The sequence below is a fragment of the Triturus cristatus genome, chromosome 6, assembly GCF_964204655.1.
Source record: "Triturus cristatus chromosome 6, aTriCri1.1, whole genome shotgun sequence".
NCBI classification, from domain to species: Eukaryota; Metazoa; Chordata; class Amphibia; order Caudata; family Salamandridae; genus Triturus; species Triturus cristatus.
The window spans coordinates 352041757-352113845 of record NC_140589.1 but is presented as its reverse complement, the minus strand read 5'-3'; the positions used below and the strand labels follow the sequence as shown (position 1 = coordinate 352113845).

The 72089-nt window shown below is 46.2% G+C and overlaps 1 long non-coding RNA gene across 1 annotated transcript; it reads right to left on the bottom strand.

Annotated features, from left to right (window-relative positions):
* Positions 1 to 17772: 17772 nt before the first annotated feature.
* Positions 17773 to 53654, bottom strand: LOC146817169 (uncharacterized). The gene is made up of 3 exons (XR_014962496.1): positions 53624 to 53654; positions 38360 to 38475; positions 17773 to 18423 (listed from the first exon to the last, which is right to left on the bottom strand). It is a non-coding gene; the product is annotated as an uncharacterized LOC146817169 (long non-coding RNA).
* Between the last annotated feature and the right edge of the window lie 18435 nt (positions 53655 to 72089).

The following is a 72089-nucleotide window of genomic DNA, read 5'->3' as shown; positions in this document are numbered from 1 at the left end:
AAAACACACATCACTATCCCTGAATATCAGATGTACACACATTTAGTATTTGACCAAAGAAGGCATGAAAAAGCTGAGACTGGATCATAAAATCCAAGCTGGTCCGAACAGGGGCCCCCAAAATACATTTGGCCCAGGGCCCCCAAAATCCTTAAAACGTCCCTGGTATTCCAAACTGTTTTGGACAAATGCATCCCTTTAGCATCTGAGAACACAGATGAGCAGACTCCCTGGATACACATTCACGCTGACCCACATGTCCACAGTAAGCATTTCTTCTAAGCTGCTGTAAACTCAGAATCACGATTGAACGTTTGTAATATAAAGCAAGGCTAAGATGTTCTTGAGGCCTACAGAATCAAGCTTTCCCAAGCACTATCACAGGCAACGGCTCAAACTCAAAATCTATATCAGATATTGTCAAGCCCAGGTGCAAAAAGAAATTATGCTTTTATTCCTAGTTGCACTGGACTGAAATTTCACATTTATCATAGATAAAAAGGGCTACAAATAGAAAAAGCATTTTGTCTCCTAAATCATGAACAAAAAATATTTCAACCCAGTACTGATGAGAGAAAAAAGCAGCTGGCAGAGATGGTACCTTTAATCGAGCTATGAAAGCAGGATAAGGGTGTTGCAGATTTATAACATTTCTGAACCTCAGGGTACTCTTTAGTAGACATATATCATCCACATGAATGGATGGGCATTTTTTTCCATTGGCAACTGCAAGCGGGCAAAGTCGAGATAGCAAAAGTGAAATTCCATGTATTGAGTATTTTCGACAATCGTGACTTTTAGGTAGGCATCCTTAAAATAGCAATAAAATAACTTATCATGCATTTATATAAAAAAAAAATGAAAAAAAGAGTAGGAATTGAAAGTGGACAAAAGAAATAAGGGACAGAGAGAGCCATCAGGAGGTGTGCAGTGTTTTATTTAGCACACGTTGGCCATTGGTGCACCAGGCAGTCATAGTAATGTTGAAAGAGTGAAGAGGACAATTAAAAGTGAAAATGATTTCACTTTTTCTAGGATGTAAGAAGGCTATCCTATCGACTTGGAGATTCCATCTTTCCTCCTCTAATGTCTCCAATGAGTACAGAATTCTTCCACTAGCATCCAATTTTAGTGCCCACATGTCACCTGCCTTATCCTTCTTGCCACATTCCTTTGCGTCGTCCATTGAGTCTTCCACCACCAAGGTTTATAGCAGGAATATTTTACCACTATAGGTGCCAGTAAACAACTGGTTTCTGAGAGATCTAGTACTTCCGTAGCACTTACATGTCTATGACACAATTTCGATCCGCAATTGCTCTGTACTTTGTTATTAATGAGTGCTGGGCTGACGCATTCCTGTTTTTGTGTTCAGGTCCTCTTCCTTCTTTGCTTATGTGTCCCAGTAGCTATCGCTCTGGCATTCCTGTCTTGTCATCTGTCCCTTAAGTATATCGTTCTCCTGGCCTCGGAAAATTGATTGTATTTTTTAAGATGGGCCAATAAGGTGAACCGCAGCATTTAGAACTCTTTGAAGCTTCAAGAAAGCCTAGGCTGGTAGTTACAGACATAGGTTTTCGTAATAGTCTAATTTTCACTTTTCAAATCATTCAGGCCGTGACAATGGATGCCTGAAGCTCTCCACGAAAAAAGGAGAGAGAACATTTTAAGAGACAGATCATACAGAAGCTCACTCAACTGAGTTGAAAATGCATAGACAGGTGACGGTAAAAAAAAAAAAAGAAACAGATTTAGCTTTCGCAAAAGGAGAGGGAGCAGTTCCGAGAATAGTCAGCCAGATAGATCTAATGAATTGTTCTTCATTTCTTGCAATAATTCAAATTTCTGCTTTACCAACTCCAAATTAACCTGTGCATAACCCTGTGGCAGTTTAGCATAAAAGCAGTCAGAGGTTCACAGGTAGTGTGAAAATTATTTATGCAGCACTTCAAATAGTAACAAAGTGAAAAAACAGCACAAGAAAAATCCCACACCAGATTAGACAAATAGACTAAAATCGAATACGTTTTTGATACCTCAAGACCGCCATACACGCGGTGACCGTCCGACCACCGCCACCACTGCAGGCACACCCACAGTATTATGAGTATTGCAGTCAGACTGCCAAGAGACCACTGGTTCTGCCAGGATCAAGGATTTCACTGCACCTGTGGTCTGCAACCGGCCTCAATATTCTTGCGGTGCCGATGACGGCACCGTCAAGCGTATTACGAGTTGGCTTTCCACCGCCCATTTCATGGTGGTGAGTCTGCCATGCAAAGGCTAGTGGAAAGGAAACTAAGGGCGTCCTATCAGAGCCCCCAGCTGGATCTAGGTCTGGGGGGCACATTTTGTGCCCCCCTGGAATCGCACGCCCGTTCTTGCACGCTGTGCATGAACATGCTGCAGGCGCCGTCATGTCTGTAGTCTGCTGTTAAGGTTCTCCAGTGAGCCTTACACAGGCGCCACATTAAGGCCACAGAAGCACCTCCCACCTGCCCTGGATTACACTTGTAATCTGGCAGGCAGGCGCAGTATGGATTTGGCAGTCCTCCTGCCAGCACGGCGGGCCAGCAAAAGGACAGCCTAACTTGTAATAAGACCCTAAGTGGCAATAGTACCTAAAAGCACAAAGCACCAACTGTGGTTATCTGGTCAGGAGTAAAAGGGACAAAGTCACAAATTCAGGCTGACTGTGATGGAGCATAGGCTGGATACAGAGGCCAAGTTAGGCCCACTGAACACTTAAATCCTGGTTGCAGAGTTTTGTGAGATCCCGTGTTGCGGATGTGTTGTGCAGTGGCGGTCCCATGGAGCTGCGAGGCTGCAATGCAAGGTTTTGCAACGTCGATGAGAGGCATGTGGTGCAAAGTCCTGCATAAAAGATGCAGAGTTCCAGGCAGTTCAGAAGAACATGTGGAGATGCGATGCAGAGTCCTGCCTCATCATCGAGGATGATGTCGATGAGAGACTTGTGATGCGAAGACCTATCCTGAGGATGGGTCATACAGCGGGGGTTCTGAGGAATCTGCGGGCTGTGATACGAAGTCCTGCATCCGGGATGCATTGAACAGAAGTTGTTCCAAAGCGGAAGTACAAGGAGATGCATCACGCTGCATTGGATCTGCCCACTGGGCCACACATGGACTGGCAGAGCATTTTTAGGCCCACTTCCAAGTCACCACTTGCAGGGCAAGACTCACAGCTGGTAGAATCCTTGTGCTGTGTCCAACATAGTTGGAGCCTTTTCTGTCCCTGAGGCTCTGATCAAGAGCCCAGCCAACTAGCCCTTGGACTTGGAGCCACTTTGGTGGTCCTGTGCTCAAGATGCAGGTCCAGACTTTTTACTCAGGCAGCAGGGCAGCACGAAAACAGGACAGCGGGGCTGCATGAAAACAGGACAGCGGGGCAGCGGCGTAGCAGGGTAAGAGTCCTCCTCGCAGAGCAGCACAGCAATCCTTCTAAATCTTCCACAGGTCCAGAGGTGTACTGAAGAGTGGGTCTGAATGTCCTATACCTAATGCCTTCTTTGAAGTAGGAGAATCTTCTAGAGTATTCCCTTTCAAGACCTTAAAGTTTACTACCTTTCCTGCCTTGGCTCCATGCTGGCTGCATGAACAATACAGTGGTTACAACTCCTTTGTGTGAAGGCAGGGTACAGTTAATTCTTGTACAAGCGGGACTGTTCCAAACTCTGCCCAGAACCTGTGCCACTTGATGGCTCTTCCATGTACACTTAATCCCTCTATTGTGTGGTTGTCTGGAAGGAATAAACAAAGTCCAACTACAACCAGTCATATGACTTCCATGGGAAATACCTTTTCGCCCAGCTTGGCATGCCTCTATATGTCCCATTTGGAGTTGGAGTTCATCCTCTGTAGTGATAACTCCTACACTTATAACTTTCTGCTGTAGTGTCTCTATATTGATGACATCAATCAATCAATCAATCAATCAATTAAACAGCATTTTAAAGCGCAACACTGTCACTCCTAGTGGTATTTGGGCACTATGTCTCAGTGGAAGAGCCAGGTCTTTCTGGTGTTTGTTGGAATCCGTCTGAAGATTATTCAGAGCATGTGAAATGTGTGGAAGCAGGAGGAGGCAATTACGTTAACTTGTTGTTTTATGGTCAGTTGGCTGTCGAGGATGATGCAGAGATAGTGTGCATGGTCGGTCAGTGTTGGTTCTGCAGGCCACGAGCTGTGGTCCCATGCGGAGGTGTTCTTCCCGGATATCAGCACTTCGGTTTTCTCAGAATCTGGTGGGTGGGCAGCGCAAGCTTTCACAGAGCAGTGGCATGGCAGTTTGCACTGCAGCACCACCGCTCTGCCAAAATCTCGTAATAGGGCCCTATGTATTTACCACTTGTGTCATTACGTCACATGAGTTTACAACGATTTTTGGATCTAGATATTTAGCACACAAGTGTGTACCACTACTGTCATTACTATGCATTCTTTTACCGCTAGTGTCATTACTACTTAAGGGCCTAATTACGAGTCTGGCGATCCACGGACCACAATACTATCGGGAGTTCAGCAGTGGTGGGATCTCTGATCTGGTGCAGTGATCTTTAGGCTGCAATATGGCGGTCCCAACAAGCTTATTATGGGTTTCCTTCCCACAATGGTTTCATGGCGGTTCCTCCTCCATGAAAGCTGTGTAGGGGAAGAAGTAAAGGGAGCCCTACACGGCCACCTGTTGCCTCTGGGCCATGGGGTGCATGCAGGGTGGCACATGTTGTCCCCCCCTGTTTGCATACACACCATTACCTGCATGTCATGGACTGCACTAATCCATGCTGTGCAGGTACTGTCTTTGATGGTTCAATTGAAGTACCTATTTCAAAGGCACCTGCATGGGAACACCAATGAACCACCTGCCAGTGACTGAAAAATTCATAATCCGGTGGGCGGTGCGTCAGATTATTATATGATAAATTAGTATTTAGGGTTGGGATGCATTTGATATAAGGGTATTGGTTAGGCATGTGTATTAATACTCAGGCATTAATTTGTAATACATCAGTAATAATATTTACGAGTTGTAAATTAATAATAGTTTTACATTTTAAAATATTTTATAAAATGTGAAATTAGTATTTTAGGACGGGGTGCAAGGAATATAGGAGCATTGGGTGAGGAAGTGTACTAATACTCAAGTATTAATTTTAAAACGTTAGTATCAATTGATAATATTTGCAATTTTGGAAAATGATTAATACATTAAAATTACAAAGCTTTACAATGGGTTGTAAAGGATAAAGGGGTATTTGTTGAGGAAGTGTATTAATACTTAGGGTCTATTAGCATGGCGGGCGGATCGCCACTGCCCAACTGGCGTTGGCGATCAGCCCGCCAAATACCCCGCTGGACGGCCATTTACCCCCGCCACATTAGCATGGCAGGGGGTACTGCGGCAGACGGAAACATCATCCGCCACTTTTCCGCCGGTAGGCAATTGTCACGATTGCCTGCCGGGTGGAAAAGGCCCATAATATGGTGGCGGTGCCTTGCAGGCACCGCCATCCATATTATGATGTGTGCGGTGGAATGCCTTTCCATGGCAGAGACTCCGCCATGGAACGGTATGTGGAGTTTACTTTGGGGGCCCATTGGGGGCCCTGGGGGTGGGAGGCTGCACTTGGGGGGTACCCCCCTACATTGGCATTTACAAGGTGCCTGTCACGTTGTGCATGCCAATGCACAACAATCATTTGCAACATTGTGGCGGGTGCTGCTTACAACACCACCCACCACAATTTTGAATATGCGGGATGCGACACCAGGGTGGCGGTCGCATCCTAATGGGCACAGCAGGACTGCCGCACTTCTGGCGGTCGGTCCCGTTTACCGTTAAGTCCGCCGGCCATCGTAATGGGCCCCATAGTGCCCTATTATGATGGTGTTCGTATGAGCACCTGACCACCATAATTTGGGGATGGTAACAGCCACGACTGCCATGAACAGGCAGTTGGAAAGGGATATCCTAATCCCTTTGGCAGTGCCTGAGCAGGCAGTGCCGCATTGTAGGAATTAGGAATCTGAACGCCGACCCAATGGGCTCCTAGAGCTTGTTGGAGGCTGCGGTCTTTTACCCGCCTAACTCACTCCGACTGCCAGAATCGTAATCTATCGGTCAGACCGATGGCATGGATGGCAGTGAGACCGACACCGATGGCTTGTTGGCGGCGGTCTCACCAACATCCAATTGAGGCCCTAAGGTATTAATTGTAGTAGCTGAATATTATTAAGTAATGGTCATTTATTTAAATAAAAAAATTAAACATTATTTTTAAATAAATACAAATATATACTATTTAAATATTAAAATCTTATTAATTAATTAAAAAAATATTTGTCAAATTTACATTTTAACACATATGAAAAGATGTAAATGTAATACAAAGGTGTAATTGCAAATAATGAGTAAATCATCTAAAATATTTTATATAAATATAAAACAGACTTTTTCTAACAGGTAACATATTTTAAAAATATTTATTATTTTTTGCCGCTGTTTAACATTAATTTCAAAGGCAAATATTGTCCTTTTCAGTTTCTACTTCTGTGCTCGACACTCCCAGTTGGACATATGTTTCTACAGTTGATGGAGCATCAGGGTGAATATCAGCAGCAAGGAAGAGCTACGGTCAGGTAAGAAGAATTCATTTGACATTACTAAGAATATAGGTGACTGCATTGATTGTAAGGTACAGGGGGAAGGTAATTAGGGCCCGGTTACAATTTTGGTAGTCTGACCGCCAGACCACCATTGCAGCAGTTGGGAGTACTCCGCCATGCCGGATGCATCGCAACTCCCACATTAGGAGTTAACTGAGGGGCTGACAGTGTTGCGGCAACAGTGCCATGGCAGCGAAATGCTTCAGCTCATAGAGAGGCTGCAGCACAGGCTACTGCTGTGGCACCACCTCTTGCACATCAGTGCACTGCGTACCATGCACCATGTCATGCATGGCACAAAGTGCAAGAAGAGGGGGGCACGACATGTGCCCCCAGGCACTCCCCCCATGGGCCACAATGCACTGAAGCCTAGTTTGCAGCCCCTTCCATGCCTTTCTGCCCACCTTTTCATGCCAGGATCCCCACCATGAAAAGGTCGGAGGTAAGGCAGGTCATAATCTGCATGGCAGTACCAGCATCAGCACTGCTGCTTTCCCCACCGCCACCCCGTCAGCATCTAGGATCCTGGCAGTGGCAGCAGTCTTGCTACTGGCTCCTGGTGGTCCGACCACCAATGTCATGATAGGGCGGTCAGTACTCATAAACAGGCCCTTAGAAGTTAGATAGAAATCCCTGCTGTGTTTTATGTGTTTTTATCCATTTTCCATTCTCTTGCAGTTTGTGTTAATATGCTCACGTCAGGACGGTTGTTTTTTTTTTCCAAAGTAAGTTTAGAAAAGTTAAAAGATAACTTTTCAAAACTTTTTAAAACTTATTTGAAATAAAAGCAAATTTTTACTTTTTGGTCTTTGGGTTCTTTAGACTGTTTGGAGTCTTCTCGGAACGAAGAACAGGTGACTGCCGGATGAAGATGAATGTATTAAATCTAGTACTACAGCATTATTTTTGGGATATTTCAAATATGAAATAGTGTTTTTTTTAGGGTTATGCTTTTATTAACATAGTTTCCGATATGGATGTTTGTTTCCATTCACAGTTGTGTATTAGTACTGGCTTTTTAGGGAAATCATTTTGTTCTTGGAGAATGGATAATGGAATCTTTGCTGGCTATTGTAACAGAAAAAAGTTTTACAACTATTTTTGCTTTTTAAAGTGTGCTTTTTAGACTCAAAATCCATATATTCATAATAATTGATTTGGAGGTGATGGTTTTGCGTTTAAACCCATGCTTTTTCATGATTTTCTTCTGCAGAAAATAATTTGTATATATATGGATGATTGGAGTCATGTTGGAGTCATGTTGAATAGAGTTAAATAGAGAAGACTGCTACAGGTAGGTATTTAATTAAAAAAAAAAAAAAATGTAAAAGAAATTTGAAAAATACCAATTGAATTGTATAGAATTGTTAAAACAGGTGAGTAATTTAGGAAAATATTAGTGAGTATTAGTAATCTAATATGTATGCATCAATGAAAAGTGTTGAATTTGACCCAATAGTCTCTCAGACATATCTTTACTCCTTTCGGATATACATGGGTTCAGGCTACCGGATAGTGATTGTGCAAATATAATTTCTTGGAATCTATGGGGCACATTACGATGGCAGTTGGATAACCTTCCAACCGCCATCACTGTGGGAGTGAAACTGGCTAACAAGTAGTCAGCGGTCCCATCCACCATGTTTTGATTAGACTGCCATGTAGGCGATCATAAGATGCATTTTTCTACTACGGCTTGAGCTGTGGCCCAGGAAAGGGGCACACCACAAGCTGCAGTGGAAAAATACATTTTTCAAACATCCATGCACTGTGTGCCAGCCACCCTGAGCATGTGGTGCCTGGCACATGGTGCATGGATGTTTTGAGGGCACCACAAGTGCCCCATCTGGCCACTTTAAAATGGCCTACAGGGACCTTGCTTGGGGCCTCTAAAGTCCCTTTTCGACAGCCTTGTGGGACCACCATGAAAAGGCTGTGGGAAATGGACATTGTGAAACTGACGGCGATGCCTGAGCAGGCACCGCCTCGATTCAGGATCACTATTCCAACCGCTGCACCATTGGGATCAGTCCCCCCCCCACATTCAAGGGTCCAACCACCTGCATCCTAATGAGGCAGTTGGCCCGAAGGTCTGTATGTTGGTGGGATCATCATTGATGGCCTGTCGGTGGCGGTCCCACCGACATAATGATGCGCCCCTTTGCTCCTTCTTTAAAATTTCAAAACAATTACAAAGGGTTGGGTGAAGATTGCCAACTGATTTACTGTAGAAATTGTGCCATCCCTCACTGGCATATTTTGTCTTTGCACCTCCTTCTAAGCAGGTTGTGTAACAGTTCCACCATTCAATGGGAAATATTAGCTTCCTCCTGTAACCAGACCTGCTTAGATGGAGAATACATGTATCTTCAAAATAATTTAGTAGTGGTGCCAATTTATCTTCATTTTGTGCAAAATATTGTGATTCAGAAACTGCTGTGTACTACTCATCTACACTGTCAGCAGGTACAAAGCAGAAGGCAGGTCATTTTTTTATTTCAAATTGAAGTGTACTGTTTGAAAAGTAATTGACTAAGAATGATTTTTAAATTTTACGCCAATATGCCTGAGACAAGTGAAAAAAACATCTTGAATTTGTGTGGTGGGCTAAATGATTGTATTGGTATTTATCATTGCTGAGTCAAAGTCAATTATTACTTTTCTAGGACTTTCATCCATTGCTTTGGATTTTATAACTGCTAATAATTCAGTGTATGTTAAGGATTGTTAGTCAGGGAGTAAAATATAGGCTAATGTATGTTATCTATGTTAGCACAAATAGTGTAAATTTGCACGAATGGCTGTAGTGTTAATTTCAAAGTACCATCCATCATACAAATGTAACTATTTTCAAGTGTTAAATGGTCATAGTGTGTGCTAAATACTACTGTTATTTATTTTCCTGTTATAAAATTGTACAAAAGTTTTATTAATTTCAAAACATTTCTGTGGAGAAAAAAAAAAAGTTTAGGTAGTCTGTTGAGAAGAACAAAAATGATCGTTAGTTAACATTTTTCACTCTGAAAAATATTTGCTGTTATTGTTGAAAATGTGTTACTTGTCTACCTAGAAATTGGTGAGTTCTTTGTTTTTGAGGGATATTATTAGTAGTAGGTGTTCTTAAGGTAACGTTTTCTTTCTTTCATTTTGTTGTTATCTGTTCTAAAATGAACAAAGCTATTTATTATTTATTGACTAACTTTTAGTTTTATGGTGTTTTCTTTATTATTTACTGTTGATACTTGCAATACTCACATGATATGATATGTCCTGTAGTCTGATATTTTTTGAGTTTTGTATAGGTACTTGTGGCTGTTTTAATAAGGTATGAAATACATGTTGTCTTTTTCTTTTAAAGTATGTATTTTACGAACTTGAGCACCTGGTATTAGGAAAATATTTGGTGCTTTAAACTACTAAATTTGTACTTTAGTCACTGTCCAGCATAATAATTTTGCCCCCTGTTCAATGCCCAGCACCTGCCTTGAGGTAAGTACCCGGTGGAGTTAGAATAGTAATTTTGCCCCTTAGTCACTGTCCAGCACATACCCTGAGGTGAGAATGTTGTGGAGTTAGAATAGTAATTTTTCTCCTTAGTCATTGTCCACCATCTACCCTGAGGTAAGTTCCCGATGGAGTTAAAATAGAAATTCTGCCCCTTAGTCACTGTCCAGCATCTGCCCGGAGTTAAGTAAATGGTGGAGTTAGAATAGTAATTTTGCCACTAAGTCACAGTTCAGCACCTGCCCTGGGGTAAGTAATTGGTGGGGTTAGAATAGTAATTGTGCACCCTAGTCACTGTCCAGCACCTGCCCTGAGGCAAGTAGTTGGTGCAGTTAGAATAGAAATGTTGCCCCTTAGTCATTACCCAGCCTGCCCTGAGGTAAGTTCCTAGTAGAGTTAGAATAGTAATTTTTCCACATAGTCACTGTCTAGCACCTACCCTGAGGTAATTACTTGGTGTAATTAGAATAAGAATTTTGTTCCCTAGTTACTGTCCAGCAGCTGCCCTGGAATAAGTTCCTGGTGGAGTTAGAGTAGTAATTTTCCCCTTTGTCACTGTCCAGCCCCCGCCGTGAGGTAAGTTCCTGTTGGAGTTAGAATAGTCATTTTGGCCCTAGTCACTGTCCAGCACCTGCCCTTAGGTACGTTCCTGGTGGAGTTAGAATAGTAATTTTGCCCCCTAGCTACTGTCCAGCAACTGCCCTGAGATAAGCATTCAGTGGAATTAGAATAGTTATTCTGACCGTAGTCACTGTCCAACACCTGGTCTGATGTAAGTATGTAGTGAAAATAAGAATCATTTTTTTGAATACTAGTTTATGTCCAACACCTACCCTCAGGTAAGTATGTGGTGCAGTTAGAGTAGTAATTGTATCCCTTAGTCACAATTTTGCATCTGCCCTAAGGTAAGAATCTGGTGGAGTTAGAATTGTAATTTTGCCCCTGAGTCATTGTCCAGCAACTGCCCTGAGCTAAGTTCCCGATGGAGATAGTGAAGTAATATTGCCCCCTACTCACTGCCCTGCACCTGCCCTGAGGTAAGTACTTGGTGGAGTTAGAATAGTAACTTTGCCACCTAGTCACTGTCTAGCACCTGCCCTGAGGTAAGTTCCAGGTGGAGTTAGAATAGTGATTTCCCCCCTCAGTCATTGTCCAGCACCTGTCCTGAGTTAAGTTCCCAGTGGAGTTAAAATAGTAATTTTTCCATTTAGTCACTGTTCAGCACCTGCCCTGAAGTAAGTTCCCAGTGGCGTTAGAATATTAATTTTGCCACTTAGTTACTGTCCAGCACCTGCCCTGAGGTAAGTATTCAGTGGAGTTAGAATACTTAATTTGACCATAGTCACTGTCCAAATCTGATTTGAGGTAATATGCAGTGGGAGTGAGAATTTTTTTTTCTTTTAATACTAGCTTCTGTCCAATACCTGCCCATAGAGTGGTGCAGTTATAGTAGTAATTTTAACCCTAAGTCAGAATAGTAATTTTGCAGTATCGTGACTATTTAGTAAGTCATAGAAGGGACGTATCTGGGTGTGTTAGAATAATACATTTTCCTGCCAGTTATTGTCCACCACTTTATCTGAGGGAAGAAGATGGTGGAGTAAAAATAGTAATTTGTTGTTCTACTAAATCTTTGGTATTTGTTTCCCAGTGTACACCTAATTATTTTTTTACTTTATTTTAATCAACAGTTTTGTGGGAAAAGGTATATTGCATCATTTTGTTACTTTATTTGTTTTGTTTAGTTACATAAAATATCTAATATATTAGATTTTTTTTAAATAAAACTGCAATATTGTTCTATATACAATAATTTAAAATATACAATCCCAGTATCTGTTTGTCGGACAATGTTTTGTAAAATTTGTGGACAAAATCTGTAATTTTAGGAAAATAAAAATTAACTGATATGCCATATAAATAGGTAGTACATATACAAATATTTTCTCATGAAAGTTCCACTTACTTGGGCGGGTAGATGGTATAGTTTATGGTAGTAAAGTGTTGCTTTGGTAACAATCTCCGTGTCATCACAAACGCAATTCGTATAGTAGTGAATGTAAAATTATGGGTGGCCCTTTTTATACGTGTTTAGTGTGGTAGATGAAAATTTTAACAAAGATATGTGATGGAACATACATTTTCCAGTGATTTGTTATTGTGGATGTGTAGTTTATTGTTTTGTTTGTAAAAAGAAAACATTTATTTCACTTCCTGTTGTACAACAAGAGCCATTATTTAGCAATGGTGAATATAAGGGGTTAAAATAGAGGCAGGACTAAGTTGTAAACATTGTATTTAGGAACACATTTTTTTAATAATAGACATTGTGTCATGTTTAATTTTTGATGTTTCTTTATAGAATGTGTTTTGGAAAATATTACTTTCTAAGTTTTTTGTTATTTTTAGAATTTGTTTTAATTTTTTTAGTATTTTGTGAAATGAGAGTACTTTTCTGCATTGGTTGTAACGACGCATTGTAACAGGTGTGCGTGCTGTGGTGGTACATGTTAATGGTATGTGTGGTAATATCATGTTTAATGATACTCTATGTATATATTTGAGGTGAAAATGTGCTTTGTAGTAGGTAGTGTTGAGGTAGGCAGGGCCGGTCTTGTGGAGCGCCTTGTGTGCGTGGATGAGCAGCTTGAAGGATATCCTCTTGTTGACGGGGAGCCAGTGCAGGTTTCTCAGGTGGGGGGTGATGTGGCGTGGTACGTCGAGGATCAGTCGTGCCGAGGCGTTTTGGATGCGTTGTAGTCATTTGATTAGCTTGGTCGGGGCTCCCGGGTAGAGGGCGTTTCCATAGTCGAGTCTGCTGCTGATGAGGGCCTGGGTGACTGTCTTTCTTGTATCTGTTGGGATCCATTTGTAGATCTTGCGGAGCATGCAGAGGGTGTTGAAGCAGGAGGAGGAGACGGCGTTGACTTGCTTGGTCATTGAGAGCGTTGAGTCGAGGATGATTCCCAGGTTGCGTGCGTGGTCTGTGGGTGTCGGGGCTGTCCCCAGTGCCGTCGGCCACCAGGTGTCGTCCAAGGCTGAAGGGTTGGAGCCGAGGATGAGGACCTCCATCTTGTCCGAGTTCAGCTTCAGGTGGCTGATCTGCATCCAGTCGGCGACGGCCTCCTTTCCTTCATGGAGGTTGGCTTTGGCGGTGATGGGGTCCTTGGTGATGGAGAGGATCAGTTGAGTGTCGTCGACGTAGGAGATTATGTTGAGGTCGTGCTGTCGGGCGACGTGTGCAAGCGGGGTCATGTAGATGTTGAACAGTGTCGGGCTGAGGGAGGATCCCTGGGGTACGCCACAGATGATCTTGGAGGCTTCAGATCGGAAAGGGGGGAGGCCTACGCTCTGTGTTCTGCCTGAGAGGAAGGATGTGGTCCATTCCAGAGCCTCGTCTCGGATCACTGCGGCGTGGAGGCGTGCGCGTAGTATGCGGTGGCAGACGGTGTTGAAGGCGGCGGAGAGGTCTAGGAGGATGAGTGCTGCGGTCTCACCGTTGTCCAGCAGGGTCCTGATGTCGGCGGTGGCGGCGATGAGGTCGGTCTAGGTGCTGTGGTTGCTGCGGAACCCTGACTGGGAAGGGTCCAGGATTCTGTTTTCGTCGAGGTATTGGGTTAGCTGTCTGTTGACGATCTTCTTGATGACCTTGGCCCGGAACGCGAGCAGAGAGATGGGCCGGAAGTTCTTGAGGTCTCTTTGGTCAGCCTTGGGTTTTTTGAGTAGGGCGTTGATCTCGGCGTGTTTCCAGCTCTCTGGGAAGGTCGCGGTCTCGAGGGAAAGTTTGAGGACGTTGTGCAGGTGGGGTGCGATGGAGCCGCTTGCTTTCTTGAAGACGTGGTGCGGGAATGGGTCTGACGGAGAGCCGGAGTGGATTGTGCTCATGGTCTTGATGGTGTCATCGATGCTCACGCTGGCCCAGGCTAGCAGGGGGTCGTGGTCAATGATGTGTGGAGAGTCTGTTGTGTTGCTGTCTGTTGGGGCTGTCTGGGTGTTGAAGCTGTCGTGGATGTCAGCTATCTTGCGGTGGAAGTAAGTGGCGAGGGAGTCGCACAGGGCATGTGACGGCGGGATGTCATTGGTGTTGGAGCTGGGGTTGGAGAGTTCTTCTCACTCACCTATACATTTGCTACTGCAACTGACTGGACTACTTGGCTGAATCTCCAGAACTACCCTTTATGGGAAGTTCAATCCTTTTCTTAGTTTTCTGACTTTGCTCCAAATTTCTACTTGCTCATTTCCACTAGGAACTCTTTATAGGTTCTTGTTAGGATCGGCTAGGTCCTTCAGAAGAGAATAGGGACTATTTTCTGAATGGAACACACTGTTAATTTCTATGTCCGTTCTAACCAATCTTTTTGATTATTTCTTTAATAGAGCTGACCTAAAAAAAATAAAAAATATTGACTACTCTCTTAATGAGGAAATAAACTTTAAAAACGTTAACAACCCTCTCTTTATTGGCTGGACATCAAATGCAAAAAAAGATGTTGTTGCGAAAAATGCTCCATTCTAACACTGTGGCAAAAGTTCAATGACTTAGGAAAGCGCGGAACTTCCAGGGTTGTTAAGTAAGTTTAAAGTGATGTTATTTACGGAAATGTTTATAAGATTTGTGCACTTATACTATGTTTATTGGTATCGGATCAGCCGGTTACCGAGGAGGCTCTATCTCTCAAGCAATGAAGACATGTCCCACTGCAGGCAGGAGGGAGGCACAGCAGACCTCCAGCCGAGAAGAGAAGGGAAAATCCAATGCTCCAGTTTGCATCACAGGCAGACAAACAACTGTCTCGCCCCCTCCCCTGGCCTTAGCTCACCTCATAAAGTATGCCCGCTCCTGCAGCAAATATGTATCATCTCCAGTCATGGGTAAGTGCCTCACTGAAGCTGTGAGATAGGCCCGTGCAGCGCACAGGCCTGCTGGCACAACGCAACTATAAAAGAGCTGCATGCAAACGTTGGAGCATGCACACTGCACCTGCCCATATTGTGGAGTCACAAAAAGGAACAGGCAGTAAGGAGAGGGGGAGGGGATTTTAAAAGTTGGGAGGAAGTTGTGAAGGGAGGCAAAGGGGCCTCAACCTAATGTACGAGGAGGTAATGTTGTTTCACACAGTACCCGTCCCTAATCACCCAAATTAAACAGGAGTTGTAGTCTGCAGTTATGAGACATAGGGCAACTTCTATCCACAAAGAGTAGAAGTTAGATTATTAGGATTTCCTGCTTAAATAAGAAATAAAAAGGAGGGTGTTCTTGTGGAGTTTCCACCATCTGGGCATATTTTGGATAATATTATTTTTGGTCTCAAATAAAACAAAAGAACACGTCCAGGAAGCAGACGCTATCACCACGTTGTCAATGTTGTGTATAGAAGTGAAAGAGGTTATCTAGAGTCACCGACAGTTGTCACATGTAAGCCTGTAAGGACTATTTTATCAAACAGAGCATGGAGACAGTAAGATCTGCAGTAACAAAAGCAGGGCTAGCAGGTAAAAAACATTTCAAGTAAGGGAATATGGAAGATCTTTGGGAGCACATGTTTTAAATTAGTGGCACATAATCATTGGGGTCTGATAAAGACACCAATGAGGAATGTGGAGGAGTGTGGCTCAATGGTTAGAGCGGCAGACCTTGAAGCAGAGTTCTGGCCAAGGACCAGGGTTCGATTCCCGCCTCGGCGGGGCTCGAGCTCAATTTCCTTGGACCTGTCTATTCTTGCCTTGGTGCCTATTCTAATCACAGGCCCCACGCTGCAACTCTGGGCAATAGCTTGCTTAGCCTCCACACTGGCCCCAACAGCGCTAAGGATGCCTGGCTTCACCCTGGGGGTGCCCAGGAGTGGACACTTCACAGGGAAAGCCAGGAGGGGTTCCACAGCGGTATGAGTATCAGCGCCAGGAAACCGCAAAGGTGACACCGCAAGGTGGCCGTCTCGTGGCCGTCTCGTGACAGTGCGCTCTATAAGTACCTTGACATTTACATTTACACCAAGGGCCTCTGTCAGGAGTGACAAGTAAAAGAAGGAAGATAGATATTGTCACTAGATGTTGTAGTGAACATGGTTTCCAGAAGCATGGATAGGAGTTTGGGCGACTGTAATTTTATAACTGGAAGTGAATTATACTGGAATGTGCGCTCTGACACACAGGGCCGTGGAGGTACTACAGAAGCAATGGCACATTTTCCAAATAATACACAACTCCTCACTGAGAAGGAGCATGAGGACTGCAATGATCTCTAGTCGCAGGTAGTGCAGGTAAAAGACACAAAGTTGTGTGGCAGCTACTCACAGTCTGTCAGCACGAGCAAGCATCATAAGAGACGTGTTATCACTGGTATATATAGTGAGTACTGAAAGTGTGTAGTAGCATTGTCAGTTTAGAGGTTAGTATCATGTTATCACTGCACTGTATGTGAGAATAGTTAGAATTAATGAGGGACAAATTGGGAAATATGCACAATTGTTCATGACAGTATCATACTATAATCACTGAGAGATGGGGCGCAGCACTGCATTTCTGCCCTCTCTTTTATGCCTTCACACTCACCTTGCAGCATGGCTCACCATGATCGTACCACCTCCCTGCCCGTATCACAGATGGAAGCTGTACCTACTATTTTATTTTCTCTTCCTCTCAGATGCTGTTGTTACAAGATACTCGTGTACCAATTAATGTGGATAAATCTAGCCAACCTGTCACTGCTACATATGCAATCCAAAAGGTAGTTTTCATATCAATAGACAGAGAAAGGAACAGCAAGTAACTGTTCAGTTGATGTCTTTCGTTACAATTATGTACACAATTAAGTCGTAAGGGAAAGGTAACAATAGACATTTTAGGAAGCGTAGTTATTTTCCTTAGGAACACAGAATAAAGATCATTGTTAATTACTGCACAAAACATACAACCTGTTTTAAAGTCGATACTTTTTGTATCACTGTATAGATAATCTGAACAGATCTGTTACCGATACCTGGTTTTTATTTTAGTTCCACATTGTTTGTATCTTGTACGATTAGGTTACCTGGCCCTCCCACCATTTGCATTGTTTTAATTTCCTGTGTCGAATACGTCTTCACGTGTCTGTATGTTACTCTTTATTTTCTTTTTATTTATTTGCTTAGATGTTTTTGTCTTCTGTTCCCAGTAGCTATGTTAGGTAGCATCGGCAGACACTGATCTCCACGATATTCCCCCGTCCTGCTATATCAACTAGAATGGAGTCAACTCTATCACTCTACTCTTCATTCCTGGCTACTCCGGGGACCTGCATCCGGCAGCCTTCTTAATATTGATGCTATAATATGCCCTCTGTAGCATGAGCTCACCGCTAGCACACCAAAGGTACACCTAAGGCAAGCAAGTCTGCACCATCCAGATACATCCTGGATTGCTGACAGACACCTGACCCAAGTATGCAGGTGCTTCTTGCTTTCACTTCTCTCTCTTTGTGGAGGGGTGGGAGGAACAGTACGCAGACAAGGTCGTTTTACGTAAGGCTTTATTGTGGAAGTTACACGTCTGAATCTGCTAGGCAGTCTTTCCTCCTTCTTTGATGGCTCCGTGGTTACAGCGGGGTGTTTGGTCTTCTTTCCAGCTACGGGGCGTCCTCTGCAGATACTCTGGGGAGACTCCAGGATCCACAGGGCGTATGCAAAAGAAGGAAAAAGGGGACCGTTAGGGACTCAATGTGTGACGTTTAGAGACCCTAAGACTGGGACCGGGGGTGAGGAAACACCTTCTGTTGTGCTTTAGAATTAGTGCTCTTGTAACGGGCCTTCAGTGCGGTGTGTGAGTAATTTTAGGTGTTTGGTGAAGGGGTAGGGAAGAAGGGGAATACGGCGCTCTAAAGACCCTTTCGCCACCCCATCCAGCCCTTGACCCGCTCCCGTACCTGGGGTAGCCACACCCCTCCAGGAGTGTGGCTCGGCGCTGCGTGGGTACGCTGGCCTCCTGGCTTTATTCCTAGCTCCGTCGTGGAGTCTTCCTTCCGATAGTCCGCTTGTACTTCTTCTCCGCTCCCCGTACTCTCTCTCCGCTCCTCGTCTCCTGGAATCCACTCGCTGGTGACGTCACACGCCGTCGTCTGGTCTTCCGCCCCAATATCCAATCCAGTGTGTCCACGTGATGAAGAGGGCGTGGCGACCGCTAATAGGCAGTGCGGCTTAAAGGGATCCGGCTCGTTCTCTGTAAATGCTTCTGCAGTCTCGAAAGTACCCCAATCGTCCTGCGGGTGGGTAAAAGAACAAGGTAGTGGGGGTACAGGCATCCACCAGTCTTGTCTATCCCGCACAACATCCTGAGACGCTATGTCCCTTTTACACTCTTCCACTAAGCAATTTTGTTCCCATCACTTTTTCTATTTTTCCCCCCACCTCAATCTTCATAAACCACTGTCTACTTCAAGCACTCTAACCTTCTTTTTCTTACAGATTTTTCCCTCTCCTTCCACTACCATTGATGCTAACCTTCCATGGCATGTCTTCGGGCCACTTCTAAAGCACCCTTGACTGCTCCCATTCTAAAACCTCTTCATATTCCCCCTTCACCATATTTCAGACATCACCGTCACACCTCCTCAACAACCCACATGGCCCATCTTGAATGCACCCACCGCAATGCCAGTTCTTTTCCTAAACATTTCAGTGAAGTGCACAACCTCCCTACCGACCACGACCTTGACTCGGTTTCATCACAGAGACCTGACTAAAGACTCTTCTGATATTGCATTTTCAGTACACCCGGGATTTCTTATGAAACAACTTGACTACCCTACATGCCAAGGTACGGGCGGGGAGTAGTGTTTATTTCAGATCGGAGCTCACCATCTCCTCCTACAACTTCGATCAGACACCTTCACTCTGAATCGCTCTACTCCTCCCCTTTGTCCCGTCAAAAAATGTCGTCTAAAACACTACTGCCTTGCAGACAGCCTCACCCCTTGAAAAATGTCACCTTGTGCCTATTTAACATAATCACTGCCTAGTTACCTTGAATCTGACAGTGGTCTGGTCCTTGGGCACTTCAACATCCACTTGGATGATGAGCCTGAGCCATCTGTACGTATCTCATGAGCATCTGCTCCACACTGAATTTAAACCAGCTAATTGCTAGTTCTATCCACCTGCTGGGTCACAGCATTGACCTCCTTTTGCCCAGCACCATTTTGTTCACTTCCTGTTTGCCAAAGATTGTCTGGTCCATCCATGTGGCTATCTTGTTTAATGTTCTACCTTCCCCATCTACCACCAAGGCCTTCAGCCTCTGCCAGGCTCTTCCTACCATCCTTAGCCTGAACTTGATGTTCCTCATCTAGCTTCTCTGCTCAATGATACAATAACATTTCCTTCTGTAGCTCTTTTACACAATTGGATTGTTACCTGCACTAGATGCTATGGTTCCTATGAGGCACTCAAAGCCCTGTTTTCATCCCACGCCCTCCACCCCATTTTACTGCCGATCCAGCTGACACCTAAAAACATTGTATAACGTTAAACTGCTATGGAGAGGATACTACAACCCGGAGGACATCTCCACATATAAACAATAATTAAAAGCATACAATACTCTGAAATACATCTACAGCGTCTTACTATCAAGATCTTATCTCCGCAGCCAAAACTCCACAACACAAATCTTTGCTTTATTCAATAGCTTGACGGAACCTGCCACCATTTCTACTGCACCACCAGCCTCCTAACTGCTCTCCCTTAAGCTTTCTTACTTTTTTAATGAGAACATTAGTATGATTCTTTGCTCATTTCCTTTTTTTTATTAAGCAGAAGCATAAGGAGAAAACCAACAATCGATGAAAACAGGGCATTTTAAGACACAGTTTGACCAATATTCAGAAACAATTGAATACAATAGAGACTATAAAGTGCATAATGGCATACTCCAGCAAAGAACTGATTAAATGCAAATTTTATAGAATTCAAAAGTTAATATCCCAACATAGTACTAAAGTGCAGTGCTAAATTGCCTAAGTGCATCCAGTGCAAATTTCCTTCATCAACCTTAACTACGCATCCTAATGTGCTATATTAAAGAGCATTTTTTTAATTTTTTTTTTATTGTGTTATAGCCCCCTTGGATTTTAAGCAAGACTTTGTGGTTAAATATAGTGTTCTTCTTCCACCGTATTTTCTATCTTCGCCATGTGTTTCAGTGAACTTTTTAATAGGACCTACTCTGTTTGCATTTGCATATTCAAATTTCCTTATGTGTTTCATCTTATTTAGCCACCCCGCATAAGTAGGTATTTTTGCGGATCTCCAAGTACTTAGTAGCATATAGCTAGTCATAATGCTCGACAAATACCTGGGCAATCCTCTCCTTATCCGTCACCGTAGCTCTGGTTCTGGGATCCATAACTTCAGTAATTAAGGCCGCTTCCTGTTTAGCCTTGGTTGACCAAGCTAACAGTTTGCCAACGATTTGGCTTTCTTCATATGTTCGCTGTAACAATGTCCTAGAGCTATTAATTTCTTCCAGCAAATAAAGTCTCTTAATTCTTTTTTTGATTTTTCAAGCTAACTTAGAGCTAGCCCCTCGCCCCGTAAAGAGGCATTCTTCTGCATTAGGGCAATATCAACTGCTGTTGGAGTTTGGCTATTTGATTTCTTCGTTTGCTAGATTGATCGGACATAAAAGCAATCATTTGCCCCCGGACTGACGCCTTGAAGCCCCCCCATACTGAAAAAACTCCTGCAGTTCCCTCATTGACCCTAATAAATTCCTGTATCCATTCCCTTGTAGCTGTAACCCATGGTTGATGTGAGAGGAGAAGTCGATCCATCTGCCACCTGGATCTTGTCCTTCTTTCCCCTTCAATTTCTAGGTCTAACTTAACCAAGGAATGGTCGGAAAAAGAGTTGGCCCCTACTTCTGAGCTAATATGCTTCAGGGATTGAGAGATTACAAAGAAATCAATACGAGAAGCAGTTCAGAATTGACGAGAACAACAAGTACATTCAAGTACTTCCTGATGGAATTTACGCCACAGATCGATTAACTGATACATTTGTATCGTATCTAAAAAACTTTTAGTCTTAGGTTTTAATTGTTTCTTATTTATGTTGGAAGTATCCTTTATCAAATCTTGGATATAATTAAAATCCCATCCACAAATAATCTGCCCTGAAGACCCTCTAAGTAGTTCATTAATCTTTATCACAGATGAGGGAATTGTTGGCCATAATAGTTAACAAAAATTTACGTAACCCTATTCAAATTTGCTATAACCCATAACCATCGTCCGTGAGGATCCCTCTGAACTTGAAGAAACTCCCAGTCCAGACCCCTACAGAAATATATAGCTACCCCTCTCATTGCCAACCCTGCAGAGGCAAAGAACACTTTTGAGAAAGCTCTTGGGACAAAAAGTTTAGGTGAATTTATTTTCAAATGAGTTTCCTGAAGAAAAAGGACCTGTGGTGCAAATGAGGCCAGCCATCTTATTAGCTCTCCATATTTTTGTTTGTTTAAAATTCCATTGACACTAACCGAGATAATTCGACATTTGATGCCCATCTCTATGATTTAGCCATAAAATCATGACACTTAATTTAAGACCCTGTTTTCCTTCCACCTCACCACTGTGCCTCAGCTTTTTTTTTACTACCATACATCCCCGTCTCCCTCCCTTGAACTCATCGTCCCTCTTCCCAAGAGATGTCTCAGAGCCCGCAGGCCACATCTCAGCCATCACTAGTGCTCTGTGGGTTGCCCTGGTACTGCACCCTTGGTGACCCTTCCACCCCCCTGCCTTAAATACCCTGCATAGCAGTCTGTCCTTCTATTCTATTCTATTTTCCAGAGGAGATTTTACTCAACAGATCCTTTGCTTCCTCTATATTAGTGAACATGTGAAACTTGCCTCTTACTAATACTCGTAACTTCGATTGCTGAGCTATTAATGTCTGCGTGCCCTGTGCCTTAAAAAGGTAGATCATTTTGGCAAACTCTTTCCGCCTGCCTGGAGCTGCTAGCAACATGTCAGCAAAAATCCCGCAACTACAGAGATCATTAATCGCAAATTGCCTCTGCTGGATTGCCTTAGTTAGAATCTTTTCTTTGATACGATAATCTGCAATGTTAATCAAATTTGTGCGTGCAAATTTTTAATTTGGTAGCGGGTGAGCGGGGACGCGATGTGCCCTTGTTATGGTGTGGTCTCCAGTAAATTCAGGCAAAAAATTTTTCTTAATGAAACTCTCGACCCATTGAAGTGTTTGGGGCCCCTCACTCCCCTTGGGCACTCCAGCTATATGTAAATTTGCATGCCAAGAATGATTTTAGAGTTCCTCAAGCTTATTCTCCAGGGCGACTTTTTCCCTTTTCGCTTCGCTCACTCTCTGATGCATCATAGTCATTTGATCATCCAAATGTGCAATCCCAGACTCTGCTTCTTGTATTCTAGCTGGAAACTCAGCCACTGCTTACTCAATTTTTCCGAGGTGCTGGTGGAGAGAGGCTATTTTGTTCACTTGAGATATCTTCATTTCTCTTATTTCTTCTAAAATGAGATTCAACATGATCTTTATATCCAAGGAATTCATGGATAAGTAAGATGCACTCAAAAAGGAGTCATTCAAAAACACAAGTATAGTCCATCAATCTTCTTTATTCAAATTGTCGTTTTAAAACCGGCACACAGCCACCGTGTTTCGTTCCTTGATGCCAAAAGGAACTTCATCAGGGCTGAAATAGTAACATACGTCTGCAGGGTCAGGGAGCGTCTGATGTTCACAGGGAGCTCGTTCCAGGTTTTGGCTGCGATGTAGGCGAAAGCGCTTCCGCCGGTTCTGTTTCTGCGGATGCGGGGGACCTCAGCCAGGGCGAGGTCGGCAGAGCTTCCTCTTGGGTACGTGGAAGAATATTCGCTCGTTGAGGTATTTGGGTCCGATGTTGTGGAGGGATTTGTAGGCGTGGGTGAGTTTAAAGGTGACCCTCTTCTCGACGGGGAGCCAGTGGAGGTCTCGGAGGTGTTGGGTCATGTGCTCATGGCGCGGTGTCCCGAGGACGAGTCTGGCTGCGGCGTTCTGGATGGTCTGGAGCCTGTGCAGAAGAGTCTTGTTGATTCTGGGGTAGAGGGCGTTGCCGTAGTTCAGCCTTCTAGTGATGAGTGCGTGGGTGATGGTCCTTCTGCAGTCTGAGGGGATCCACTTGAAGGTCTTCTGGAGGATGCAAAGGCAGTTGAAACTAGTGGAGGTGACGGCGTTGATCTGGCGGTTCATGGAGAGGGAGGAGTCAAGGATGATGATGAGGTTCCGAGCGTGGTCCGTAGGGGTGGGTGGGCTCCCGAGGGCGGAGGGCCACCAGGAGTTGTCCCAGGGGAGGTGCAGGGCCCGTGGATGAGGACCTTGGCCTTCTTTGAGTTTAGCTTTGGGCAGCTGTCCTTCATCCAGGTTGCCACGTCCTTCATACCTTCCTGGAAACAGAGTCTGGTGTCCTCCGGATTCTTTGTGTCATCGGCATAGGATACGATGCTGAGCCCATGCTGTCTGACGATGGTGGCGAGGGGGGCCATGTAGATGTTGAAGAGCGTGGGCCTGAGTGATGATCTCTGGGGTACTTCGTAGTTGATTTCAGTGGGTTTGGAGAGGAAAGGAGGGAGTCAGATCCTCTGGGTTGTGCCGAAGAGGAAGGATTTGATCCAGTCGATGGCAGCTCCTTATATTCCCGAGTCAAGCAGTCTGGCTGCGAGAGTGCGACGAGACACGGTGTCGAAGGCTGCGGAGAGGTCTAGAAGGATGAGAGCTGCGGTGTGTCCCTGGTCGAATACCATGCGGATGTCATCAGGGACGGCAAGGAGGGCGGTCTCGGTGCTGTGGTTGCTGCGGAATCCAGAATGGGAGGCGTCTAGGATGGAGTTATCTTCTATGAAGGCGGTCAGCTGGGTGTTTACGAGTCGCTCATTGACTCTGGCCGCAAAGGGGTGGAGAGAGATGGGCCGGTAGTTTTCCAGGTCCGTTGGGTCAGCCGATGGTTTCTTGAGAAGGGGTTTTACCTCTGCCCGTTTCCAGTCATCTGGGCAGATGCCTGATCTGAGGGATGCGCTGATGGTGTGTCCTAGTTCAGGTGCGATGATGGTGGAAGATGTGCGGAGGGCAGGGGTCCATTGGGGCTCCAGAGTGGGTTTTCTTCATGGTCGTTGTGATGATTTCAACGGTAGCAGGATCCCAGGACATGATGGTCGGCTTATCGGCGGCGGTGGGTAGGGGGTGGTGCTCGTTGTTGGTACGCTGAAGTTGTCATAGATAGCCTTGATCTTGAGATGGAAGTGGGAACTGAGCTTGTGGCAGAGTTCCTGGGAAGGTGTGACGTCCGTGGCTTCGCAGGTGGGTTTGCGAACTGCTGTATGATGTTGAACAGTTCCTTGGTGTTGGTCACGTTGGTCTGGATTTTGTCTCTTATGAAGGTCCGTTTGGTGTCTCTTATGTGCTGGTGGTATTCCTTTAGGGCGCTCGTGGTCATTCCGTGCTTCTGTGGTTTTCAGGGTTCGCCAAGTTTTCTCAAGGTGTCTGCAGGAGCGTCTGGCATCTTGAAGTTCTCTGGTGAACCAGGCGGCTTTCTGCAGGTGTTGTTTGGCGGGGCGGAGGGGTGCGAGCTTGTCGGCGCAGCTGGAGATCCAGCAGTGAAACTCTCTGGCTGCGGAGTTGGTGTCAGTCGCAGCGATAGGGGGGTATTGACGGAGGGTGGTGTTGAGGTGCTCCTCTGTGACCTTGCTCCAGTTCCATCGTGGTATGCGTGGGGTGGGTTTGGGTATGGGGTGGTATTGAAGGTGAAATGAACGCAGTGGTGGTCAGTCCAGAGGGGCTGGGTGGTGTGGCAGAAGTTAGTTCCGCCTGCGAAGATGGGGTCGAGGGTGTGACCTGCTCTGTGGGTCAGTGTGTTGACGAGCTGCTTCAATCCAAGGTTGGCGAGCTTGTCGAGGAGAGTAGTAGAGTCGGGGTTGTTGCTGTTGTCGAGGTGGAAGTTCAGGTCCCCAAGTAGAATGTAGTCCGTGGAGGTGATGGCATGGGGTGCGGCAAGCTCGTAGATGGTAGTTGCGTGGTGGGTGCGAGGTCCTGGGGTCTGTAGATGAGGGTGCCGCGTAGGGTAGTGTAAAGGAACTAAAACAGAATATACCAAGATGTAACACAAGCAAGAAAAATAAAGATGATTAAAAAGTGAGGAAAAGACTCAAACTTATACAAGAAAGGCTATTCAAAGCAAAGAAAAAGTCACAAGAACCAACCAGAGTAGTGTATAGAGCACAATTAACGTCTTGAAAGGTGATGAATAGAAGAAGTCTCACCTTAAGAATAAAATGTAGATTGAGTACTGTGAAGACCAATGTATAAGATGTGTAAATAGGTTTTTAATATCAAATCAAGTTTCAGTTCTAAACAGAAAAAATGGAAGAAAGTCATATGATGTGACCAAATCAGTTCAAGACATATGAGGTAATCTGGACAGGCTTCAATTCTAAACACAAGGTCATGTAGCGTGACCTAATCAGATTAAAGCATATGTAATGAGCTCAAATATTTAATTAGCCAAGCAGAATCTCTAAGCGGAGCACTTTTTCTTTGAATAAATCGTGGACATCCCACAGGGGGAACAATTAGACCACAAAACATACCAACAAGATCAGAAAATAGTGCCCCCAAGAGGTATCCATATTGGGAAGGTCCCTGCAACCTATTAACATAAGTAAACCTAGTATTATATCGCCATGCCCCTATCTCACCTTAAATATATTATAGAAGAGTCATAAAGTTCACTCACAGTGGAGAGGAAAAATATTTCAATTTCTACTGCACAATCTAAATAAAAATAAATATAAATAAAAAGGGGGAAAAGGAATCAATTGCTAGTGAATTGCCATAGAACTACAAGGCTGGAAGTCAGGAACAAGCATGCTATTCCCGGAGCTAAGATGGAATAGAAGGTACAGTGTTCAAACTCAGAGGAAAATTGGTCAAGGTTTCCAGATCTATTGCTTCTTTCCTTGCTCCCTTCATGACTTCTGTTAGACCTGTCAGCCTTAGGGTGGTATTCCCCTAAACCTTCTGCTTTCACCCCTCCTATTTTTGCTGATCTCTTTTTTGCTGGGCTTAGGACTCTATGCGCTTTACCACTGCTATGCTAACCAGTGCTAAAGTGATTGTGTCCTCTCCATAAAACCCAATTGCATATTTAATTAACTTGTAAGTCACTAGTAAAGGGGTACTACACATACCCTGGGGCTGTAAATTAAATTGTACTAGTGGTCCTGCTGCACTTATTTTGCCACCCAATTAATTAGCCCTGTAAACTGGTTTCAGGTCTGCCATTGCAGCCTGTGTGTGCTGGTTCAAACTGCCATTTCGACCCGGCAAAATAAACCTTTTCATAAATAGCTGGACCACGAAGGTGGACCAAACCCAAAGCGTACAACTGTATGGCCCGCAGGCTTCTAATAGAGCCCTGTTCTTTGGTACTGAACAGGCTCTTCTTCAGAATGAGACATGTTTGTCAATGCTTCAAGCAGTTTATTGAAAAATGATGATAAACTTTCATGATTCAAACACAAATGTTGCTCCAAGCTTGTAGAATCAAAGTATAACGATTTATCAATATAGCAATCTTCTTGTACTAATAATTGGCTCCAAACCCCAATGCAATTAGTGAAAAACCCTTTGCCAAGGGTAACTATAAATAGAATGTGAAACATAAAAGGTCTAGTTAGTACAATATGTAGAGAGTTGAAGGAGAAATCAAAAAGGAGAGAGAAAAAACTTCTTGCAGAGCAAAGGTCCCAAGAAGAGAGAGAGCTCCACCACCTGAGATGTAGAACAACCACTTATGTATGCCAGGTAAAACAGAGAGCACACATTCTTGCAGAGCAAAGGTCCCGAGAAGAGAGAGCTCCGCCACCTGAGATATAGAACAAACACTTATGTATGCCAGGTTTGGGGTCCCCCACTAATCCCAGAGATAATATAACGCTGTGTTTTAATAGTGAGGTACGCTTAGGCAGGTCTATTTTTTGATATGACGGGGCTTTTCATTGTGTACAGTCTGTTGTCTACGATAATCAAATTTCTGACGTGTATATGTCTTTTAATTGCAGCGCAGATTTTAGAAAATAGAGCACGATAGTTCCAATAAATATTGTAAGCTTTCTTTGCGTCTCTTTTCTGTTTATTGTGGATATGTAAGAGTGAGAGAATGAAAGGTGATTGCCTACTACCGGGATCCCTGAGAGGATCTAGAGTGTTGTGTTCTGGGGTGCCAATTTCCATGTTTCTCTGGAAAGGTTAGGAGAGCAAGTAAGGTGCTATGAGTTAGTCTGGATTTGGGCCCATAGATACTGCGGTGATGTGGTGACTCAGTTCCTACATACTGATGTTCTGTGGTCCCAGGCATAGATATGTTTCTAAGCAGAAGCCCTGCAACACTGTGTGCACTTTAGCCAAATAAATGAACATCTTTTATACTTAAATTGACCTTAGTGACTTAGGGGCATATTATCAAGAAACGGCGTTAAAATTATCGCCGCTTTAGCGGCAGAAAACTGCTGCTAAAGCGGCTATAATGGGCTTGATAATATGCCCTTAAGAATTCCCATAGAAGCCCATGTTCTGGTGTCAACATGGGCTTCTATTGGAATTCTCAAGGGCATATTATCAAGCCCATTATCGCTGCCTTAGCGGCAGTTTTCTGCCGCTAAAGCGGCGATAATTTTAACGCTGTGCTTGATAATATGCCCCTTAGTCTTCCGCAATGTAAACACATGCATCTCGCTGGCTTGCTAAGAAAGCTACTAAACACAAAAATGACATCAATGAGTATTGTTAGACCTGGCATCTTGGCGTGAGTCTCCCTTCCACTTTTTGTCGCTGTGCCTCATGTGTTTTGCTGGTGTTAGCTGCTCAGAGCACTGTGCCACTGCCAACCAGAGCCACAGTGCAAGTGCTCCTTATTTAAAATGTATATGTTGGTTGGATTCCATGATTGGCTTATTTGGTTCACTGTCAGACCCCAGTAAAGTGCACCAGGAGTGCCCAGGGCTTGTAAATACAAATGCTGCTGGTGGGCTTGCAGCACTGGTTGTGCCACCCACAGAAGCGGCCTAGTAAAATGTATCTAAGGTCTGCCATTGCAGAACCTGCGTGCAGTCTGGTACTGTCATGCTGACCGGGCAAGTGCACCCACTTCCCAGTCCCTAAACCTTCCCTTAACTTCATATTAGTCACCCCTATGGTAGGCCCAAGGGCAGGGTGCATTGTAAGCATAAGGTAGGACAAGCCCTGATGTGTGTGGCATGTCCTAATAGTGAATTACAGCCATTTTCGTTTTTCAGTATTGTAAGGCTACCTGTTCTCCATAGCCCAGAATGGGCTGTTAGAATTGTTACATCCTATGATTCTAACAGACCCAGGGAACATGGTAGAAAATCGAGTTTAGTATGCCTGAACTCAGAATAATAAAATACATCTTTTAGTAAAGTTTATTTTAATATTCTGTGTTTGCAAATACCACTTTTAGAAAGTTGGTATTTGCTTGCCTAACCATTTCAGCCCGCCTCTGCTATGATGTGTATCTGCCTGTCTGGTTTGTGTGAGTGACGGGGCTGGGGAAACCCAGAGGGGCAGGGCTAGGTAGCCTGGTGGTGAATGGAGAGATTGACATCCAGATGGGTGGGAGGAGTGTACCTGGACTCTGAATAGGGCTGTGCTCTGCCACCACAATGATGGCTCCACCTCCTGTGGAGCGGCTGATGTCTCTGCCCTGCACCCTGAATAGAAAGGCAGAGTCATGTCAACAAAGTGCTCAAGAACTGGTTTGGACTGGGCAAAGGCCCCTCTACCCCAGAGGAACAAAGGAATTAGGGGTATAAGTATTGGGACCCTGCTCCCAAGAAATTAGATCCTGCTTGACAAGAAGAACTTCTGCCTGAGGAGAAGGAACTGGGAAAGCTGTAAGGAGGAGTACTGTCCCTGACCTGGGGGATTGGCCTGCAGTGGTTGCCTTGCTGCTGGAAGGAGAAGAGAACGACTACAAAGACTTTATTTCAACTTGTGCTTAAAAGATCTCCAAGGGCTTGTGCTGAGCTTGCCCCCTGAACGAAGTCCCAGAACCAGTGGACTTCACCCCACCAGCTCCCCAGAGTCTTTTGGAAGTGCCTGCTGCTGTTGTTGGGCCTTCTGAGGGACTGCGTGTTGCAAGGAGCTGGAAGCGGGACTCAAGAAGGAGAAGCGTGCAGCCGTCGGAGCTGTCTCGCAAAGGGTGTCGCCGCTGCAGCATCGCATCGAGCGGAAGCGTCTCGCATCATTCCGGAAGTGTCTCGCAACGCCGAAGAAGCGTGTCGCCATCGTAGCCATCGTAGCTGACGCATTGCACCGCATCAAGAAAAGTGCCTCGCATCCACGGAGAAGCGTGCCGCCGTCGGAGCTGCTGTCGTCGCATCGCGTAAAGGGGTGACGCCGCTGCAGCATCGCATCGAGAGGAAGCGTTTCGCAAACGTCGGAGAAGAGTGCCGCTGCTAAGGCCACTGTCGTCGCATCGCTTAAAGGGGTGACGCCCTGCAGCCGACGCATCGAGACGAGTCTTCTCGCAACATCGTAGAAGCGTAACGCATCTGGAAGATCTTCACGTCTTAATTTCTTTGCACCAAAAACTTCATCGCATCAGCATCGTTGCAACACTTTCGTTGCCCGGCGTGTCGCATCTAAGGTACATTGACTCAAAGTGTCGCATTTAAGAACTTAAGAGAACTAAGCAAACTTCTACCATCTAAAGTAACAGTATTGTGTATTTTTGTCGTTTAATGGTCTTGTGGTAACTTTATATAAAGAATCCTTATTTTTTATACAAAAACCTGTGTGGTGTCCATTTGTAGTGTTGTCACTTGGTTACTGTATGTGTTCACAAATGCTTAACCTATAACGCTCTGAGATAAGCCTTGTCTGCTCGCGCCAAGCTACCTAGAGGGTGAGCAGGGGTTATTTTAGCAGTGTAACCCCTTACCCTGACTAGAGGAAAGGTTCCCTGCTTGTCACAAGTACCTACCTGTGCCAACCAGAGAACCCGGATTCTAACATTGGTGGTCAGCGGTGAGGATTCTGGACTTGCATTTGTGACTCATGTACAGTAATTGGTGAACACTACTTAGGGAGTGCAGACCTTAAACGCAACCAATACTTGTTGGTAGATTTCTTTTGGGACTGTCTATTTTTTAGCACTGCCAAGCTTAACCATGGTGGAGAAAGCAGCATCCATAGTCTCTGTTAATACTGAATTTGAATGGGAAGAAGAGAAATTGGATAGCTACACTGCCAAGCAGCTGAAATTCTTCTGCAAGAAATTTAATGTTTCTACAACTGGATGTAAAAACAAGCCAGAGTTCTACAAGGCGCTAAGGGCCTGGGTAGAAGCAAGGAATACCACTGATGATGATAATGCAGATGAGCAGCTGGATGGGCCAGTGGGTCCAAGAGGAAGGAGAACCCCTTCCCCTGCAGGTAGCAGTGTTTCTAGTAAAAGTTTATCTCCAGAGGAGTTGGCAGACAGGAAGGAAACCAGAGCTCATGAGATAGAGATGGCGAAACTAAATGGACAACTGGCAATGGAACAAAAAAGGCTGGAAATGGAAGAGAGAAAAAGCCAAATGGAGCATGAGATGAAAATGAGGGAGCTAGAGTTGAAAGCCCTAGGGCTTGGGAAGCACTCCCTCTGGTGGCAGCACACCCCCAGTGCAGGTAGAGTCCAGAGTGTACATACCCAAAGATGTAGTGAAGGAATTTTTAAAAAAAGATGACATAGGGCAGTGGTTCAAAGCCTACGAAGTATCCATGTCCTCCCACCGGGTCCCTGAGAAGGATTGGGGAGCGGGGTTGTGGGGGCGGTTCTTGAGTGAAGGGCAGGACACACTGCTAGATTTGCCCTCAGATGTGTATAACTCTTACCCCCATATGAAGGATGCTTTAATGGCTAGGTATGGGTTAACTCCTGAAATGTATAGACAGAGGTTATGGGGTTGCACTAAGATTCCCAATAGTACGTATGTGGAGTATGTGACTTTTTTTTGCAGTGGATGGTTGGGTGAAGGGTAGCAAGGTTGATAATTTTCAAGGGCTTCTTGATTTAATGGCATGGGAGCACTTGTCCAGTAATTGTTTTCCTGAGCTACGCCAGCACCTGATTGATAGTAGGCTGACTAACCCTAGGAAGCTTGCTGAGGAGGCGGACCGCTGGGTCAGTACCAGGGTCCACAAGGGTCCCGTGGGAGACTCCGCCAAAGGTGGGCAGGGTCCCCAGCAGAAGAGCGGGGGGACAAGGGTAAACAGAGGGAGTTCCAAAGGAGGCCCCAAAGAAATCCCCAAGGGAACCAAGGGAAAGGTTCTCAGCCTCCCCCACCCCAGAAACCGACTGGGGCCCGACAGGTACCCCTGTTCAAAGAGGGCCCCCAACCTGTTACAGATGTGGTGAGCTGGGTCATTTTGCCAATGATCCCAAGTGTCGCCAGTTTGGTAAACCAGCACCCCCTGGTGCAACCCCCCGGCAGACGGCTAGAGTAGCCCTGGGTGGAGAGATGGGTGTCCAAGGTGGGTGGGGTTCAGTAGAAATGTCCCTGGTCTCATTAGGAGACCGTGAAGTGGTCCCCAAAACCCAGCTGCCTGAGAACACTAAAAAATACAGGCAGTGGGTGACCATAAATGGCCATAGGGTGGAAGCTCTCAGAGACACAGGAGCCAGTGTGACGGCTGTCAAGCGCCACCAGGTGTCTCAGGAGCAGGTTGTCCCAGGAGCATTCTATCTGGTTGTTGCCGCCGACAACACCGAGAGTCACTGCCCAGTGGCTCAGGTTCCCTTTGAGTTGGGAGGGGGTCTCTGGTACTCTTCAGGTAGCTGTGAGGCCCGCCATGCCTGTAGACTGTCCGTTAGGGAACGATTTGGAGAGCTCACCTTAGGCTAAGGTGGAGCGGAGTGCTCACCTGGAAATGTTGGGTATGCCAGATTGGGCGTGTGTCACCACACGGTCCATGACAATGCGTAGAGGTGCTCAAGAGGACCTGGAGCCTGAGAGGGAGGCCCAGGAACCGGCCTTAGGGAGAAGAGGCAGGGGGCGCGGGAAACTGGCCCCAGAAGTTCCCATGGTCCAGGAGGAAGCAGACCTTGAGGGGGATGCCCTGGAACCTACAGGGGAACAGACAGTTGGACTGGGGGACCTGCCTGAGCTGACCCATTGGCAGCAAGAAGGAGGACCCTCCAGGGAGGAATTCTGCAGGGAGCAGAAAAAGTGCCCTTCTCTCGTGGGTATGCGGTAGCAGGCTGCAGACCATGCCAATGGTGATCTGTCTGGAACACATTTCATTTACTGGGAGAACGACCTCCTGTATTCTGAGCCTAAGGTTGCTGAGCCTGGGTCAGCCCGTGTGCTGGTGGTACCCCAGCGCTTCCGAGCCTTCCTACTGGGGCTGGCTCATGATGTGCCATTGGCAGGACATTTGGGGCAGGACAAGACCTTTGAAAGGCTTGTCACCCACTTCTTTTGGCCCCAAATGTGTAGTAGTTCAGACACTCACTGCAGGACCTGCCAGACTTGCCAGGCAAGTGGGAAGAGTGGAAGGAAGCAGAAGGCTCCACTCCAGCCATTCCCTGTGGTCGGTACACGATTCCAGCGAGTGGGGATTGACATTGTAGGGCCACTGGACCCCAGGACAGCGATGGGCAATAGGTTCATCCTGGTCCTGGTGGACCATGCCACCCGGTACCCGGAAGCCATCCCTCTGAGGACAGTGACGGCCCCCGTGGTGGAACGTGCGCTGATGGGAATTTTCTCCTGAGTGGGATTACCTCTAGAGGTGGTGTCTGACCAGGGTACCAATTTCATATCTAAATATATGAAATCCCTTTGGCAAGAGTGTGGTGTAACCTACAAGTTCACCACCCCTTACCACCCCCAAGGAAACGGGTTGGTTGAGAGATTCAACCGAACCCTAAAGGGCATGATAATGGGTCTCGAGGAACCCATGAGGCGTAAGTGGGATGTCCTCTTACCATGCCTTCTCTTTGCTTACAGAGCGGTGCCACAGAAGTCTCTAGGGTTCAGTCCCTTTGAGCTTCTGTACGGACACCCAGTGAGAGGACCTCTAAGTCTGGTCAAGGAAGGCTGGGAGCAATCTCCCAGGAAACCTCCCCAGAATGTATATAGCTACATGCTGGCCTTCAGAAACCAGACTAGGCGTTTCAGGGAACTTGCCGAGGCAAACCTTGAAGCCAGCCAGGAGGAGATGAAGCGGTGGTATGACCAGAATGCCACTCTGGTAGAGCTTCAGCCTGGACAGAAGGTATGGGTCTTGGCCCCAGTGGCGCCCTGTGCGCTCCAGGATAAGTTGACCGGTCCCTTTGAGGTTGTGGAGCGCAAGAGCCCTGTCACCTATTTGGTGAACTTGCGGTCTCCAAGGAACACCTTGAGGGCCCTTCATGTCAACCGCCTCAAGCCCCACTTGGAGAGGTCCCAAGTGGGCATGCTCTTAGCGACAGATGCTAGGATGGAGGAGGAGACCGAGCCTCTTCCTGAGCTCCTGTCAGCCAAGGAGCAAGATGGGTCAGTGGATGGTGTTATCCTCTCTTCCACCCTGACCCCTGAGCAACAGAACGATTGTCGCCAGTTACTGGGACAATTCTCTGACCTGTTTTCCCTGATTCTCGGTGTCACTGATTGGTGTGTCCATGATGTGGACACTGGGGACAGTACACCTGTGCGTCACAAGGCCTACAGGGTGACTGACAGGGTAAGGGCCTGCATCTAGGAGGAGGTCTCCAAGATGTTTTACCTTGGGGTAATTGAGTCCTCAAGCAGTCCTTGGGCCAGCACAGTGGTCTTGGTCCCAAAGGCTGCAGCGACGGGAGCCACACCCGAACTCTGGTTCTGTGTGGACTACAGAGGACTCAATTCGGTCACCAGGACTGATGTACGCCCCATCCCCAGAGCTGATGAGCTCATAGATCGGCTAGGGGCTGCCAACTACCTCAGCACGTTTGATTTGACGTCTGGGTATTGGCAGATCGCCTTGACCGAAGGGGCCAAAGAGAGGTCAGCATTTTCCGCCCCTGCTGGGCATTACCTGTTCCGGGTTATGCCCTTTGGGAAGAAGAATGCCCCTGCCACCTTCCAGAGGTTGGTCAACCAGGTGTTAGCTGGGCTGGATTCGTTCTGTGCAGCCTACCTGGATGACATCGCAGTGTTCAGCTCAACGTGGGAGGAACACCTGCGCCACCTCTGGGAAGTGTTTGGCGCTGCGGAGGGCAGACCTCACGATCAAGGCGAGTAAGTGCCAGATCGGGCAGGGTTCAGTGGAGTACTTGGGGCACCAAGTTGGGAGTGGCCAGGTGGCACCCCTTCAACCCAAGATAGAAACCATCCTGAATTGGGAGTCGCCCAAAACCCAGACAGAGGTGAGAGCCTTCCTAGGTCTCACCGGGTACTACAGTAGGTTTGTCAAGGGGTATGGCAACATTGTTGCCCCCGTGACAGCGCTGACTTCAAGGAAGCAGCCCAGGAAGGTGATTTGGACTGACACCTGTCAGAAATCTTTTGAGGTACTGAAAGCTGCTATGGGCACGGCGCCCGTGCTTTTGGCTCCCAACTTCTCCAAAGAGTTTATCGTTCAGACAGACGCTTCAGAGCATGGTGTGGAGGCTGTTCTCTCACAGATTAATGAAGGGGGCCTAGATCAACCTGTAGCCTTGATTAGCAGGAGGTTACTACCACGGGAACAGAGATGGAGTGCTATTGAGCGTGAGGCATTTGCTGTGGTCTGGGCGCTGAAGAAGCTAAGACCCTACCTGTTTGGGTCTCACTTCCGGGTTCAGACAGACCACAGGCCCCTCAGATGGTTGATGCATATGAGGGGTGAGAATCCGAAGCTGTTGAGGTTGTCCATTTCCCTACGGGGTATGAATTTCACGGTGGAACATCGCCCTGGTACAGATCACGCCAATGCTGACGGTCTGTCCAGATTTTTCCGCCTTAGTGATGAGGAACTCCCTGGGGTAGGGTAGTTCTCCCCACTTCTCAGCTGGAGGGGACACGTGTTAGACCTGGCACCTTGGCGAGAGTCTCCCTTCCACTTTTTTTCACTGTGCCTCATGTGTTTTGCTGGTGTTAGCTGCTCAGAGCACTGTGCCACTGCCAACCAGTGCCACAGTGCAAGTGCTCCCTATTTAAAATGTATATGTTGGTTGGATTCCATGATTGGCTTATTTGGTTTACTGTCAGACCCCAGTAAAGTGCACCAGGAGTGCCCAGGGCTTGTAAATACAAATGCTGCTGGTGGGCTTGCCGCACTGGTTGTGCCACCCACAGAAGCGGCCTAGTAAAATGTGTCTAAGGTCTGCCATTGCAGAACCTGCATGCAGTCTGGTACTGTCATGCTGACCGGGCAAGTGCACCCACTTCCCAGTCCCTAAACCTTCCCTTAACTTCATATTAGTCACCCCTATGGTAGGCCCAAGGGCAGGGTGCATTGTAAGCATAAGGTAGGACAAGCCCTGATGTGTGTGGCATGTCCTAATAGTGAATTACAGCCATTTTCGTTTTTCACTATTGTAAGGCTACCTGTTCTCCATAGGCCAGAATGTGCTGTTAGAATTGTTACATCCTTAAAGGGGTGACGCCCTGCAGCCGACGCATCGAGATGAGTCTTCTCGCAACATCGGAGAAGCGTAACGCATCTGGAAGATCTTCACCTCTTTATTTCTTTGCACCAAAAACTTCATCGCATCAGCATCGTTGCAACACTTTCGTTGCCCGGCGTGTCGCATCTAAGGTACATTGACTTAAAGTGTTGCATTTAAGAACTTAAGAGAACTAAGCAAACTTCTACCATTTAAAGTAACAGTATTGTGTATTTTTGTTGTTTAATGGTCTTGTGGTAACTCTATATAAAGAATCCTTATTTTTTATATAAAAACCTGTGTGGTGTCCATTTGTAGTGTTGTCACTTGGTTACTGTATGTGTTCACAAATGCTTAACCTATAACGCTCTGAGATAAGCCTTGTCTGCTCGTGCCAAGCTACCTAGAGGGTGAGCAGGGGTAATTTTAGGAGTGTAACCCCTTACCCTGACTAGAGGAAAGGTTCCCTGCTTGTCACAAGTACCTACCTGTGCCAACCAGAGAACCCGGATTCTAACAAGTATCATCAACGTAAATGATAAACAGAATTAATAATACTGTCAATGTGCTGCATACTACAGCTAGTTGTTCCCTTTGTGATAACTTGTTGGATTGGGAGCAGATCAAAACAACTGTGAAAACACAACACTGTATTGGTTACGAATCGACAGGCTCGCACTGTTACACCCATACATCAAAGGTATCAATAAATACCTTCAAGAGCAGCGTCCTGGTTAAAGCGGATCCAACTGGCATAACCAGTCCAGTTCAATGGTTCTTTCCTGCACTGTTCTAACTATTGTAGCATACTTCACTTGTCTCACAACTGAAGAGTGAACTACAAAGTGGTCCCCAGTAATAAAAAATGAAAAATCAGATTAAGCACAAAATAGTTAATGCGAGGGTAATTACCTAGTGAAAATGCGATATGCTCCGCTGTCAAACGTGCCGCTATTGAACACGCTGTGAACCCATAGCAAACCCCATTGGTGTTTTCTGACCATTATATAGCATAATCCAAATGTCAACATGGGTGTGCAATAGATATAGAAAACAGATTAAAGTGTTGCAGAAAAACAAGGAATCCTGAACATGAAATGTATCAAAACAAAGATGACTAGTAATGCAAAACCATATAAAAACATAATAAGGCCTTGTAATTGCAATTCTAAGATCCTGTCAAGAATTTCCAAGCAAAATATCTGCATTGTATTTTTCCAGGATGCACCTCTAATATGCATGTGTATAGCATTCTATGTCTATATTATTACTGGCAAAGTATTGATATTGCGTACATCAAGAGTTATTACATACATCAGCAGCTTCTATAATACGATAATTTCACAGTAAATGAGTATTACTTGCAAAGTTCCAATATTGCCTACATCCTACAATCATTATATACAACAGTTGCTGCTATAATACGATCATTTTTGTGGAAGCAAATGAGTCATTCTATAACCGTAAATATGCTTAAACATGTGTCATGTGGTGAAAGGGGAAAAAAACAGGTTATCACAAATGAGATTACTTTGTGTCTGGCTGACATCTGTACACTGTGTCACCTGCACAAATAAATCCTGCAATACAACTGACGAGGGATCAAAGAGAAAAAAGGACTGTCTGTTTTTAATCAAACCTCCCTATCTACTTGACCCAGGTGCCCATAAGCTGATGCATGTGTAAGGAAGCTGCCCCACAGTAATTTGGTAACCATGTGATCTCTATCAAAAAAGATAAAAACATGGAAGAATAGAGAAACTGGTGGACTGAAATTGTTGTATAACCAAGATAGAGTTCATGTCTTGAGGCCATGAAACGCATCTCACAAGTAACACAACATCTCCAATTTGCCATTTAAGCCCTGAGGTAACAGAGTAACTAATTTGTTGATCCAAAAGCTTTCTCTTTGAGACACATTTTTGTGTTTTGATTTCAGGGTTTGGTTTTATCACCTCCAGTACTTGGAAGCATAATTGTGCTATATTGTGTTTATTTTCTAGACAATGTGCGGCCAAGCATGAGTTTTTGTTCTTATTCCTTATCATGCTAATGTGTTCTGTTATACATACTTTTATCTTCCTCTCAGCTTTGTCAACATACATCAATCTACATGTAAATTTGATGCTGTATATTACATGCTGTTTGTTGCAATTGAAAGAATGCCTCAGTGTTTTGGTTTGGACCATTTTCAGATGAATAACAGGGTCTCCCACAGTAACGTTGTTGCAATCTATGCAGTTCTGACATTTTCTGGTCCCAACAAATGTGGCTGTCATCAAAAGTTTCCTCGATGCTAAGATCGCCTTCAGATTTTTTGTTTGTTGATGTGCGAAAATCGTTTTTGTTGAAACAACCCCTTGAAATCTGGCACGGATTCTAAAATCTTCCACCACTGGTTGATGATATGTTTAATTGCTTAAGATTTGGTGAAGAATTTTGTCACAAATACTGAACATGCAGATTTCTCAGCAGTATTTTTTATTCAAAATGTATACAATCCATACCTGTTACAATCAATTAGATCCTCAGGATATCCTCTGTTGATGGACTGTAATTTGTACTCTTCGATGATCTTGACACAGACCTCACTGTCTGAAGTAATTCTCCTAGTACGAATAAACTGGGAGAAAGGTAAATGGTTCAGTGACAGATGAAAAGTAAACTTAAACTGAACGAAAAATAAACTTTTTGCCAGGCCCAAACCTTCCATTTTAATACATATATGTCACTATTAGGGTAGGTCCTGAACAGCCCACAACTCACTACTAAAAGGCTTACCTCTTCCATAGGTTAACATTGGGTTACCTTATTACATTAAATAAGTAATAACTTGCAATTGGAAGCAGGTAGACAGGTTGAGTTTGATGTCTAAAGAATTGCTATAAAAATGCCCTCTGTAATGGTAAAGTCAGATTTTTTGTCACAATTCTGAAAATGCCACTTTCAGAAAGTTGGAAACAACAACCCAGAAATGTATCTGAGAATACCCAGTGCACTATACACTGAAAAGTGTATACTACTTATTTTAAAAAAATGTAACCAACAACAGTTTCTAGTTCTACTTATTGTAAATAACAGTGATCAACATATTGTCCATGAATCAAAATTGAAATCTGTGAATCAAAACATCCAACCGACAAATGAATTCTTTCTTCTTTTATATCTGAAGATTGCATATATGAAGTGATGAAAGGATGACAAATGAAACTGCAACAACATCAGGCCTGAAGGTGCCCTGCCGGCTCGACTGTGGTGCCAGCAGGACCGGCGCATCACCTCCCAGAAAATCCGCAACAGAGCCACTGTGCATTGCCTCTCCCAATTCGGCATCGGAACTGCTGTGCAGCGCATCCCCAATGCAGGACTTCGCATCTCAGACCACAGCCTGCTTGGAACTGCCATTGCAGGTGCAAATATGGCCTGCAATGGAGAGGGACACAAATCGTACCCTAGCTGTAGGTGTCCAGACAAGGTATACCTCCATAAAAGCCATACCTGTTGCCAAATTTGGGCTGGCCCCTGAGAAGTACCAAGCAAACACAAGGAGATGATGGACGGAGCACTGATACTTTTCAGACACCCATCATCATTCTTTAGATCAATTCGCCACCTCAGTTCAGACCCAGATAAATGCAAATCAGTTTTGACCCTGTGACTCATGCGAATAGTCCAGCCTGAACTGCCAAGCCAGGTCTTCCCTGATCCAGAAACAAGCATCCTGGGACCGGTTTCTGGGTAACACCCTTCATCAACCAGGCTAGCTTGAATCCAGTGGCAAAGTGAGCAAGGGACCCATGTCTGGGCATAGCCTGCCAACTTAGGGCAAACAAAGTAAACACAAGGAGATGATGGACGGAGTGCTGAAACTTTTCAGACACTCACCCCGAGTCACAGATCTGGGTTGAATCCATCATCATTCTTTAGCTCACTTCGCCACCTCAGTTCACACCTAGCTAGTGAGCTAAAGAATGATGATGGATTCAACGCAGATCTGTGACTGGGGGTGAGTGCCTGAAAAGGTTCAGCGCTCCGTCCATCATCTCCTTATGTTTTCCCTGAGAAGTACCGTCGGAAGTTCAGGGGCAGCCACAAACTTCCAAACCAGTCTTAGATTATTCCAGCAAGGCACTGAATGGCTGGATGAGAGGCAGCAAAGTTAAGGATTATGATGGGCTGTACAACCTGATTTTGAGGGAGCACATGCTCAATATTTCTCAATGTTGTTTTACTGAACTGCGCCAACACCTTGTACATAGCAAGCTGACTGATCCGAGGAAGCTTGTTGAGGAGGTGGACCTCTGGTTTAGAGTTTCCAAAAAGACATCTGGTTTGGACTACCAAACAATGGTCAGTGTTCCCACCAGAAGGACGAGGGAGATAAAAGCAAGAAGTTCTCACGAGGCCCCAAGTTAGTTCACAGTGGAAAGGGCCCCACTCCTCTTTTGGCCACCAAAGAAAGGTTTTGTGGACACAAATAAGTGCTACTAGTGCTACCAGTATGGGCATGTCAAGTGAGATGCTAAGTGCTCTAAGTGGGCACAGCCCCTCGCTGGGGGGTAGTCCCAGGGGTTGGCTTGTGCATTGCTTTGGGAGGAGATGGTCCCAGTCAGTGTGGGGGGCAGCTGAGGTTACTTTTGTGTCCTTGGGTGACGGAGAGATGTTACCTAAGGTACCATGCCTGCCAATACTTCAATGTATAGGCAGTGGGTCACCATCAATGGGCAGAAGGTAGAGGCTCTGAGAGACACGGGAGTCAATATGACTACTATCAGGTATCATCTAGTGTCCAGTCACCAGGTGGAAGTGGCAGATAGCCATGAGAGCTGCTTCCCAGTGCTCTGGTTTCCTTCGAGTGGGGAGAGGGTATCTCAGGTTCCCTTAAGTTGTCTGTGAGCCCTGCCATGCCTGTGGACTGATTGCTAGGTAGTGACTTGGAACACACTGCCTGGAAGGAAGTGGAGCTCTAGTCAGACCTGGAAATATTGGAGTTGTCTGAGTGGGTCATCATACCACTCGGTCCATGGCTGCCCAGGAGGGGAGTCAAGAGAGCCTGGAAAAATGGCCCAGCCAGCAGCAAAGAAGGGGAAAAGCACACAACATGGGACATCAGCCCCTGAAACCCCCCACAGAACTGTTGGATGGTGCACTGATGTAGCAGGACATTGCCTCTAGGAGATTTGCCTGAACTTGCCTGGTGGAAAGTTGAGGGTGGACCCTCCAGGTTGGTGTTCTACAAGGCACAGAGAAAGAGAGACCAACCCTATATTGACTGTGGTGGCAGACCAAAGCCCAGCTGGGGACATCTCTGGAGAGCATCTTATCTACTGGTAGTGCAATCTCCTTTACAGAGAGCCTAAGGTTCTTGAGCATGAGGCTGCAAGAATGCTAGTTGTATCCCAATGTTACAGAGTCTTCTTACTGGGTTTGGCTCACAAGATACCCCTGGTAGAATAGCTGAGGCAGGACATGACCTGTGCCAGGCTGGTCACCAACTTCTATTGGCCCTGAGTGAGGACAGCCTCCGGTATTTTCTGTGGGACTTGTGTCATCATTAGCCAGGCAATGGGAAGACAGGGAAGAAGTTTAGGGCCCCTCTGAATCCCATGCCTGTTGCTGGCAAGACCTTTGAGAGTGTGGGCAATGACACTGCATTGTTGGGTCCCAGAACCCCAGAACTGTCCTGGTCACAAGGTTTATCCTATTTTTGGCAGGCCATGCCACACGGTACCCAGAGGCCATACCTCTGAGGGCCATATCTGCACCTGCAATGGCCATAACCCTGATGGGAATTTTTGCCCAAGGAATTGGTGTCCGACAAGGGACACCAACTTCATGTTTGCTCACATGTGGAAGGAATGTAGGGTAATCTACAAGTTCTCCACACCTTACCATCCCCAGACAAATGGACATGATGAGAGGTTCCACACGACCCTCAAGGGCTTTGCCTGCCTGATCCCATGAGGTTGAAGTGAGATGGTCTCCTGGTATGTTTGAGCTTTGCAGACGGGAAAGTAGAACAGAAAGGAGTAGGGTTTGATCCTTTTGAACTCATCTATGGTCACCCGCTGGGTGGCTCTCAGTTTAGTGAATGAGGGGTGGGAGAAAGAACCCAAGAAGTCCCCTCAGAATGTAGTTAGCTACATTCTAGCCCTCCACAACCAAATGAAGAAGATCTGGAAGATGGCTTCCAAGAAATTAGGAGCTAGCCAGGAGGTGATGAAACGGTGAGCAGAAGGCCACTCTGGTTGAGTTGCAGCCTGGCCAGAATGTGGGTGATGGAGCCAGTCTAGAACAGGACTCTCCAAGATCATTAGACAGGGCTCTATGAGGCGATTGAGAGAAAGGGGGAAGGCACTTGCATGGTGAACTCCAAGACCCCCAGAAACCCCATAAGGTTCCTCCAAATCAATTGCTTCAAGCCCACTATGAGAGGTCTGAGGTTGTCATGCTGTTGGTAACGGATGATGGAGTAGGGAAGGAGAGTGAACATCTCACTGATCTTTCATCCAAGGAGAAAGAAGGGTCAGGAGAAGGTGTCAACCTCTCCCCTACCCTGGCCCGAGAGCAGCAGAGGGACAGTCACCCTTTATTGGGACAGTTCACCTCTCTATTCACCCCCACCGCTTGGATTACACACTTTTGTACACATGACATTGACACTGGTCAAAAAAAATGTATCGACTGTCAGACAAGGTGAAGACCAATATCAAGGCAGAGGTCTCCAAAGTGCTGCAGTTGGGAGTGATTGAGCCCTCCAGTAGTCCCTGGTCCAGCCGTCCCTGGTCCAGCCCAGTGGTACAGATTCAGAAGGCTGCCTCAACAGTCACCACCCCCCAAACTCCAGTCTGTGTGGATTACAGGGAGGTCATGAGGACTGATGCTCACCCCATCCCCAGGGCTGATGAGCTCATAAACAGACTAGGGCTGGCAAGTTATTGAGTACCTTCAACGTAACGTCTGGCTACTGTCAGATCGCACTAACGGACAGTGCTGAAGAGAGATCAGAATTTTCCACACCAAAGGACCATTTCCAATTCAAGATGATGCCCTCTAGCCTGAAAAATGCCCCAGCTAACTTCCATAGGCTGGTGAACCAGGTTTTAGCTGGGAGGACAACCTCTTCCACCTGCAGGAAATGCTTCAGGCTCTGCAACAAGCAGACCTGACTATCAAGACCAATAAGTGCCAGTTAGGGTAGGAGTCAATGGTGTCACAGGACACCTAGTGGGCGGGTGTGAGGTGCAGCCCCTCGAGGCCAGAACAGAAACCCTCATGGCATGGGAGCCCCCCCCAAAATGCAAACAGAAGTAAAGGCCTTCCTGTACCTCACTGATTACTACAGGAAGTTTGCCCAGGGGTACGGTACCATTGTTGCCCCGTTGACTGAGCTGTCTGCAAAGAAACAGCCAAGTAAAGTGATCTGGACAGAGGCCTGTTAGAAAGCCTTTGACTCCCTCAAAATAGGACATGTGTACAGCCCCTGTATTCAAGGCCTCTGATGGATGCCTGTGAGAATGGCATTGGGGCAGTATTGTCACAGATTAATGAGGAGGGCCTAGACCAACTTGTGCTTTCAAGATTATGTCCCATCCAGAAATCTTTGGCCCACTCATGGCTGGTTGGCCAGAATTCCCAAAATCCACCAAGCGAGAATTGGTGGCAGGCCCCTCTCCTATCTAAGGCCTGTTGCCTGGAATAAACTCCCTCTGGAGTTACGCACAACAACTGAGCCATTGATCTTTAAGGAAAAGTTCAAAACATGGCTTTTTCACCATGAACAATATATTGGCCTCTGATCTACAGGTAGCCTTGAAGCCAGCACCGGGACACTCTCGGATGTATCTGTGAAGTCTACAAATCACATAGCATCATCATTAGCAGGAGGTTACTTCCGCGGGAATAAAGGTGTAGTGCTATTGAGAAAGAAGCCTCTGCTCTTGTATTAACACTTCTGGATTCAGGCAGACAATAAGCCTTTCAGATGTTTGATGCAGTTGAGGAGTGAGAATCCCACATTTTTGAGGTGGTCCATCTCCCTACAAGGAATGGACTTTACGGTGAAACACCATCCTGGATCAGACCACACCAATGCCTATGGTTATCCAGGTTTTTCCACCTTAGTAATGAGAACTCCCAGGAGGACGGATATGTTCCCCTACTTTCACCTGAAGGGGACAAGTGTTAGGCCTGTCTGCCTTAGGGTTGTCTTCCCCCAAACATTTTGGCTTCGCACCCTCCTATTTCTGATGATCTTGTTGTTGTTGGCCTTAGGACTCTGTGCACTTTACCACTGCTTACAAGTGCTGAAGTGCTTTTGATTTCTCCTTTAAAGCTGATAGAATTAGCTTAAACCCAATTGCCATATTTAATTTACTTGTTAATCCCTAGTAAAGGTATTCTACACATCCCCAGGGACATATACTTTTAAATTTTACATGTCCTGGTAGTGAAATTTTCAAAAATGTGTATTTCACTACTGCTAGTCCTACCTCTCCCCTAGGATAACATTGGGTTACCTTATTACATTTAAAAATGTAATAACTTTCAATTGGGAGCAGCTAGACAGGTTGCGGTTGGTGTAAAGAAGTGCAATTAAAAGCCCCCTTTCATGGTACATTCAGGTTTTTAGTCACAGTTCTGAAAATGTCACTTTTAGAAAGTTATAATTTTCTTGTCCCAACCATTCAGTGTCTAGTGCCTGTATCCTGGGTCATCTGGCTTGTTGTAGTTGGTAGCTGAACTTTGTATATTGCTCCCAGACAGTGATACAGTGAGACAAAGAGAAGCCCAGTGTTGACAGGATGTCCACTGATTTAACAAGGAAGAAAAGCTGTGTTGTACATACTTGCACATCATGAGTACTCTCACAAGGGTTTGTCGCTATTCCTTTGTGTCCCCAGACCAGCAGGGGCCAGAGCAGGGAGGAACAGAATGCCTGACACATCAGAGTGATAGAAGCATTTAGAAACTTCTCCTACTTCAAAGTGGGCACCAGGCATAAATATAAAGTCTTCAGTGTACTTCTGGACCTGTGGAAGATGCATAAGGGGAATGGCTGTGCTTCTTTTCTGTAAGAAGGACTAGCACTCTTCTGCCCTGCTGTGCTGTCCTGCTGCCCTCTTTGCAGGTTGAGATGAGCTGTGAATTCATCATGAACTCAGGACCACAAGAGCGACTCCAAGGGTTAGTTAGCTGGCCTACTGACCAAAGCCTCAAGGGCAGAAAGCTCCAACCACCCTGAATCATTCACCTGGACTCAGTCTGTTGTGAGCCCTACCCCCTAAGTGGTGCCACCCCAGTCCTGGACCATTGAAAGTGGGCCTAAATGTGCTCTGCAAGCTCAACTGTGATGCCAGCAGAACAGATTAATCAGCACCCAAAAAGTCTGCATCAAAGCAGTTGTGTGGCGCATTGCCTCACCAAATTCTGCATCTGAACCACTGTGCGATGCATCCCCAGTGCAGGACTTTGCACTGCAGCCTCCTCAGATATGCTGCTGCGCGCCCCATCCTCAACGCAGGTCATCGTATTGCAAGCCCGTCGTTGACTGCATCCTCAATGGTGACTCAGTTCTGTGCACCACAAGCGCAGTAGCTTTTTTAAACCAGCCAGTGCATGCAGCATTTTTGATAAAGGACTTCGCATTGCAAGCCCCTTGTCAACAGAATCTTTGATGACAACGCAGGACCTCACATTGCAGCCTCACAGCCTCCCAAAACTGCTGCTGCACGATCTCCTCTCCAGGACCTCGTATCACCTCGTCTGCACAACGCATTCTGGATACATGATCTCAGAATGCTCTACGAGCAGGAGTTCTTGTTCAATGGGCCTAACTGGGTCCCTGTAGCCAGCCTGTGATCTATTGTGATTGAACTGAACTTGTGACTTTATCCTGGTCCAGCACAACAAGATGACCACAGTTGACACTTTGTACTTTTTTGGCTCTATATTTACATTTGAATTGCATATCTCCAATTCTACTGATTAGATTTCTTTTGTCTTAAATTATTTAATAAATGTTACTCTAATGTTATAAATTGATGTTGGATTCTTCTTGTGTTGTGTTTAACTTTATTACTGTTTGAAGTGCTTCAAAACTATTTCATACATTGCCTCTAAATTAAGCCTGACTGCTTTTGTGCCAAGCTACCAGAGTGTTGAGCACAGGTTTATTTGGGGTTGGCTTGTGACTTCACCCTGACAAGGATTGTGGTTGCTGTTTGAGTGGGTTTTACCCCCCTCAACCAGTAACCCAATTTCTTACAACTACCCTTTGCAACTCCTCTTTAAACTCAGAAATAGCACCTGAATCTTGTAAACCATCACTGATAGTTCCCTTGTTGAAAGCCCAATGCTGACCTTTCTGTTTTTGCGAATTACTATCCTATTTCGCTTCTTTGCTTAGTCACCAAAATTACAGAAAGCTTTGTCAACCGCAAACTATCACATTTTTAATGAGAATCACAATCTTTTGAACCCTTTTCAATCTGGACTTCTAACTAATGTTAACACTGAACCATTTTTGGGTCTCCTTGCAATGACATCTAAAAGATGTTAGACTCTAGGGGTTTGGCCATCCTGATTTTACTGAATCTCTTTTCTGCCTTTGACATGATATCCAACCCAACCTTGTTACAGCGCTTTTGGGATATCAGAGTCAAAGGCCTCACTCATGCCTGGCTAGCTTCCTCTTTGACAAAACACCCTCAAGTTGTTTATTTGGGTCCCTTTAGATCCAAATTCAAGGTCAACAGATATTGTGTTCCACACAGCTATACCTTGAAGCCAATGCTGCTCAATATCTATGTCTACCCGACTGCTCAGCTTATCCAATCCTTCCGCCTCAAGTTCTTGCTTCTGTATATGATGTTCAGATCAGCCTCAGATTCAATATGAATCTGATATTTCTTTAAAAATAGATTTTCTCAGTGGGTAAGTCCAACCTCCCTCAAATTGAGTGCAGGTAAAACATAGATGATTATTTTCAGTCTGGTCACATAAATGGTGGCCAAGCAAACTTAGGTTTTTACACCTGCTTTTTTGGCACAAGATCTCAGTTTCAAAGCTCACATAAACAAGTTTTCCTTGACCATCTTTCTGATGATGAAAGACCTGGAAAAAACTGTGCCCTCAACCAGGAAACTGTAATTCAAGCACTCCTCATATCCAGGCCAGGTTTTGTTATTCCCTGTTTGTAGGACTAGAGGGAAACTTTCTAAAGAAACTTCGACTCATCCAGATCCTTATTGCATTCTTAGATTTAAGAAAACCACTAATTTCTCTCGTCACCTAGCCTCTCTCCCTTGACTCCCTACTTCAAAATGCTGCCTATCTAAGGAGTGTTGCTTATTTTACAAGGCCATTCACAGGTCCTCTACTGAAAACTAAATGTTATCACTTTTCACAGCATATCCCCTATCGAGGTCCCTATGCTTGAGCACACTGCACTTGGTGACTATCATCAGATACAAAACGGTGCGCATAGGAGGGCATGCTTTTTTGCCATTATGGCACCAAGGCCTAAAATGTTCTTCCCCTGAACTCAGATCTGAAGAAAGCCTAACTAGATTCTGTCGACTTTTAAAAATGAAATTAAATGAAAGGTAAAGGGCACCAGAGAGACTAGTTCAGAATGGCTCCCAGATTTACTGATATCAGCGGAGAACCACTGCTCAGACATCTTGAGTAAAAACACAAATTATACTGTGAGACATTTGCAATACAAACCATGCAATGCAAAAGAAGATGTGGCAAGGGTCAAAGTGCTTCAGGGAAGTTTGTTCCCAGCATTGCTAAATGTTAGAGTTGCCAAATATCAAGACTTCCTATGCGGAATCCATCTCACACCTTTCTAATCCACCATTGTACATCCTTGCCCTTTATCTCACTCTTGTAAGTTATTGTTTATCAATTTGTTTTCCTTTTGTCAGTTTCCCTTTATTTCTCTTCCCCCATCTTTCTGCATTTCGGCCTTTCTCTCTCTTGTCTGATAATAAAAAATAAGTCCAAGTGCTTCAAAAGGCCTGCTGCTCTCTCATCCTCCTGAGGAAAGCTAGACTCTGCCTTGCAGGTGAAGTAATCTCCAAGAGCTTGTTGGCTTGCCTTCTGTTGCTTGAGAATCAGGGTTATCAAAGTCTCTACCCCTGCTCCTATGCCTGGTTCAATGGAAGCAGACCCAGATTTTTGCACCACAGAAATTGATGCACCCCCAGTGTGCGTGTAGCAGAACTGTTGTATTGACCCTGTTGGTGGAGTAGAACCCGGTGCATCGCACTCAAAACCACCTCAGCGCGTTCAGAACCACTGCTTAAGAACCAATGCATTGCCAGCACTGCATGGAGAAGTTCGATGCATCATCCCTTCAGCGTGGATTAACCTGTTGCATTCTCCTTGGAGCCACTGAACTTGGAATCAGCGCTTCGCTCCATGAACCCGACGCATCGCCGCCCCTGTGTGGAGAAAATCGACGCATCACTTCGACTGTGGTCCCCACTACGATGCATCACTGATCTGCACCCTGCATCTCACTTTTGCGACCAGGATCAAGGTAATTTGTTCACAGGGTGTGCATGGCTCATGTGCCTTGGCCTGCACTCCATCTCAGTCGACATCAACGGTTGACTTTCCCCTGGTCCAGCGCAACCAGATAACCTCCATAGGTGCTTATTGCTTCTAATCACTAGAACTCTTTCTATACTTCACAAATTCATATCTCAACTTCTACTCATTGGATTTTTGTCTAAAAGTCTTAATTTATGTTTAAAATTATTGTCTATTCTGTGATGTTTTCATTGTGCTACTGGGTATTTGTGTTGTACAAATACTTTACACATTTCCTCTTTAGATAAGCCTGACTGCTCTGTGCCAAGCTACCAGAGGGTGAGCACAGGTTATCTTTCAGTGTATATCTAGCTTAACCTGACTAGTGGTGGTCCCTACATGGACAGGGTGCAAACCTCTGCCTACTAGAGACCCCATTCCTAACAGTCATTGTGTCCCTTCCCTCCCTCAACAATCTTCAATTGGATAACATAGTCTATGGATTTGCGTACATTGTCTATGCCATGGCTTTTTCATGTGAATTTTGTTTTAATACTATATTTAACCAAAACCAAGATGCACGATGTAACATTTTTGCAGTAATGTATGTTACTGCACCCACTACACCAAGTATAAACAGAGATGCGGACGTGAACAGAATCTTCATGCTTCTTATCAATTCATTTAAATCACTGTTTTTCAGCCGCCTGTCAGCTGCTTTTAATTAGTGGCAATTATTTCATAACCAGAAGGCAACAGAGAAGAGAGAGCTGATATCTGAGGATGCAGCATGCCATTTCTCTGTCAGGGCAAACAGCAGAAACCTCTTGTCATCATGCTCTTAAACATTATAGTCAGCACTTAAAAAAAAAAAAGTAGCAGAGTCTGAACCACGGATCTGCTACTTCTATTAGCCCATCTGTACACCTTTGGTGGCTCCAAAATAAGTATTACATTCCAGAATCTCTATCTTGGAGATAAAAGAGGATTCGAGAACGGATCATTACAAAGTTCCTTAGGTGCAAATCACTTTCATATGTGGTTTGGATTTTGTGCCCAGAATTCTTTTAATTAAAAATACTTAAAAGAACTTTTTTTTTTAGTTCCAAATATTTTATTGCAATTTTAAAGCAACATACAAGCATTCAAGCGTTATAGAAACCTTGCGAGGCATAAAAAATGTACCATAAGACATAAGTATTAGAGGGAGTACATATACGAATCAACTAAAATGTTTCGATTTTCTGGGCTTGAACAAAAAGATACGCTCTTTGCTAACAATGGTGTTAAATGTGTACTTTAGTTGCTTAATTTCCTCTAATGGGGACTGTAAGGAATTACTAGAGCTCTGAAAGCTTCCTCTTTCCTTTTTAATTCTGTACCTAAGGACTGTAAGGAATTCTCGATGTCTTGGTTCTTTTTTGCCACATGTTTAATAATTTGGCCTACACAAGGAGATGATGGACGGAGCGCTGAAACTTTTCAGACACTCACCCCAAGTCACAGATATGGGTTGAATTCATCATCATTCTTTAGCTCACTTCGCCACTCCAGTTCAGACACAGCTATATGCAAATCAGTCTTGGCCCTGTGCTTCATGGGAACATTCCAGCCCGAAATGCAAAGCCATGTCTTCCCTGGACTGGAAACAAGCACCCTGAGACCGGTTTCAGGGTAACACCCCTCTTCAGCCAGGCTAGCTTGAATCCAGTGGCAAAGCGAGCAAGGGACTCACGTCTGGCCGTACCCTGAGAACTTAGGGCAAACAAAGCAAACACAAGGATATGATGGACAGAGCGCTGAAACTTTTCAGACAATCCCCCCAGTCACAGATATGGGTTGAATCCATCATTCTTTAGCTCACTTCGCCATCCCAGTTCAGACACAGCTATATGCAAATCAGTCTTGGCCCTGTGCCTCATGGGAACAGTCCAGCCAGAACTGCCAAGCCATGTCTTCCCTGGACCGGAAACAAGCATCCTGGGACCGGTTTCGGAGTAACTCCCCTCTTCAGCCAGGCTAGCTTGAACCCATTGGCAAAGTGAGCAAGGGATACTTCACAAGAAAGGTCCTGTAACGCCCTGAACGTCTCAGGATCGTTTAACAGACACGATAATGAGGACGCAACCACTTGTGAAGGGTTAGTTATTTTAATGAAGGCAAAAATAATATAAAGAATAAACAAAAGTTATAGTCTTTGGAATCCTCCAGGCTAAGTACGTTACCAGCCCACAGCACGGATGGTCCTAACCGTCCTCTGCATATACGCCGATCCCGGCGTATGCCAACAGAGGGCAGAAATGAAATGGCCGACAATGCCAATCGGTAGGCTGTGAGGGGCACGAAGAGTGTTGGGGAGAATCGAGGAGTCAGGGAAACACCCAGCCGGGGTCTCTACCTGAAGGGAGCAGCCGCTCAACCTCTTCCTCAGACTGCACCGGGACGCGGAGTCACCTCCTGGTGGTGCGTCACCGATACCCCAATCAAAAAGCAAGAAGACTGAACCGAGAGCAGCCGCTCGATCGATCCTGTGGACTTCCGAGTCTGTAACGCGGCAAACACCTCCTGGTGTGCGTTACAGCTGGCAGTCCCTGTATCTCTGGTCAGGCTGGGAGTTACGACTCCAACCAGCAAAAGCGCCACTGCGCTTTGACTCAGCCGAGTCAAAAAGCGAAGCTCAATGGTTGACCGGTAGAGCTTCCGGGTCCTTCACAGGTGACGATGGGGCAAGACATGGCCCAGGGAGTAACGACTCGACCTACCTCCGTTCTTGCCTTACTGGAGCACCACTCCGGAACACTGCTCTTCACGAAGCAGGTACGTCGGTGTAAACACAATATCCGACAGCGTTGTACCTCCCGGTTCCTCCCTTTATAGGGCGTGTTTTCCTTGAGTTATGTAACAGATCTCCTGTTTACATAAGGGCGTGTTTTCCTTGAGTTATGTAACAGCTCTCCTGTTTACATAACCTCTCAACCGCTAAGCATCCTGGGAGATGTAGTCCGTTTTCGCTGGTTACCGTTTTCCTCCCCTCGCATGACAGGAATACTTGACAGGTCCTAGGGAATTGTTTATAGACCCGCAAAGGATTACATCCCCAATTCAATACTTAAATACAAATTACAAAATCCATGGGTCTTACGTGAAAAAGTAAATGGACAGAGACACTGAGAAAATCACACAGACCTATCTGTGAGATGATTCCTTTCAGGACGTAATCCCTCACCCACCAAAGGTGGCATGCTTCATCATCTGGGATTCTCCTCTTGGTGGAAACACCTAGTTCCACCAAAGGCTACAACCCACTCACTGAGAGAGAGGAGCTCAGGGATGTTTTAGTCGCTACTCCACAAAGGATATTCTTAATCCACCAGATGAGAGAAAATGGGGTTGGGGGTTGGGCGCAGTGCAACAAAAAAGTAACATGTAGGAAGTGATGTTAAAACTAACTAGTGAGAACAAATGAGTGCTTTATTAATGTGTTCTCACCATCAGGATTAAAATCAGTGCACCTGCAGTATTGATTAAAACTGCATGTGTCAGACGAAATGTAAGGTCAACATGTTTCAGCTGTGATGACCCGCAAGGTGTCAGGGCTTTCGTCGGAACCTAAAAAGATGCTGCTGCAATTGAACACGTGAATAGTGAACAAAAATATATACATTAAGTGATACTGGAATACAGAACCATTTGTGCATCCCGTTTCAGTTAAAAAAAAGTGGTGGGCGTACCTAATGGGAACAGAAGCAAAAGAAATAAGAAAACAACAGTGACTCTGAACAAGAACTTTTTAAAACTGTGCATGTGGGATCCTAAATCTCACCACAATACATAATGCAACTAGCATGTGTGATTGGAAGATCGAATTTGCTTACCCGTTATGCGTGGGTAGAATACCTCACCTCTACCTGGCGACAGCTCAGGTAAGGGGGCACGCTCTACAGAGAAATGTGAATGTGCACAGGTTTACAATCACTTTACACTGAGTGCTAGTGGCATGAAAGCCTACCAACAACCAGGCGCAATCTTTAAAAAACTGATTCAAAAGAAACACTTGTCACATAGAAAACAGACCAGGCTCTGACACCTCGTCTGTGATTGCTTAAAACTGTATCATAAAGACATTAGGTAGCTGTCTGTTAACATGGACTCTCCAAGGTCTAACATACACTAGTAGATCACTAGAGTACAATATGGTTAAACTCCTTATGTGTAAGTGCTACTCGTGTATAACTGAAGTCCATAACGAGATGGGAAGAAACATGAGAAATAGACTTGCTGGGGCAGATTTACAAGCCCCCTGCGCCACCACTACATCACTTTTCGTGACGTATTGGTGGCGCAGGGGGCTTCTCCATATTTACAAGGAGAGGAAAAGCCACCCTGCGTGACTTTTCCTCTCCTCGTAAATATGGCCCCTTCACACGCAGCACTGTGCGTGGAAGGGGCGTTCCATGGGTGTTGCTGTGGGTGTTCCTACGCAACACCCATGGAACAAGACACATCTCCAGATTTACGAGAAATCGTAAATCTGGAGATGCATGTGAATTCTATGCCACCCTAGAGGTGGCGTAGCGAGGCGCAAGGAGGAGAAATGTTTTCATTTCTCCTCGTTTTTTCCTCTTTCAATGCGTGCTGCATTCTACAGCACGCATTGAAAGAGGGAAAAGCCTCTTGGGATTGTTTTTGTGCAGGAAGGTGTCCCTTCCTGCACAAAAACAATCTCCCCATGACGCAGGCATCCTTCACCATGGTGCAATTGTGCCAGCGCATGGCTGCAGTTTGTGCGCCAGCACAGGGGGAGCACAGAGATGCGACATATTCTTGTAAATGTGTTTCATCTCTGTGCTTTCCAAACTAACGCAGAACAGCACAGAAAAATGACTTGCTGCACCGTGCTGCATTACTTTGTTGTTAATCTGCCCCGTGGTATCTCGTTATGTAAATGTGGCTTGGGATGTTAATCCAGTGTAAACTTGCGCGAATTCGCCTCGCTCGCTTATCTTCCTCATCTCAATAGAAACAGTGGAGAGCAGTCTCGTAAGTGTTGGCCAAACAAACACAGTTGTTCTAACACTATCCCATCGCAAATTATGTTTATCTAATGTTATATTCGTATAGACAGCCATACCTCAGAACGAGGGAATAGGGACTAGGCCACTTAAAGTAAGACACCCATTAATAGATGCCCTTTACACAGTACGCATTTTCTGTGCCCAAACACTCACCTCTCCGTCGGTACCCCGGACCTAGTTGATGCTGCAACCGGAGGTGAGTGTGAACGTCCAGATTCCCTTAAATAGTGCGCCTTAATTTTAAAATGACTGCAGGTGTGCAATTCAAGCACAAGCATGCCGGATGATGTAGTCCCAATGGCATGACGGCGTGTATTGGCCATGCATGCGCATGAAGAAACAAAAGCATATCGTCATCAGTGCCCTGTGATAGTGGGGCATGACGGGAATAGTAGTCAAATGCCCTCTGATTGTGAAATAGGGATTATGAAAATGTATTCTTCCTGTGGTGAGTGTGATGCACAAGCGTCCTAAAAATACAGATTCTGAGCTGAGCATATGTAGATCTCTATCAATTGGCTCCATTTTATTCCCTACATTGAAAAATAAAACTAGAGCCCCGTGAAGTGCTAGTGGTAACATGCGGGCTAAAGTGTGGTATTTCATAGCCCCTGCATACATAGCCACATGTGACAATTACATCCACTTTACTAACGTAGTGGCCTGTGTTACATATAGATATTCAAGTTCAAAAGGTGAATAGTCCATGTTAACAACCAAATGCGGGCTAAAATGTCTTGCTGGTGTTTCATAGCACCTGCATCCTGGACCACTGATGGCAATTGCATCCACTATACTAACATAGTGGCCTGTGTTATGGATGGATATTCAAACACAAAAATGTTTTTCGCCATGTCTTCCCAGGACCGGAAACAAGCATCCCAGGACCGGTTTCGGGGTAACACCTCTCTTGGCCTCTCACAACACACTTAAATGTGCCCCAAAGTGTCACTGGGGAGGATACCAAATTCTCGTTTTCTCTGAAAAAAATGTCAATTTCCTCTCTGAGCTCTCTGACATCCGTCTAATTTTCTAAAATGTCTGAATTCAACCACAACACTCAATTTTTGCCTTTGTCAGGCTGTTTTAAAATCAATAACGAGAGGACAGCGTGATCCGAGGCAAGAATGGGAAGGATCTTTCTGTCAGCAGTTACTTTGAGTGGTGAGGCATCGACCAGGCAGTATTCAATGCAAGATAAACTTGAGTGTGGAGGAGTCAAGGTAAAATTGTTACCTTTTGATACAATAAGGTGCATTGTCTGGTTTTAGTTGACACTTGTGTTACTGTACTATGTTTGCAATTCAAAATGTATATGTAGTGATGGGACTAAGGATCTTTACTGATACATTCTTTTGACGTTGTACATGTCTCATATCACTCAGATATTCTGTTTCGACTATGATACAAGTCAAAACAAATTTCTTCTAAAAAAAAACAAAAAACAATTTACCGTGTGGATTATGCAATCTCCAAGCATCTAGGAGATGGTGGGTGGAGCATAGATTAATAATCTGTTTGTGGGCCCTGGAAGATCTAAATTTGAAGGCAGAGTATCAGTCTAAAATGGGATCCATTGGGAGGTTAAAGTCACCTCACACAATGAAGCTTAACTTTTGTGGCATATTATTTAGTTTAGTCATGCTATCTACAGTTAAAGGTACCTCATGGATCATGACCAAAGAATGTTGTAAGCTAATGGTAGTTTCTTGTGTTTTGTTTCACGCCAGCATCTGCAGACAAAAGAGACTATTTGCATCTCCACCAGCTGAACACCAATGTTGCATTTCACTATGAGCTGCGTCAGCATCCATCTGTATGCTCCCACACTCCTCTGCTGATATTCTTTCTGGTGATGGGCGATAACATTCACTGCTTTGATTTAGTGTGGGTTAAAATGCATGCCACTGTGGACTGCCAAAGCAGTGTACAGCCCAGACTGATACAAATGTGTCTCGAGTAGACAGGAGGTTTTCCTAATCAAACTAAGGCTAAAGAAAGTGGGAACCCTACATTTAACCTCAAGGTTATATCCAGCTAAGCTCAGGATATGTTCACCTAGCATCCTAGCTATAAATGGCTGCCTGAAATGTTGGGAAACACCAGAAGCACTGGCTAATTTTCGGTAACTCTGGTGTACATCCCGATATAAATCTATTCACTGTTGCAGATGCGTAATGCAAAATGGTGCCCCCCCAAATTTAAAGAGGGGCTCCTGAGTCTGCCATATCTCAGAGATATTAGCCTTGTGTCGTGTCGCCATGCCTGTCCTGATGATAACCCAGGGTCAGGCATGGCAGGAAAGGGAAGGGGAGGAGTGTGGGGACGGAGTTCAGTTCGCGCCGAGACTAGGTGCAATAAAGAAGTATAGAAGCAGCCCGTGTCTGTGTTGTGCGCCGGGGACACAAAACTGGCAACGAAGGTGGGATGAGGAGTCACCCCCTCGACCCCCACCGTGCACAGAAATCACCGAACGCGAGGGAGAAAGCACACGCTGCCGCGAGTCACAAGCGGAGTGTCCAAGTGCTGCTGAAAGGAGCTCAAGTCCCCCTCGACCTCCCGCAGTGCATTAGAATTATCGAGCACCGCCAAGAAAGCACACGCTGACGCGAGCGGAGCGTTTAAGTGCTGTCAGAAGAAGTGCAAGTTGCGGCGCCACATGCAGAGGCAGCTCGTGATGGGGATGGGGAGACAAAGCTGAGTGCACACCTGAAAGAACTCCACAAACCAGGGGTAAGCTGCAAATAAATGAACTCTGAAGAGAAGATGCAAGTGTCCCTACAGCGGCCATCTTAGAGTCAGGCATCATACCCTGGTTACCCTTAGCCTCATAACGTCGGCCATCTTAGAGTCAGGCAACCTGCACAAACACTCCCTGAAGCCAGCTGAAAGCAATACTGAGACCCGAAGACATCACTGAGGCCTGCTGGAGCCAGCGAACCCACGTCCATCATGTCGGACCCTGACTCCTCGCAACAGGCAGTGCCTGGCCCTGCACGAGTTGACCCACAGCCCAGACCGGTCCTCAAGGAGGTGTCATACCTGCGTCCTCCAGAGCCCTTGACACTGGCATAAGGAAACAGTATGGGGCCCAAGTGGAAAAACTGGCTCGAAGACTTTGAAGATTTCATGAAAGGGTCACAAGTTCATGACCCCAATCAACAACTCATAGCCCTACGAAACCTAATAGGCAAAGATGTTGGACAAATTATCAAAGAGTTGCCCCGAGCCAATGCCGTATCTCACGGAGACGTGAGAGAAGCCCTGAACAAGAACTTTCTTCACAAGCGGAATCTAGACTCCGAGCGCTACACCTTCAACCTTGCGTCTCAGGAGCGTGATGAGCCCATGGGCGATTTCATCTCTCGTCTCAAGCGCCTAGCCCGTTATTGTGAATTTGACAACTTCAACACAGAAGACGCACTTCGCCTACGTGTTATTGAAGGATGCCAATCCGAATCACTACGCCGTTGACTACTATAGGAGCATTACTCCCTTGACAAGATAGAGGAGCTCACTCGCATCAACGATCAAGCAGAGGAGCATGCAAAAAAGATGGAAGCCAGTAAGACAGAGAAAAAAGAACAAGCTTTCCGTGTACAGTCTTACACGGAGCCAAGGCGCTGTTCGGATCGCCACAAGTCGGGAAGGCCTACAAAGTCACCTCACACGAAGTCTCCTCTCAGCAGGACCAGGAATAGTCACTCTCGGAGACAACCACCACAGTGTTACCGATGTGGTCAAGATTACCCACACACAGGTCATTGTCCAGCCATTGGTCAACAATGCCACCGATGAGGGAAAGATAACCATTTTGAAGCTGCCTGCTAGACGCGTCGCACAGAAACGAGACAGACCAAGCAAATCATGGGGTCACGCCACCACATGAGGGCTGTACAAGTTCAAAGGGATCACTCAACAAGCTCCTCCAGGTCTAGTACTCAGTCATACAGCTCATACCAATCCTGGCGGTCGACATCCAGAGAGTCGTCTTCCCTCACTCCCATATCACAAGACAGTGACGAATATGTGTGCATGGTAGCAGACCCAGAAGGACTGAAGAAGTGCCCACGACTGCACATCCGAATGGGAAGCCACTCCGCCAAGTTTGTTTTAGATACAGGCGCATCACTCAACTATATTTGCACCTCTGAGTACCAGAGCATGAATCCAAACCGAAGCTGGAACCAGCTGCTGTACGAGTCTACACCTGGATGTCCAGAGAACCACTGCCATGTCTGAGACAATTTAGTACAACGCTGACATACAGGGACAGGAAAATTCAAGCACAAATTCACATGATTGAAGGCCCTGAAGCAGCAGACTGTCTTCTCAGTCTATCAACTGCACCCTATACAAAGTGGATGATTCACCAAACATAGTAAACAAATTCCCAAAACTATTCAGTGGCCATGGGAAGCTAGCTCACTACACTAACTACACATCAACAAGAAAGTGACACCAGTAGCTCAATATCACAGGAAGGTGCTGTTCCACCTACAGCAAGCAGTAGATGACGAACTCCAAGACCTGATAAAGGCAGACATCATACAAATATCAACAGGACACATCCCATGGGTATCACCAGTAGTAGTCGTGCCCAAGAGGGGCCAGGACAACAAAGTACGCTTATGTGTGGACATGCGAGCCCCAAACACAGCCATCGAGAGGAAGCGGCACCCAGGACCTCACATCAGTGACATGATCACACGCCTGAATGGAGCAACAGTGTTATCCAAATTGGACCTCAACCAGGGATATCACCAACTTGAGTTGCATGAGAAATCGAGATACATCACCACATTCACTATACATCATGAACTCTTCAGATATAAGCGCCTCAATTTCGGGATCTCGTCAGCTGCCGAAATCTTTCAGGAGGCTATTCGGCGAGTAATACAGCACATCCCAAACGCATTAAACTACTGTGACGACATTTTAGTATTCGGAGAGACCCAGAAAGACCACAACAAGTCTTTGGACTGGGTCTGCCACGCTTTACTCACTGCAAATCTCACACTTAACCAAGATAAATGTGAGTTCCACAAATCAACTCTCAAATTTTATGGACACATATTCTCAAAAGAGGGCATGAGACCTGACCCTGAGAAAGTATCTGCATTGTCGGACACCCCACAGCCACATGATGTCAGCGACGTCCGTTCGTTCTTGGGCATGGCTAGCTACTGCGCTAGTTACATCAAAGACTACGCAACCATCAGCTACCCGCTACGTGAACTGACTCAACAAGGGCAAACTTTCCAGTGGTCAGACGCGAGTGAACAAGCCTTCAACAAGATCAAGGCAGCCATGAGTTCAGCCCTCAATCTGGCGTACTTCAACCCAAAATGGAAGACAGAAATCACGGTGGATGCCAGTCCCGTGGGACTTGGTGCAATTCTGGCTCAATACGATGGCGAAGACGACCAACGCCACATAGTTGCATACGCCAGTCGCAGTCTCACTGACACCGAAAAGCATACTCCCAACCCGAAAAAGAGAGCCTGGCAGTCGTGTGGGCATGCGAACATTTCCCTACTCTTCATATACGGCAAGCATTTCACACTTATCACTGACCACCAAGCTCTAATAACAATCTTTGGGAACCCCCGGGCAAAGATGCCTCCATGAATTGAACGATGGGGAATCCGTTTGCAAGACTACACATACACCATCATTCACAAACCGGGGAATGCGGAGAATCCGGCAGATTATATCTCGCGTCATTCACAAGCTCTAACGCGAGTGCGACACTCCGTAGCCGAAGAATACGCCACTTTGTCATCGACCAAGCTTGCCCACCTGCTGTTCCATTAGAAGCCATCATCGAAGCTTCCGCTAAAGACGCCACACTCCAAAACATCATGCATCATGTCCGTACCGACTCATGGAGACACCTTGATGAACCAAGAACGAGTGACTCCATCAACATTCAAGAACTCATGACATTCAAACAAGTCAAAGATGAGCTCTCAATCAGTACAAATGACTTGTTACTACGAGATCGTAGAATTGTCATTCCACAACAATTGAGACAAGGAACTGTCAACCTAGCACATGAAGGACAACGAGGGGTAGTAGCCACGAAGAAAGCGATGCGAGAGCGTGTCTGGTTCCCCTACCTCGACCAGATGGTAGAGACCACACTCCAAGACTGCCCACACTGTCAATTGGTAGGGCGAGAAGAATCACAGGCCCCCCTGCAGATGTCAGACCTCCCAGACAGCGTATGGCAACAAGTAGCTGTCGACTTCTTTGGCCCACTGAAATTGGGAAAATACATCATTGTCATCATGGACGAATACTCCCGATTTCTCATCGCTCACCACATCTCCTCCACCAAAGCAACAGCTATCATACCTGTCATTGATAAAACATTTGCTACATGGGGAATCCCCACAGTGGTGAAGACTGACAACCGACCACCTTTTAATGGACAGGAATTTGCAGACTTCGTGAGACATTTGAATTTCAAACATCGGAAAATTACTCCCTTGTGGCCCCAGGCCAACGGGATGGTAGAACGATTTATGGCCACCATAAAGAAGACAATGCAACAAGCTGAACTAGCTCATCGTGACATTCAGCCGGCATTAAATGAAGTACTACGGGCATATAGGACCACGCCACACAGCACTACGAATCAATGCCCTGCCACTTTATTGCTTGGGCAAATTCCACTCACCCGGATACCGACCACGGACGTTGTCACACAATCTAGGACCACGACCTCAGACCACGAAACGCTGGTAGAACTGGATCGGATTAAGAAATCGAAGATGAAAGAATATGCCGACCACCGCAGACATGCCAAGACGTCTGACATCCGTGAATGGGACTGGGTGTTGGTGAGACAAGAAAGAAAGACCAAAGCGGACAGCCGTTATTATGCCCACCCGTTACAAGTGACAAGAAGGAAAGGGACCATGATGATATCCGAATCCAGAGTTAAGAGAACAACCAGAAACGTGTCACACTTCAAAAAGTGTGACCCCACAGCATATGCCCGGACTCGACAACCCGATTGGGACACAGATGTGTCAAGCCAAGAAGAGAGCAGTCATGAGGAATCCAGACGGATATTGGAGACCTGCGACTCGAGAGAGGGGCGCCTCTCTAGCCGAACACTAACCAGTCGACCCCGAAGAACCATTCGGAGACCCACTCGGCTCATTGAAGAACTGTGAGAAAACCAATGAACGTTTAATATACAAAAGGGGGAGATGTCATGTCGCGATGCCTGTCTTGATGATATCCCAGGGTCAGGCATGGCAGGAAAGGGAAGGGGAGGAGTCTGGGGACGGAGTTCAGTTCGCGCCGAGAATAGGTGTAATAAAGAAGTATAGAAGCAGCCCGTGTCCCGTGTCTGTGTTGTGCGCCGGGGACACGAAACCTTGGTCTGAATGGGGGCATCCTGAAGGGATGAGGGCGACCCTGCGCAACAGGGGCTGCAGGGGCTTATGTTGCCCCACTGCACTGGTGCTCAGCAAATCATGAGAGGCATGCACCATCATAACCTTGATTTACAAACCTCACGTGCACTTGTAAATAAAGTGGAAACAACTTCATGTAACTTTTCAGAGGCATCTGTGGTGGCCTCAGAGATTAGAGAGATCCCACGGGCGTCCCATGTATTCCTTGGTATTCACAGCAGTTCAGTCCTGCGCATAGGCAAACACATCGTCATTACCTTAACTCTAATCTTGCCTGGGATGTTATGTATATTAGGTGCGGCAAATAAGTGTGTACTACGCATAATATTGTTTGTAAATTACTCAAATATTCTGAAGTCATGAGAGTCAACTTAAAATCAAATTTTAATGCCACAGTGGCATGCGCTTCTATACTAGATACAGAAATTATACAAAAGCTTAGTCATTTACGGTCACTTGCTTTCTTGCAATGTTCTCCCTTTATAATGCGAGCTAGTATCGTTGTTAAATGAATGCGAATATAAAAAGCTCCGTCAGCAAAAGTTAAATTGACTTTGTTCTGGCATCAAAGAAAACTTAAGTTATGCAGGCTTTGAACTGTGAAGGTCTGTAAAAAGACAGATTGCTCGAAATGGCGTTAAGGTTGCCAATATTTATTCACATATAATAAGTTGGGCTTTCATTCTCAGCTCACAGTAGCTACTTTCCTCCCAGGTTCAACGCCCAATATTCCAGAGACTTCTTCATTTAATTAGGCGAATCAACGATAATATGTCAAAAAGGTGTCGCCTTGCTTGGTCTTGAAATTTACATTTTCAATCAGAAACAAGCCATCTTCCCTTGGTATTTCTTCTATAGAAGATTATTGCTAAATATCTTGCCATAAAGACATATCAAAAAATACTATCCAAGACACGTTTTATTTTTTACACAGCCTTCAGAGCTATGCAACACATGAACGTCTGACTATGACACGGGGTGCCAGAGCAATCTGTTATCCAAGCTGCCCACAAAACTTTTTTACTACTAACAGCACGTAATAGAGTTAAGTGGAGCGTCTCAGCAGTGTAGACAGAAGAAATGAAAGAGCATGGGCGTATTTAACATATGAATAACGTCAAAAGAAGTAGGCTTAATAGCAAAATGTCAAAAGCAAAGAAATCAAACATGCTGTAGATATCTAGATAAGTCACTACTTACAAGAGCATGTTCCTGCTTTACTTAAATTCTAAGGACCTGATTAGGACAACGGTGCATTGGACTGCCGTAGTGGCAGTGGCGTCCTGTGGCCCGCCAGACTGGCAGTCCACCCACCATATTACAACTTTGCCAGTTGGACTGTTAACTGCGTTAACTGGACCGATTTTACCACCAGGGATCCTTGATCTGCCACTGTAGCTCTGCCAAGCATATTACGAGTTTAGTCACCGCCCTCCTTTTAATGCAGTGAGCCCACCATGAAAAGGGTGGCAGTGAGGAAACTAAAAGGGCCCTAGACCCTGCCACTCCTGTGCCAGGGGTGCATGCAGGGGGGCACATGTTGAGCTCCCCTGTACATTTGCACCCGCAGTTCCTGCACACTATCGAATGCACAAAATTGTGCATTCCATATTGTGCAGGAATGGGCTGCAACAGTGCATCTATAAGGCACACCATTTTGCCTTAGATACACAATACCACAGCATCCACCACCCGCCAGGATTAAACTCGTTAACCTGTGGGTGGTCTGACTTCAGGTTTGGTGGTCTTCCTACGAGGTGCTGACGTGGTGGCCTGCAGGAAGTTCGCCAAACTCTTAATCAGGCCCAAAATCTATAGCACTACCTGCAAATGTTCTCTTTCTACCCAGCCTATAAAAAGCAATAGGGCCAGATCACAAAACATTTTGTCTGGGGCTATTACATGCAGGGACATCTTAAGGATTTTGAGGGCCCTGAGCAAGCATATTTGAGGGCCCCTGTAAGGAACAGTTTTTAATTTATGATCTTATTACAGCTCTTTTATGTCCTCTGAGGCCGAGTCACTGACAGTGCTTTTGCCCAGTGTCATACTACTGGCTCAGGCACAAGAGCAAAGAAGCCATAAGGATGCACACGGACTGTGAGCCACAATGAGATGGTCCCAAAGTGAACCACTGGAAACAGGGAAACATGGTTCCAGGGCCTCCTCCAGACACCCCCCTGCTGGGGCTTACAATCATTCACTACCAGCCCAAAGGGAGATTCTTGATCACCTTCAAACGTGTGGTCAGCTGCCGTCTGCATAGTGAAAGGTGGACCAGCAGCTTCAAACAACCAGCTCTTCTCTAATGTGCTGTTCCAAGTGCAGCCACGGTTTCGCCCCTGTACTGTGAATAGCGCATTTGCTGTTACACCCTACACTGTCCCAGTTTACACCCAGCACACACACTTAAGTATGCATCACAGTGCCGAAGTGGGCAGTGAGCTTTATCTATAGTGCACATCCCAGTTGTCTTCTGTAAAGTAAACAAGGAAAATAGATTATTCATGTCTATTCATTCTAAGTGTATTTCTCGAACCCGTTTTGAAGCCCCAAAGCTGTGTTATCTCCCTCTGGAAGGAATGCAGATGCATGCATGCATGGCTAAAAGGGATGTTTTATAGCTAAACCATAATTATACTATTGCATGTGAAACATAGAGTGTGGCGAGGTTGTGCTGTGGTGATTATAGAATAGTGAGAACAGTGGTAAGGAAACAATTGATGTATGTTTGCAGGGCTGACAAGGTATGCTATATGTCGGCATAGGTAATTCTCATGAGTTAGAGAGGTGCTTTAATTGTTTACAGCAAACAGCGAGCATAGCAAGTTGGTGGGGAGCTATATATTGTACACATGCATTTTTCTTGAGGCAGGTTTGTTCTCTGGGATACAGCGTAGGGCTATCGATCAGGTTGAATAAAGCACTAGTAGTAGTTTGATGCCCTTGTCAGTGCCCTTCTCGGATTTATGGGACCAGCAAACTCTTCAAAGCTTTGCAAAAGGCCGAATAAGCAAGGAGGTTCCTGATATGAGCAGGGAGTATATTTCAGTGTTTTGCCATCTGGACTGTTGTTCTATGAGTTTTCAGTTTGGAGTTTGAACAGAGATTATGTCTGGGACGATATGTAAAATAGAAATTCTGGACAAGGACTGTCATATAACATATGGAGGACGATGGGCAAGCAGAGGGGCAGATTTATGAGCCCTGGGCATCACTTTTGCACCGCCGTTGCGTCACTTTTGTGACGCAGCGGTGGCGCAAAGCCAGCGCCATGCTGTGGCAGATTTACAACGTGACGCATCTAGGGAGATGCGTCACGTTGTAAAGCTTGCACCACATGTGGGCGTACCTTCACAGGGGGGGGGGGCGTTCCGGCGCAGGAACGCCTCCGAAAAGTGGCTGAGTGAAATCTACAAGATTTCACTCAGTCACTTTTCCGGCCATGCTGCGTCAAATCCCTGCGCCTGCTTGAAGCAGGCGTAAGGATTGACGCAGCATTGTACCGATAGGGCACCCCCGAGCCTTGCTGGAGCTGCGTCGCGCTTGCGACGCAACTCCAGCAATGTGCCGCACTTCCGCCATCAGATGCGTCAGGCATCTGTTTATCCTTGCGCCACGATGCACTGCATTGTAAATGCGGCGCATCTATTGTGGCGCAAGGGTAAACTTGCGTGACGCATCTTCCCGGGCGCATCCATGCTGATTTGCAGGGATGCGCCAGGGAACATAAATCTGCCCCAGAGTGTCTTGAAGCTGTTTTTTTCTGCTACGAGTAGCCTGTTTATCACACGTGGTTGAGCGGATGCTGTCCCTTAGCTATAAATGCACACGATGTTTTGGTGAAGTATTTTATATTCATTGAAGCTTGCAAAGAAAATATTCAAGAGCTCTTAGAGGACTCCACATGCTTCTGAGATACATGTTATTTTGGTATAGAAAGCTAATTTTAGAGACCCCGTTTTAAAAATCTCTGCTTTCAACTGCAGAATTGTAGCAGTTCTGCTGAAGAATTTGATAAAAAAAGAATAAATGATTATAACATTCATGAAGCCATGTAGCACGCTGTAGATTATTGGTGAGAAGACATGGTGAAATGTCGAGTTGTGAGCATCTCTTTGAATTTCAAATGGAAAGTGGAGAGACAATCTATGGCCTCATCCTGAATTCCAATGTCGTGGAGGTATATATATGCTGCTAGTGTGCTTATAAATTGTACCAAGCTTGGGTGAGAGATTTAGAAGTATGAGAGATGAATTTGGGTTCCTATCATATTCAGTCATGATTTGGTGGTGATGACTCTGTTGAGTGGTCTGCCAGTTCTAGGGGCCAACTGGCAAAGGGTTCCTCAGTGCCAGGATACCTCGCTGGTTAGAGTGTACTTTATAAATACACAAAATATAAATGTAGTGGTTTGCGCTGATGTTGTTTGTAACTTGTTGAATGCTCACTGCCGATGGTTCACTTACGCGTGTGCATTCCAAATAGAACTTAGAACTTACCTTTGTGTTGGCCAGTGACAGTTGGTTTTGTCTGATCCGGTGATGGCTGCTGCGCAGTCCCTGCTGTGAATTAACTCAACTTTACTCTTACCAAATCAATTGTAGTGACTCCTTACTACAATATACCATAACATAAAATAGCATAACATCACATCACGTAACAAGGGTTGAAAGGCATCTGCTCACCCCCCCCCACCCCCCATGGGATCACAGCACAGATGTCTACTCAGTTGGGGTAAGCACAAATGGTTTGTTATTGACATTTGGTGACTACAGCACCAAGGTGTCTGCTGAGATCATTCCACCTGGTTGCCCACCAGAGCCCTCCTAGCCACCAGAATATTATGAGAAAATGTTGTCAGCCTTCAATCAGCCACTGGCATTACTGCTTTCTCCTCCTTGGAACTGAACTGTAGGGGCCTTATACTACCCTCCGTTCCAGCCTGTTGTTCTCCTATCCTGGGGTCACCCTAGCTGCAGGCTCCAAAGAGATCACTCTCTTTCCCAGCATCTCCAAGTCACCATGGCTATCTGCCACTTTTAAGGTGATTATACTCAACAGCAAGAGTCTACAGTGCCCATTACTAAGAAACCCACAATAGGACCAGTCCACAGATATCTGTACATACTCTACTGATCCTGGATGGAAGTCAAGAAACTGCTGTGTATAGCTCAAAGTAGAGTCTAAACAAGAGTCTTCCAACTCCTGAGAACATTTGAACAACCAGGCTTGCCCTTCATCCATTCATGTAGGATCCTTCACAGCTTTGTCGGCTTCTGTGGGGACTTAAAAAAGAGTGGTAGTGTTTCCTATGACTGGTAAGATACCCACCCAACTTGTTATGCTACAACATCACTCGACCACTTTGTTTTACCGCCAGGACTCAGTCATCTACATTTCCCAACATTTGTTGCATCTGAAAAAGATTACATATGAAAGCTCTTGTCAAAAGTGAGGTACATCTCCCTGAGAGTCAAGCTTCACTCACTTACCTCAAATACACTTAGGGCCATATTCACAAGGACCCATCTCCGATTTATCCCCACATCAACGCACCAAAAGTGGAGATAGAATTACCACCCCATTCACAATCCGGTGCAAACTGCAAACATCGCCAGTATTCACACGATAACTGCCCCAAAATTTAACACCACGGTGGACACCACCAACTAACACTAATGAGATGCAGAGTAGGCGTACCCGTGCAAAAACACACGAAAAAACCACAACACCACTTTCACAACGAACTGCCAGATCTGCGATGCGAACCGAAAACAGCCGATAAGCTGCGTTAGCCGCAGGTATTTAACACCTGCCTCAAGCAGGTGTAAAGACGGACGACTCCCTGCAGTAGGCAAAGGAGCCCTGCACACAGCCACACCTGAAGAACAAACGATGCCATGGAGCTACTCATCATGCAGCTCCGAGCCCCAACAGTACCTCAACACCCACCGCCACCACCCCCAGGACCTCCACCCCCCCCTGGACCCGGACCCACGCCCCCCCCCGGACCACCACAGAGGCAGCGCAGAGTAAGAAAGCGGACCAACCGAAAATGCACCACTCTCACAGACCTAACGCTCATGGAAGTCATTGCCCACTACAGGCTCAAAAGGGCAACCATCCTCTGCATCCTGACCCACATCGCCCACAGGCTGATGGTCCCAACATAGCGGAGAACCAACATCACTCCGCAGACAAAGCTGCTGGCTGTGCTGCACCTGTTGGCCTCTAGTAGCTTCCAACCAACAACTGCCAGAGTCGGAGGGGTCTCACAGCCAGCCCTATCAAAGTTCATCACACCTGTCCTGGATGCCATCCTCAGCATCATATCCAAGTACCTTCACTTCCCCAACACTGCGCAGGAACAGCTGGAGACAAAGCAAGGCTTCTACGCCATAGCCGGATTCCCGGCCGTGTTGGGGGCAATCAACTGCACACATGTCCCACTTGTGCCCCCTGGTGACACAGTGCACACAATCACCGCAACAGGAAGCACACGTCTCACATCAATGTGCAGGCAACATCAGAACACCTCCAACAATGTCGCCTCCAAAAACACAGCCAGTGTACATGATTCCTTCAGCCTCCGACAGTCCATTATCAACCAGCCTACCCGAATGGCAACAATGGAAATGCACAGCCCCATGGCAAGTTTCAAATGGACACCCTACTCACCTTAACTCCACAACCATGCAACTCACAACTCTGGCAATGCACACATCACAAAATCACTACCAACATGCACAACAACATGACCACCCACCAGACACGACAAAGAAACTCACAATGGTTACCTGGCCAAGCCGTGAACATGAGCCATCAACGTCATGGCACCTCAGCCACACAACAGCAGAATGTGGAGAGAAGTGGCAAACAGGCATGTGTGAAGGATGCAGGAGAACCATGATCGGGAAAGTACACAATGCCAAGAGTGGTGGAGATGTGCTGGACAGACCACAGTATGCAGAACACACCCATATCCATGGCGACACACACCTCTGGTGTATGGAGTCTAGTGGACAGTGGACGCAACCATTTCACCCCAGCCAGTGGGGGACCCTGCGGAAATGTTGCCTGTTACGCCCCCCCAAGCGTGACCGGAGTGGGATGGCGTATGGTCCTTGCTTGGTCTCCAGCAGATCCTGCGCATTGTGTTGGACGTATGGGGACTGGGGTACCAGGATGATGGTGATGTCCAGGACATGTGTGGGGGACTTGGATGTGGCGGGCTGTGAGACTCCTCCAACTCTGGTGGGTGTTGTTTGGGGGTTGCCAGGGGCAACAGGAGCAGCCAATCCAGCAGCTTGGTGTGGGGTGGGATGTTGGTTGTCCGCTATGTTGGTGCCGTAGGCCTCTTAGGCGATGATGGCTAAGATGCATAGGATGGTTGTCCCTTTCAGCCTGTAGTGAACTGTGACATTATCAGATGTTGGGTCTGTGAGGCTGGTGAGTTTCCTGGGGGTCCGCTGTCTTTGTCTGCGCTGCCTCTGTGGTTGTCCGGGGGGGGTTCCGGGTGTGGGGTGGGGTCCTGGGGTGGTGTTGGTGGGTGTTGTGGCCCTCTTGGGTGTCCGGGCCGCATGATGAGTGGCTTCTTGGCATCTGTTGCACTTCCGATGTGGCCCTGGGCTGCGCTCCCTTGTGTGGTGCTGGCTGCCGTCCGACTTAACACTAGGTCAGAGCAGGTGTAGATTTCCTGGTGCTAATGCGCCTTATCGCCCGTTTTGTGTTTTTATCACCGATCTGTCTGGTCGTTGAGAATGGTGAGGTGTGGTGTGGTCGCGGCTTTTGGCACGGGAACGCCCACTCTGCATCTTATTAGCGATAGTTGCGGGGGTCCTCTGTGGCGATGTTTTTTGCGGCTGCTATTGCGGGTAAACTGGTGCTGCGGGCTGTTAGCACCAGCTTGTGAATGGGGAAGTAAATTTATCACGACTTTGGCAGCGAAAAAGTGCAGTTGATTCGGCGATAGCTCCTTGTGAATAGTGCCCTCAAAGCAATGCGTCCTTCACCTGCAACTAAATAAATCCCAGTTGTTTCAAGATGAAAAAAAAAAGATTTGTAAGAATTGCGAGTCTTCTTGTTGAAGCCTTTCAAAATAAAAAAAAACGTAAAATAAACAAAAGCCTAGCTTGTAATGTGTTCAAAAGGCATGTTTACCTGCTGGAGCATTTCTTCTGCGGCATTTCATTTTAGGTGGTGCACGCTGTCCAGGTTCCTGATCTTCCACCCCGTCCCTGGCCTCTCTCTCACCCTGCCTGTAGCTTAGATTGCCCATCTTCACTTTCCGCCCTTTTTTTTATTTTTTTATTTTCCTTTAGAAGCGTATTTCACTTGCGCTGTTTTAACTTGCACCCTTCCTGCTCATGCCACCTCCCATTGACCTATCCGAGACAAAGGGAAAGTAGGAGGCCTCACGTCGGTTTCATGCTTCTGATCATGCTCTATTACAAACATGCTCTGTTACAAACAAGCTTTTTGATCTTGAACACATTTGGTGGTGTGATGCAGCCTTGTCTGCTGCTGCCTGCAGATCTGTTGTTGGTGTGTCTTGCAATCAGGCGTAATGAGTACACAATAAAACAGCACGCTTAGAAAGAGAAACAGTGGCATAACGAGACACATGCATATGACAAGGATAAAAGGCCAGCCTTGAACAACAGATATTTTGCAGCATGCACTTACAAGCTGCTGCAACCCAAACCCACAACAGAGGTAAAAGATTACCAGCTGCAATAAAAAAAAAACATTTGCCATACAGTAGGTATCGCATTACTGAAAGTTACAATTAACAATGGAACGCCAATAGCTCAAACTTTCAGAATGCGAGACCTATTGCATTGTAAATGCTTTTTATATTGGTTGTGCCCGGGCTGTTCCTGCCAAAAGGTCAGGGCATGGTACCGAAATGTCAGAAATCAACCCATCCAGGTTATCACTACTTATTTCTAGCGTGTTTTGTGCGCAAGTTCTCATGCACCCCTTAGGGGCCGAGGCTTTTATTATCATCTTCACAATCATGATAGGAATCAGTATCTTTGTTGCTGTGCAGTAACAGTTCTCCCTCACCGAAGACAGTGCTATTATTTCTGTTAAGTTGTGAGAAAGCTTCTAGAGATATACTGAAACATTAGTATAGTAAACGTACGCCTAATAACCTCAATATGTTGGCTTCTCGCTTCCTGCGATACTGCGGGGGGGCTGTAGTCACACTCTGTAGTTAATGGAAAGATTGGGTCACAGATAGGCTGAGTGAAATTTATGTTTTAGGATCCACCCACGAAAATCAGGCTACCTCATAGTACTCACTTCGTAAAGGTGCCTCACCCACTCTTACACCTTTTGCAGCCTCTGCAGTCCCATTCATAGAGGACTTAGTCAGGGCTGCTCCGTTTGAGTAGTGATTCCAATCTTATTTTCCCACTCCAGTGCTGAGAGCTGAGGCCGGCGTTCAACCTCGCTAGTGACCACACCGTCATCCGCTCCACTCAACATATGTGCACAGACATCACCCAATGATTACACTGACACATTTGTTATGGGTGAAGAACTGCTGCAGGTTTATTTCATACAACATAAGTATGACGGTAGAGTGGGTTATCTTACGGGCGATCCAGGGCAAGCAGCCCCTCGCTGCTCCGCCCGCCCGCCTTACGAGCCAGCCAGCACGGTGGGTCGATGCCCGGCAGTGCGGCACCTTTTCCAGATCCCCCTTTGGATCACGTGATCTGTCTAATACTCCCGCCCCCTTTAACGGGGGCAGAGCGTGTTATGGCACACCCCCGGTTGGTCAGGCCCCCCGACCGCCCGAAGGACTAACGGGGCGCCGTCGCGGTCTTCCCAGAACCTCCTTTGGCTCCCGGACCTTGGCTCGGGCACCCTTACTGTGCCGGACAGGGGTACCCTTACTGTACCGACTGTCGCAGAGGTACCCTTACTGTACCCTTCTGCCTCCCGATCGCCCTGTAACTCCGCCTGCAACACAAGAAAAACATTATAACATTCCTGTTGCGTGCTGCCTGCGCCGCGCAAGGGTAAGCGGAAGGGTGGGAACTCGCGCGGCACAGGTGTGTACCCCAGGAAGCAGAGGGCGATCTGCGGGGGCGGAAAGGCTTAAGTAGGGCCTCGCCCCACCCAGCACCAGTGGCCCACCCCCCCAGCTATGCCTAATGAGGCCTCCCCTCCCCCATGGCACGGCCTCTCGGGAGAGATGAAAACAAAAGGGGGGGGGAGGCTCCGACGGGTGGCCACTAGAGGGCTGCCCTGCTGATGTCCCCCTGCGTGGGACCACACCGTCATCCGCTCCACTCAACATGTATGCACAGACATCACCCAATGATTACACTGACACATTTGTTATGGGTGAAGAACTGCTGCAGGTTTATTTCATACAACATAAGTATGACGATAGAGTGGGTTATCTTACGGGCGATCCAGAGCAAGCAGCCCCTCGCTGCTGCACCCGCCTTATGAGCCAGCCAGCACGGTGGGTCGATGCCCGGCAGTGCGGCACCTTTTCCAGATCCCCCTTTGGATCACGTGATCTGTCTAATACTCCCGCCCCCTTTAACGGGGCGGAGCGTGTTATGGCACACCCCAGGTTGGTCAGGCCCCCCAACCGCCCGAAGGACTAACGGGGCGCCTTCGCGGTCTTCCCAGAACCTCCTTTGGCTCCCGGACCTTGGCTCGAGCACCCTTACTGTGCCAGACAGGGGTACCCTTACTGTACCGACTGTCGCAGAGGTACCCTTACTGTACCCTTCTGCCTCCAGATCGCCCTGTAACTCCGCCACAGCTCTGGGGAGGCTCCCGTCACTGCCAGAGCCCCCCCTTCCTCCCTTCGCTGTTATTGATGCCCTGCCCCTGCGAGCGCCTCTTGCACATCCAGCAAGAACATGTCCATCCCTACCCTGGACAGGTGTACCCCATCAGCCTCATAGTACCCTTCCACCTTCTCTTGGATCAACGCATGTCTGATGAAACCCATGCCCCTGTGCTCCATGAATTTCTGCATGGACCTATTGACCCTCCTGCGCGACCTATTTACTGCAGCCGGGGACCTGGCTCCCCTCCAAGTCCTGCGGGGGATGATCTCCGACCACCACAGCTCGCACGAACCCAGTGCCTGACTGATGGCTGCCATGTCAGCTTGCATGGACTGTAGCAGAGCCCTCCTCCCCCTG